This window comes from Chanodichthys erythropterus, chromosome 11, assembly GCF_024489055.1.
Source record: "Chanodichthys erythropterus isolate Z2021 chromosome 11, ASM2448905v1, whole genome shotgun sequence".
NCBI lineage: Eukaryota > Metazoa > Chordata > Actinopteri > Cypriniformes > Xenocyprididae > Chanodichthys > Chanodichthys erythropterus.
Window position 1 is genome coordinate 21,302,087 of NC_090231.1, and position 72,089 is coordinate 21,374,175.

Consider the following 72,089-nt stretch of genomic DNA (forward strand, 5'->3'; position numbering starts at 1 on the left):
AATCATAAATGTCTTTAGCAGGTCTTAAAAATAGGTAAATACAACCTCAGATGATCAACAACAAATGACATTGTCATTATTTATTTAAAGCTGCAGTTAAGTTTTGACTCTTTGTCGCTTTCTCTGTTTGAAACCTGCAGTTGCAGTTATGTGTGGAATTATCAACTTTACGTGGGTTGTGCATCGTCTCAGCACGGATTAATCTAATGTTTGCTGTCAGTCACCACACCGGTGTGGATACTGTTCTTCGCAATCACAGATTCTACGTCTCGGAATTATGACCAAAATAAAAATTTTCCCCGGAAAATGCCATCTGGACAAGTAAGTAACATGTCTGCCACTTTTGTTCTGACCAAATGAGGGGAAAAAAAGAATTACAATAAATCGTGCTACCAATGGTGATTAAATCTAAGGACTGCTTAGCTCCGATCACATCAAACCATGCAAATTATTATTATTGTTATACTTTGTTCTCAAATGGTTATTGTTAACATCAGCATTGCATAACTACATGTATTTAGTGTGTATTAGCATTACCAGTAGATTTCAATTTCTGTACAGACTAATCTCTAACGTTAATTTGTCATAACATACAATCCGCCATCAAAATGATGTTTAATTATTCCAGCTGCTGTAAGAAAAGGCTAAAAATGATCCACCACCTGCAGCATCCTCACATGCCATATAGCCTACTAGCTGGAACTCCGTCTTTATGTAAACAGACGTGATGTAATGACGCAAAGACGAACAGCAGCATGTTCGAAATTCCCAAGGAAACCCACCATTCGGATTAGAACACATTATTACAAGCTTACATATATATATATATATATATATAGTATGATTTTTAACCAAAAAAAGTTAGATTTCAGATTAAATAAAGCCAAAATGGAAAGGCCATGGGTGACAAACTAAGGACCACTTGTAGCAGCAATAAGTTGAAGTAATCATTTTCTGTATGACTCTATCAGTCTCTCACATAATTCTGGAGGAATTTTGGCCCAACTCTTCTTTACAATGTTGCTTCATTTCATTGAGGTTTGCGGACATTTGTTTAAGTACAGCTCTCTTAAGGTCCTGCCACAGCCTTTCAGTCGATTGAGGTCTGGACTCTGATTGGACCACTGTAACACCTTGATTTCTTTTTCAGCCATTCTGTTGTAGATCTTAGTGTTCTTGGGCTCATTGTCCTGTTGCATGACCCAATATCTGCCAAGCTTTAGCTGTTAGACAGATGGCCTCACATTTGACTCTAGAATACTTTGGTATACAGAGTTCATGGTCGACTCAATGACTGCAAGGTGCCCAGGTCCTGTGGCTGCAAAACAAGCCCAAATCATCATCCCTCCACCAGTGTGACGGACTGTTGGAATGAGGTGTTTGTGCTGATATGCTGTGTTTGGTTTTTGCCTAACTTGGCACTGTGCATTATTACCATACCAAAGTTTTGTGGTTTGTTCAGATGCAACTTTGCAAACCTAAGCCATGTTGCCGTATTCTTTTTAGAGAGAAGAAGCCTTTTCCTTGCAACTATTCCAAACATGCCATACTTGTCCCGTCTTTTTCTAATTGTACTGCCATGCACTTTAACATTTAAGATGTCTGAGTTGTAGTTCTTGGGTTTTTTGCAGTTTCTCTGAGCAGTCCACTGTCTGATCTTGGGGTGAATTTGCTGGTATTTCCAGTGCTGGGAAGACTGGCAACTGTCTTGAATGTTTTCCACTTGTGAATAATCTTCCTTACTGTAGAATGATGGACTTCACATTGTTAGGAAATGGCCTTGTAACCCTTCCCAGATTGATGGCAGCAACATTGCTTCTCTAAGATCATTGCTGATGTCTTTCCTCCTTGTCATTAACATATAACTGAAGGCTCTGGACCAGTTAACTGCCAAAAGAGTCTGCTTTTATAGAGGTGATCATGCTTGCTGATGATCAATTAATCAAAGATATTTGATTAACAGCGCCTGACTGCTACCGACCCTCTTATTTCCTATGGAAGCAGTAAGGATGTCCTTAGTTTGTCACCCATGGCTTTTCCATTTTGGCCTAGTTTTTGTTAAATAAATAATGGCAAAGGTGTGTTCATGTGTTGTTCATCTGAGGTTGTATTTACCTAATTTTAAGACCTGTCAAGGACCAGAAGATTTTTTATTATGTCCTGATCAGTGTTGGGCTAGTTATTCAAAAAATGTAATATATTACTTGTTACTAGTTACTCCTTTTAAGAGTAATATTATTACTTGTTTTCTGGCAAAAGTAATTAGTTACACTACTAGTTATATTACTTTTCCTTCACACCCCACAATTATATTTCATGATGTATTTGTGATGATGTAAGGTGGTAAGAAAATGTTTCGTTTTCCAAAAATATTTTTAATTATACTAATATAATTTACATCGGGATCAGAAGGATGTGAGCCATGTAATGCCAGAGTAAAGTAATGCCACAACTTACACAACGGTGCTCAGATCATCTTTTCTCCTGACAAAAATCAATGTAATGGCAATATTTCCATCCGCTGAATGTAAGCTTTTCCATATTCCAAGTTTGCCTGCTGCTCTGGTGACTTCATGTGCCTGTATGAATGATGAAAATTATGAAAATAAATCTAGGAATATTTGGATTGTTGGATTTCAAATCAGTAGCGGTTGAGCCATCAAAAGTAACTAAGTAACGAGCTGTTTTATGGATGGTAACTGTAATTATTACTACAATTTTATTAGTAATTAGTTAGTTACACTAGTTACTGCACAAAGTATTATTACTGTAAATAGTTACTAGTAACTAGTTATTGCCCAACACTGGTTCTGATACATAAAGCCATAGAATTCAATAGGGTGTCCTTTCTTTTTCACATGACTTTAAATATATAAACAAAATTAAAGGAACAAAGCAATAGAGACACTAAATGTTACTATTACAATATATAATGTCAAGTCGCAGCAGGCTGCATACCTACTAATCATATGATAAGAAACAAAAAAAATCTCTCTGTCTGCTTTTTTGGCATTAAGAGACCTCCCACTGGTTCTCCAATGATGTGCGGTAGTGTAAAATTGCTCTGCTGTGTAAGAGTGGAGAGCTGTTTTGCAGAGGAGTGTGGAGCTCCGTTACCTTCTCACCTGCTTTTAAAAATAGAGACAAAGAGGTCACAAAGCTGAATTAATGATATGATTATAGTGTCCACTTAATACTGGTTACCATGGAGCCAACCGCTCGTAGACCATGATCCAATTCTGAGCATCTGAGACTGATATTATGATGGAGGCCTTTTTTTTTTACTCACAGACTGAAGCATTGTAATAATGGATAACCATTCATGGGCTGGTTTATTTACTGTGCAAAAGTTTTAGGTACGTCAGTATTTTCACCCCCCAAAAAAGGTTTTAAGCCAGTTATTTATATCTTTTGCTGTAGTGTGTCTATAAGAAATATCAGTTCACATTTCCAAACATTCATTTTTCCATTAATTGTAATAATCCAGTGAGAATTTTGAATACACAAGGAGTCTGACAACAGCCGGTACTCCACATGGAGATCAGAGCTCACCATCATCAAATCTGTCTGTGATTACATGAAGAAACATATGAAACTGAGACAAACTAAATCCAGAAGAACTGTGGCCGTTTTTCAAAGAGATTTTAAGAAACCTGCCTCCAAAGCTACCTGAAAAATGATGCCCAAGTGTACCTGGACAAGAGCTGCATTAAATGTAAAGGGTGGTCGCATAAAATATTGTTTTGATTTAGTTAATTGATGAATAAAATCTATTTATAACAGTATTTTTTAAAAACATCCTCACTTTACAGCATTTTTACACAAGTGCCTAAAACTCTTCACAGTACTGTATCTTTGCATGCAGGTTTCTTCAAGTATCTTAGAGACACGGCCACAGTTCTCCTGGATTTAGTTTGTCTCTTCATGTAATCATCTGTTTCTTCATGTAATCACAGACAGATTTGATGATGGTGAGATCAGATCACTGTGTGGAGCACCGGCTGTTGTCAGACTCCTTGTGTATTCAAAAATCTCACTGGATTATTACAATTAATGGCAAAATGAATGTTTGGAAATGTGAACGGATATTTCCTATTGACACACTACAGCAAAAGATATAAATAAATGGCTTAAAACCTTTTTTTGGGGGGGTGAAAATACGTGACGTCTCTATATATATAGAGAGAGAGAAAGAGGGAATATAACCATGTAGTTTTTCACGTTAATCACATTTTTAGGTTGAAAACAATTTCTATTATACAAAGTAGATATTGATGTACCGTATCTGAAAATGTAATACATATATATATATATATATATATCAGTGAAGCTTATCAGCCCTACAGGAAATAAATACCTCACATTAACCCCTGAAATCACAAGCATTTTTTTTTTCAGTCATGAAAAACGACCTAATCAAAATGTAAGGCACAACTCGCTTTTACAACTAAGTGCTTTTCCTCTCTCTCTCTGAAAAGCCTGGCCTCTGCCCAAGAGAAAGCTAGACTTTTATGTCCAACATTAATTTGCCCAGATCAAACCATTTTGCAGACACTTTGCATGACATTTGGCTGAGAAACACAGTACTAAAATACAGCTGAACACAGGCCACAATGAGCCCAGGAAAACCAGCAGGCTTCATTTCATTTAGTCATTACACACGCAGTGTGAGCCTATTTTGTATTATTGCCATTGTATTCACGGTTTTGAATTGTTGGAAGCGTATACACACACATAGAGATCATGCACCGTGTCTTGTGTCTAACGTGTAATTAATGTACTCATTTAATTAGTCACCTTCCTGTGCGCGCATACACACAAACACAGACATACACCATCTCCTATAGAAGATCTGAGAAAGTATTTCTTTCATTTACCTTTTTTTTTTTTTTTTTTTTTTATTATTTATTTAGCCCTACTGACTGTGTGCTCATATACACATTTTGACAAGTTTACTTGTCAAAGGTGACATGTGAACTTGTCAAAATGTGTATGAACTTCCTTTTCAGAATTCCTGAGTGCCCAACCTTCTGCACCTGTTTCGGACTTGTACAAACTGTTTGAATCTATGATGGCTAGATGAGTGGTTAACTATGATCAGGTGTAAGACACATCAATTCCTGCTTATAATACCAGCCGAAATAGCTACTATGCTTCAATTTTGATTTTAATTAAATACAAAGTGCTGAAATCACATCATGGTTTTATCACATTTGCATGTTTAATCAAACTCATTTCTAATACATTCTGTGCCTGTGTATTTTAAACATGCCCTGGATAACTGATTTGCACTGGCAGGAAACATACAGTAGCCAGCTCTCAAGTGTCACTTCTTCTAGCATCTGGGTTTAGCCACGGGAATGCTAATCATTGAGCTGTAAAGGCGGGCCTCTGGGTGCACTTTGAGTCTCTTATTGTAAACCAAGTCAGCCAGGGGTCAACATGATGACATCTGATAGAGTGTGTGTGTGTGTGTGTGTGTGTGTGTGTGTGTGTGTGTGTGTGTGTGTGTGTGTGTGTGTGTGTGTGTGTGTGTGTGTGTGTGTGTGTGTGTGTGTGTGTGTGTGTGTGTGTGTGTGTGTGTGTGTGTGTGTACCGATATGGGTACTTGAATTTGTCTTCTGATCAGATTAATATTCAAAAGCAATGTGTCACATTGGTTCAGCTGTAATGTGATTATTGGTTCTACTGAGCAGGATCTTGTTTCTCTCTCTCTCTCTCTCTCTCTCTCTCTCTCTCTCTCTCTCTCTGAGTCAAAGACTATTCAAATCTATCTATCTATCTATCTATCTATCTATCTATCTATCTATCTATCTATCTATCTATCTATCTATCTATCTATCTATCTATCTATCTATCTTTAAAAAACAATTTAATAATTTTTCCTTCAAATTTGATCTTAGAAAAAAAAAATTCTAAAACTAAATCTTTTTCTTTCAACATATAAAATATATATATATATAATTAGCTTATTAGCAATTAGGCTACATTTGATATATATAGTCAAACCAAAAATTATTCAGACATTTTTGATATATTTTTACTAGTGGGTGCAGGACACTATAGTTCATTTATGTAAGTGAGGATAGCAAAATAAATTAAACTGTGACACATTATACCCAAAACTTCTTCATGCAGTGGACTACCAGTAAAATTGATACAAATTTGTAACCAAAAATTATTCAGACACTTTGACCTGACCATGTTTTTCTCAAGTGTTATCTGACATAATTAAATTTTTAATAAAATAGTTTTTCTGACACAGTTTAACTCTGAGATCTTGTCATATTTTATTACCATTGTTTTAAACTATAGAATGAATGAATGAATTATACATAAACTGTATTAATGTATGAAATGTTCAAGGTGTCTGGATAAATTTTGGTTTTACTGTATATATTATATTATACACACACACACACACACACACACACACACACACACACACACACATAGGGTTAAACATGTATACACCGACCCGTTCATATTTGTTTTTGATAAAATTAGTGACCTGTCCCTATTGTAAGTATATTTTTTTTTCAACCCAATCTCACAGGAAAACTTAACTCTTCTACAAGGTTCCAAATGCATTCATATGATGATGTGAATGTGAAAGTAAGCATGAAGGTCCATCCCTAACCCCACCCCTAAACATATCCATCACTGGGGCCTATAAGCAGGACGTATGAAAAGCCACCAATTCACCAAAATGTAAAATAGTTACAAATTGCCATGAGATTGTGTTCCTATCCCTTACTCTCGCTTTTTCTCTCTGTCATTAAACTCTCCTAGAGTGTTTCGAGGTGAGGCTTCTGCTTAGGAGGGCTGAAAAATAGATGGAGCAGAGAATGTCAGCATAAGATATACACCAGCATAGTGAAGTGGCTCTCACACGCTTGATAAGACAGCAGAAAGAGAGGGGAAAAGAGGAAGAAAGTTTGATCTTTTAGACCAGATGCGGCTGATCTTTGATTATTTTTTTTCAGCACTCCTTGCAAGTTGCTAAACCCTTATTATTTTGTTTCATAACTTCTAATCTTCCCCTCCTTCTTGTGTCACAGTCACAATGATTTCCAGGGTTGGGTCTTTTGACAGGTGGCTGATGGGAGTTTGTGTGTGTAATGAGGAAGGAAGTCCGACAGAGAGAGGTTGTATCAGCGTTACATCACATCTAATTAATAAAGCAGCCCTGCACAAATACAAAAAAAAAAAAAAAAGTGTGATTAATGGATTAATGTCATCGCTGGCACACAGCCGTAGCATTAATGGCCGCATGGGGTAAACACACAAACACACTCTGAGGTGCTTTATCTCTCTACATCACTTAATGCACTCGATTCTTTGTTATGAATAGAAGAAGGTAAAACAGCCACAATAAAAAAGGATGTAAGAATGCCATTTGCAGAGGGGAAAAACGGCCAAGGGGAATGTGAAAAGACAGCAGCTATATTTAAACAGCAGTATAATGACAGCAAGTTATAAAAAGTTATGAAAACACATTTCGGATTATCCCATTCCAGCTCAGTCACAATCAGTGACTCACCCCGATCCCTGAATCATGACACTCATTCCAATGGATATAGATTGTGCTCTCTAGTAATATCAACCTCATGGGAGCAGAATACTGGGAGGAAACCCAGTCAGGAAGCCAGAATGAGTCAAGCTCCATCTGCTCTATAAAAACACACATATGCCTTGATTGGAATGGCTGGATTTTACCAACAATATTTGGTTGCATTGTATTCTGCATTTCTTTAAAGACTCCCTACACCTGAAACATCTTCTGTTAAACCAAAACAAGTAATAATATCAAAAATAGAACTTTTTGGTCAATTAAATCTAAGCAATGCCTGTGTCTTAAAATAACGATGGCCTTGTTTGATGGTCAGTGCTGTTGACCTTGAAGGTCCGCATTTCAGAGCTCACTTGCATCATTATTAGCTCTAAAACAGAGCCAGGGCTATTAGTTATTCCGTTAGGAACTGTGAGCCAGGCTGGCCGTGTTTGTCTGGTTTTCATTGGGGTAAACATTTGTTCCAGTTGTAGATGTTGTGCGGCAGGAACATGAATCAGGGACGAGAGGCGGAAAGAGCTCTGACAGCTGCAGCTCATTACCACCACCATTACTGCTATAGGGGGCTGCTGGGGGAAATTCCTCCTTCCAGGGAAAACGTTCCTGTTTACCATACAGCACCGTGGATCAGGTCCCGCACACAGAGATGCAAGGCAATCACATGCAGGCTTATTCCCACACACAAAATGAATGAAAATGTAACGTTTTGCGTGCACACACACACACACACACACACACACACACACACACACACACACACACACACACACACACACACACACACACAAGTTCTTATATCTGCGGTCATGCTCAAATACGCACACACACTTGCTTCCTCTCTCACACACATCATGTGCACTCTCACACACTAACAATCAGTCTTTATTGTGAGCTGATACTAGTACCTCCACCCCAACCGCTCCATGTCCCTCACACACACTCACATGTTCCTTCAATCACGACTGACTCATGCCTGCTTTACGTCATTTCGTCCAATCAGACAGAGTTCCACGGGCCCATTAAAGTGAAAGTTGTTTTCTTTTACTTGGTCATTCTTTCACCACTACATCAAAGTCAAACATTCACTCATAATCAAGCTCTTCACCCACATCTGCTCATTCATTGTATAATCACAGTCACCCATCATATATCTCCAGCACAAACACACACCGCAAATCTTTATCTCACTCAGGAGCTTCAATCACTGTCTGTTTCGGCAATGATAATCTACAGAAATTGCTTTCAAGATCAAAAAACTGCATAGAGTCAATAATGGCGCTGACATCAAACCAGGAATCTATTGAGCTAAACCATGTAATTTGAACTGATTTCTTTGGTTTGTAGCCTAATTGCTGTGAATTGAAAGAAAAAGAAGAAAAAAGATTATATTGGCCTACTTCCGTATCATTTTATATCTGTTTATTAAAAAAATTCTACGCACAGAATTACTTGAATACGCCGGTGTTGAGCATCTATTCATTTCTGCATTAAAATTCATTTTGATCACTTTGAGTGTAAAAGTCCATTTTAAAATATCAAATGTCTTGATAAAAATAAAAATCTCTTAATTTGTGCTTGTGGTTCATTGGTTCATGTGACTCCTCAAAAAAAAATAATGATATTTAAAAAAAAAAAATGTATTAACTTTCTTGGGGGAAAAAAGTTAGGTTTTATTTAGTTACACCACATGACATTTTTAGAGTTTCAATTTTAACTTCTTGAAAATGGTATTACTTAAAAAAAAATGTAACCGACATAAAAAGAGTCAATTTGACACGTTTTAAAGTGATCGTTTGTCCAAAAATTATATACAGTCATCATTTACTCACCCTCATGTTGTTTAACCTGTATAACTTTCATTCTCCTGCTGAACGCAAAAGAATGATGTTTGAAGAATGTTGGTAACCACATAGTTTTGGTTAGCACTGATTTTTACAGTATGAAAAAAAAAAAAAAAAAAAAAATAGAGTCATTTCTCAAAATATATTCTTTTATGTTCCACAGAAGAAAGAAAGTCATTGAGGTTTGGAATGATGAACTATTTTAAAATTAAATAATTAACTATTTTGGGTCAACTATTTCTTTGAACTTGATTTTTTCTTATTTGTGTGTCTTTATTATATATTTGTATATATTTCTTTATATTTGTCATTGACCCTATCAAACCTCTGAAGTAACACATTTCACCCAAATGTTCCTTATCTTCTATTCTTACATAAACCTGATTTTCCAGTTCTGGCTTTGATGACCACAACATAAGCTACAACTGATAGACTATAGGTAGTGTTTTAATTTTTCTGCCGCTCTCCTTGAAAGCATAAATCAAAAGAGATGAAAAAAGCACCATGTGTTTTGACTGCTCCCTCCTTCTCTGACCTATGCCAATTTTTATCTCAACCTGCTTTAACTTTGTAGATCAGACTTTAATTTTGAAGCGGGTCTGTGGGACAGTGATGAATTGGATATATCAAGCAGGGCTTAAATTACCCTCTCCCTGGTGGCAGAGGATGGGAAGGTGCCGGAGAAAGAGGTATGAGAGCGGGGAGGGGGCGCTCCATGACCTAGTAACAGGCACAGAAAGAGGGCTGGTCAGCACTTGCCCTCTCAACCCTGCAAGCTAGCACACCCAGAGAGAGAGAAGGAGTCAGAGAGAGAGAGACAAAAGAGCAGCCCCCAACACTTAAGGTTTCTCTTCTGAGGAAGAAGGACATACCAGAGTGTGAGACACACATCAGCAGTAAGAGGCATAGGAAATATTGTTCCTCTCTGAAGAGGCCAGCAGTCCTTTTCTTCCTCTGAGAGCACTTTAACTTTCAGGGCTGAACAACAATTGCGAGCCAAACTAGACACATGGTGAACCAGTTCTAAATAAGTGGGATAATTACCTACAGTACATATACACAGTATATATATATATACATATGTAATAAGACTCATTTGATGGCCCAGGAGAGATCAGACTTTAGGCACTTTTTATAATTATCAAAAAATATTTAATCTTTTTTTTTTATTTTTTGCATTCAAAATCACTGGCATAATGTTATTGTACGTTATGATTGTGGTATATTACGCTATGGTTTTATATCTGGCTAGATTGCAGTATCCAGAATAAATAAATACAACTATAAATAAAACTTTCATATAAAGATCTCAATGTATGTGTGTGTTATATATATATATATATATATATATATAATATATATATATATATATATATATATATATATATATATATATATATATATATATATATAATATATACACACACACACACACACACACACACGTAAAGATTTTAATAAGGTTACAATTAATCAATACATTTTCAATGAGAGTGTGGAGCAAAAAAGGTGCGTAAAGTAAAATTGCCACAGATGATATATAAAAATATTTTTTGTCTGATGTGAGATCTGCCATAATAGGCATTTGCTGCTTGTTACTGAATAAATGTTTTGCTTCTCTTGAGGAGATCTCTCTGATGCCTCTTTACACACACTAGTAGGAACAAGTGTGCCGTGAAGATGCGCGGTGCAGGAGAGCGTGAGCTCCAGAAGCGGGAAATCTCTAGTTCTAATTACGACACATGCTTTTTATAGGTGGCCAGGACCTAGTCCTCATTGTTTTCAGAAGGAATAAGGATATGACGGTAAAGACATTTGCCCTCTTCAAACCACAAAAATGAGGTGGGTACCAAGCTGAGCTTTTTCTCTGTGGGTCTAGCCTGATCTGACCCTGGTCTAGCACAGCTGGGTCTCCTAGTCTCATGGGTGGTGTCACTGTATATTAACCTTTATTCATTAAGATGTTCCTTGAAACAATGAGCGCCTGCTGTTGCCCTGGGCCTAACCTGTGTATCTTATGCTGTGCTATATGTTGTATTTTATATTGTATTGCATTGCATATTGTGTTGTGTTTTATGTTGGGAGCAACTCAAATCCCCGGATAGAGCAGTATTACTTGGCCAATAAACCTCAACTTCAACTTTAACTTCAGCTCTCCTCCTCTGACTGATGACTAATGCTCTATACTCATGTATTGATCGCAACCAACTGTGCCTCTGCTCCATATAAACCTGCTCTTGCCAGTATGATAACAGTATAAATAATCAACAATGGCATCAGTGATGCTGACCACACTGTAAGGTGTATTGCAAAGGACAAAGGATCTTCTTGACTTGAATAAAGACTATTAATAATTTAAGCAATATATATTACGATCATTACTTCAATTTAAGTGTGTGTGTGTGTGTGTGTGTGTATATATAAATTCAATTTATATATATAAATGGAAGTAAACACACACACATACACACACACTATTATTTCCTTTTTTAAGTGAGGTTAAACCTACACCAGAGGTTAAACCTGTATGCAAACCTGATACTCCTCACTGTAGAAACACCTAAATCCTGCTTATGCTACCTCAATATAAAATGCCTCAAACATAATGGCATCAATTATGGGACAACTAATGTTAAATTAATTGTTAAACAGACGAAATAAACTTTCAGGCAGGAGTAAAAATAATAGTTTTCATAAGTTTGTCACGTTTGTTACATGGCACTCCTTTACGATCGTACTGAGATAGTGGATGAATTTCGATCCCTCCTGTGGATGTGTGTCGTGTCAGCTCGTGTACAGAGAGAGAAATCACAAAATGGAAAACAGGTGTTGAATTTGAGAGGGATTATGAAGCGTCTGGAATTATGTTGAACTTTTGGTTTGCATTTAGCACAATGAGACAATGTCAACTGAACCAATGTGATTTTTAAAATTAATTATTTTTTTCCAGCTTTAAGAAGGGGGTGAATTGATTGATGTTGTTATACGCTCTTGACGTTTCACCTCGCAAAATTTTGCGTAAAAAGAATAAAATAAAACACTGCGTGTATACTTCAACTTATGTGTCACTAATTCACTAATTAAGATTGTTTAGATTAAATTAAATATTTTCCTGTATAAAACATACATTCTCTAACAAAAGAAAGCTGTGTAGATGAATGAGGAAAAGGACAAACGAACAGAAGTTCACGTGCCTGTAAAATAGTGCGCAAAAAACTGCACTCTTCCCCACGTTTACGTTCTCTTCTTTAATTTCGTGCTTGCATCGGACACTTTTGGAAACCAGACTGAATGAGATAACAGAGCTAGGGCTGAAATTTGGATTAGTACGGGCAAATTAAATTAATTAATCTCCGGTATTTAGACATCTGTGTAATTAAAACAGGCTGGAACTTTCCAATAAAGTATTAGTTTAGACTATAAAACGTATAGGATAAATATACGTATATGATTAAAGTCATGTTGGGGTAATGCTCGAGCTTTAATGACTGTTATCCACTAGGGCTGTTTCAGACTTTGCTCTCAGTTTGTAAGGTAGAAACGAACTCTCAAATCTCTCCGACTCGTGAGAGCTCCACTAATAGTCTATGTGGAGGTTTAAAAAAAAAAAAAAAGAAAAAGGGAAAAAAAAAAACATATTTAGAACGTTTTACTTTTTTTTCGTACTATCACGTGGTGATTTTTCTTTTTCGGAATGTCAAAGTTTTTATGACTTTTTGGAGAACAAGACCGCATTTTCACATCGCAATGTGTGTTCTTGATCAGATTGCACTTGTATTAATTTCTTCATATTCGACTAGAAATGTTATGTAATGAGAAGATACTTCTTTAAACTGAACTAACAACAGTTTATAAAGCAGGAATGTTTAACAAAGCCACCATGAGCCATGCTATTGCGGCAAATAAAACACATTAGCGTTCCTGTTGTCTTCAGCGCATGTGGCAATTAAAATGAGCCTCCAAGTGGTATTAAATAACTCATTATTTATGATACAAATATTCTTTCTCATAGTGGCAGATATGCCTAGTAATTATAAAACAAAATGAACCAACATTTCCAACATTCCTTAATTTAATAGTAAAGGATTTATTAAAGTATAAAGTTTATCTCTATGTTTTAAGAATGATGTTTAAGTTCATTTACAGTCTTAGAAATTCTGTTTGATAATGTCGCTCTCTTCTCCCTCGACAACAATACATTACAAGTCTGCATATTCTGAAATCTGGAAGACTTTGAATTATTATTAATAATAATAATAATAATAATACATAAGCTGAAAGATCATACTTAAAGACTTTTTAAGGTGTAAAAATAGGCCCATGTTTCACATTAAACAGATGTATCTCGTTTTGACATTAAAAACAGATTATTTAATAGTTTAACAGTTCAACACACAAAAGACCAGAACTAAATAGAGTCTGTTAGACATATGAAGGACATACACAGAGGAACCCACAGAAGATCAAGTGAAACACAAGATAATGACGTACCTTTTCTCCTCTTTGGACAACTGAGCACAATGACAGTGCTGTGATTTTTGACAAAATAGCATTGTAAAACTTCCTAAGTCGATGTAATTTAAAATAGAACATTTTGGGGGATTTTAGCATAAGAACATAAAAGGGGGCGGATACAATAAACTGCGCGCTCACGTTCATGTTCATGCAGCTGTTCTCTGTTCCACACACACACACACACACACACACACACACAGTAAATGACTTACATAAAGTTTTTTACATAAAGATGCGATTTTCTCGCTCGTTAATTGTATTTACATATGTTTAAATTTAGATATAGGTCAATTAATCTATCTACACTCATGAGAAGAACACATCTGAGAAAGAGTTGTACCTGTTTAGTAGTCTTTGAGACTAAAACAGGTCCACATTAGCACCGTTTATTTGTGCTTATTGTACTTTTATAGACATTCACACTTTTAATAAAGTCAAATTAAATTTGTGGTTCATGATATTAAGTTGTAGTAGTAGTCAGTCACATAATCGTACACTGAGGCAATCAGTGAAATACAACCCTAAAAGTAAAAAAAAAAAAAAAAAAAAAAAAGTACGGTTCAAATTATTGTTCATATCCTACACGCAGTAATCCATAGCAAATCAAGCTAATTCACATCAATTCAAGAAAAATACTTTCACCTCAGACAAACGAGACTGAAAAGGCTGCTATCAAAAATAAAAAAATAAAGAGCAAAAAATTCTTTGCATCTGTAAGTAACTTTAAGAATTTAAGATTTTTAAATATAAGTTTTTTAAAAAATTACGCGCAGCCATTTTCTCGTCGGTAGGTTATTGTTAATAGTTGTAGCAAAAGAAGCTAACGTGTGAGTAATAGAGAAACATTCGTCCACTTGAGTTTGAAAATAGGCTACATCCTCATTCACAGGCTACTTGGTAACAGCGTTCCGATGCACCATTAGCCTAGGTATAGCAATTGGATAAATCATTATTTCTTTTCAAATAAAATCGGAATGCATCCCCCCACTAAACAGTGTGATCTTGCTTTATACACGTCGTTTGATGAAGAAGAGAAGCTGGCCGTAGTTAAAGCGACTCCGTGCGGCGTGTGTGTGTGTCTGTGTGTGTGTGACACTGATGGATGCGCCAATGGTTAGACGGACAGATGCTTGGGCGGATCTAACGGCATGCACACACGAGTGAGTGAGATTGGGCAAAAACATCCCGGATCCGTGAAAGACTGCTCTTCCCTTTCAATCTTCTCTTGTGAGCTCGGCGCGCGGACATTCGAGAGATTTTGGACATTCTTGTTTTATTGAACGTTACGACTCCAGTTGCCCCCTTTCGAGGGCTCGATGCGATTCCCTTTGCGGTCAGATGTGAGAGGAGACAGCACGAGCGCAAGGCAAAGACGTGGACTTTAGTGGAAGAGGCAGTGTCTGTCAACTCACCCTCAGCTAGTAAACAGAGAGGACACAGTTACCATCTCCCCCTCTCATCCAATAAGGACAACTTTGCCTTTCTCCACTACAAAGAGTTTACACTTGACTCCAATTTACGCTTACAAAAACGAAAAAGAAAAGCTGCTCTTCATAACATTGTTTTTTTTAAATAGGTGCCATGATGATGGACATATTTGGAAAATGTTGATCTTACCGTCTTAAAAAGTCCATTCTGTGAAGAAAGCGTTTGATAACGGATTTTCGAAAGTGACATTACAGGAGAGAAATCTCGCGAGCGAGAGGAAGACGCGTCTGCTTCGCCCGTTGCTGTTTTTAAATACCTGCTACGAGCCTCACAAAGACGGCTAAAAGTGCTATTAGCGGCCAAGAAAGTGTTTGGCAATAGCTCAGTGATCCATGCTCTCGCAGCAGCAGCTGAGGCGCAGCCCGAGTCCATCCCCTCCTTCTGATGTGCGTTATTACAAGCAGGAATACCCAATCAAACACCTATCGCATCGATTCTCTCAGCGGATTCCCAACGCGCGCGGACAAAATAAGCAAACGAGGCAGAGCGCGGGCGACAAGTCCGTCCATCTCCTCCTTCAAGCTTTTTGTCTTTTCCCCGGTTTGTTTATTATGAAAGAGATGGACGTTTGAAAGGCAGTGGACAATTGGAATCTTTTGGATTTTCACAGAAAGCTATCGGCGACAGCCGCGCTATTTTTTTTATTATTATTTTTTATTATTTTTAATTTTTTTTTGGCTTTTCCAATTGTATGCGATTATTTGGACCCGATTCCTCATGGATAACACGTTTATTCAAGCGTTCGAGTAAGTAAATCTTTGCTCTTTTACGTTCCTAAATCATTGATAGAGGCGACTGCTGCCTGCCTTGCACTCGTTTTTACGCTTTAAACAAAACATTAACTCAGATTGTCGATTTGATACACACCTATGTAAGTGTCAATCATTGCATATCTATAGTGTTGTGTTTGTGAGCTGCTACTTTTACTATTAGAGTGCATTGGGGTTGGCTGCGGTAGGGAGAGAGAGAAAGAGAGAGAGAGAGAGAGAGACATATGCCTACCCACATGACATGAGCTAGCTAACCCATTCGAGATGGAAGGAGTTAATATGACAGTGCTTGATGTTTGCCTCTGTTTGCAGACTTTGAGTGACGCGATCATTTCGTTTTCCTTTAAGCTTGCCTGTTGCAGCTTCCAGCGCGGAGTGAGTGAGAATCGCACTGAGGCACGAGCGGTTTTTCTCCCCACTGTAACGGCTCGACTCTCCGTCATATCCAAAAGACGCGCGGGGGGAAAGAGCGAGAGGAAAGAGGGGGAAAATCCCGCTTCGTCTTCATCCTCTTCAGATCTTACCGTCTGATTTTTTTGGTTTGAAAACTGCCGATACATGTCAGGCGTGTGAAAGCGCCCCAGGTGCCGTGTATCAGAGCAGAAGCGGAGCAGCTCTCGGGATCTCAGGGGCTCCTGAAAAAACCCCTGAAAGAGAAACATGCCACGGAGGAAACAGCAAGCGCCCCGGCGCTCGGCAGGTATGGTTCTTCTTCTTCATTTGCTCCTCTTCTCCTCTCTGTTTTTTTTTCTTCTTTCTCTTTTTGTGCTATTTTCATAGTAACGCTGAATATGTCTGTGTGTGCGCGCGTGTGTGTGTGTGAATGATCTGGAATTATCCACTGGTCCTCATAGCGGGATTTTGTGTAGGCTATTTGAAAAAAAAAAAAAAAGTTTTTCTATCAGTCCTTTTTTTTCCCCTTTTTTTTTTTTGGAAAGTCTGTCGTTTTTATGAAGTTTATCGTGTCAGTCTAGCAGATTATTTGAGGCCACAGAGTGACATTTCCTTTAATCAGAGTAGTCAACTGACTGAACACTAACAATGTTTAACTTTATTCCCGTGAATCCTGACTGTTTTACTCGCCTAGCCCCATGCAGCTGAGGCTGAGCCGACTCCAAGTCTTCTGATTGTTCTCTGTTTTACACCGCTCTCTTTCCTCGCTGGGCGTAGATATTGACTCCATGAATTAGAGATCTATAAAGGAGCGGAGGGAAAAAAGGGCTTAGGTGTCAGCTGACTGTCATGACTCTCTTTGATGCTCGCCTTCGTTGTTTTGGGGGCTTTTGTGTGAAAACATTTGATCACAAAAAGCCAACTTTAATGTTATTATTATTATTATTATTTAATCCCTCCTCTCCATTTCTGAGAAAGACTCAAAAGGGTATTTTGTAGCCGACGCACGAGGGGTCTAAGAAGAGCCTTTAATGGACAATTGCCATCTTTGATTTGACGGCTGATTGATTGCCTGTCATTCGGCTGCTCTTTGATCTATTCTTTCCTGATAAACATCAATAAATCACTCGCCATGGCAACGCCACAACCCCGTGACGTCATGTCTGCTCTGACAACCGCCCATTAAAACATCTTTAATTGCTGCTTTTCTACTTTTTTTTTTCCCCTCATAGGCCGGGGCACAAGGCCACATTTACTTCCACTGCTCAAAGACCTCTAATATGAGGAACACAAAAAGAAAACAGAGCGTTTAAATAATGATAGGTGACATCTAAATCTGTTTTGCTTTATTTTTAATGAACTGTCTAAAAATAACACGTCAACGGATACCTCGTCGTGATATTTTGATTGTTAGTTGACAAATTTTCAACAAGAAAATTGATGTAGTCAAAGAAACAAAAATAGAAATCTGTCAGCTTAACTGTTGCTAATGTCTTTTTAGGCCTACATTGTAGCCACGTTTTTCAAAGCGGTGACTGGTATTTTTGTTGTGTTAAAAACTAGAATACGTACGTCTTGTGATTTTTGAATCCTTGTCTAAACTTTACTGGGAGACACAAGAAGTCTTTGTTTATTCATGAATGAATTACACGCTGTTACTGTACGATACACGGCAAAATATTTACTGCTGAAACTTTCAGGTGAAGATCTTGTCTAAATGAAAACAAGTAGACTAATGACAATCAGATTCAACAGTTGACAGTTCATAAGTATATATGCATTATCATGCAAAGATTTGTACTACTTGGTGGACACGATCAGAGCTGACTCTCTTGCACGCGTACGAATATCACCAGAGCATGAAATACTCGTGAACGGTCCAATAGAGGGCACACCTACAGTCCTACAAAAACACACACACACATACACAAAACTAATAACCTAATCTGGAGACGGAAGAATGGTTTGCTCCATCAGTCTGACCCGTCAAAGCAACTTTGTTTCATATTTGATTTAATTGTCTCTCCTTTGACAGCCACATTCATCAATAGCTCTAATGGTCAATCAGAAGTTGGCAGAGTGAGTGCTCTCATTTTGTCCCCCTCCCCTCCTCTCCACTCCCAATACGATAGGCTTGTGCTTTACTTTATCAAAATGCTTTTGCCTAATGGACGCGCAGAGGTAGAGGGAAGGAGGGAGGAGGGGAACAAGGGTGAATGAGAAGCTTCTCATTTCAGAGGAGTGAGAGAGAGAAAAAATCAGACATTTATGCCTTTGATGAGCGGATGAAGACAAATACGAAAGCAGACTGAGAGCCTTTTTTTCTCTCTTTAGACGAGGCAACTTCCTGTGATTTTTTTTTTTTTTTTTTAACTCCCTCTCTCCTTTCTTCAAACCAATGCCCCTCCCCTCCGTCTCTCCCTCTTCTTCTCACTCCATCCCTCCCTCCCTCCCAGCAGCCCTCACAGCTGCAAGTTATAAGGTTGACGACTGCACTGTGGCATACAAAGAGTGATGACAAATTGATTGCGCCGTCGTGATGGAAAGAGCAAAGGAAAGATGGCAGATGATGGGCCTTGATTAGGAACTTTGGGAAATCCAGTCCCCTGCAACCTTGAGCTTTGCATGAGAAAATTTCGCCCTCCCTCACATTTTCTGTCTCTTTCTCTCGCTCCCTCGTTCTGTCTCTCCCTTCCTCCCTCCTCCCACCAAGTCTGGAAGGCCCGCTCAGCCGTAGAAAAAGAAAAGTTGTTTTGCCAGCTTCATTAGTGTTCACCTAATTAGCTGTAAAGCTGATGGATTCCTGACAGGCCTAATGATTGGAGATGACAAGCTCCGCACACTGTCATCCAGCCCAATTAGGTTTGCAGCTAGTTTGATGTAATCAAGTTGATATTACACAGTCCTCCATGCCTTTAGTTGGTGCACTAACTTAATTTGCTGCTGCAGGTGACAAATGGGCCGGGGTACCTGGGTAATCATGTTGGCTGAAATAGAGCACTTTTAATGGTCAAGAGACTAAGAGCAATAATAGTGGCGAGGTGACAAAACAGAATCAAAAGGCGCAGAAAAATCACCTTGTGAAGGTAACCGGGTGGAAGTGCGTCACGGGCTCTGCACCTTTGACGTGATTTTTTTTTCCTTTTTTGTAGTGGGGGAAATTGCCTGCTCTTCATTTGTTCAGTCTACTCTATGTATCTTTCTTTTTTAACAGACAGACACAGCACTCTCTGTCTAGTGAGGGTGATTCACCCCCCGCCAAAAAAAAAACAAACAAAAAAAAAAAACACCCGTTCAGGCGCAGGCAATGCAGCATACACACCATGTTTTTGTTCACAGGCTTCAAAGCTTTTGCCAGACCAAACATATCAATTGTTTTGGGGAGTCGAAGAGAACATCAAACTTTTTTTCCCCCAGCTATCTCTTTGTCCGTCTCGGTTTTTAATATCAAAGTTAGCTACTAAAGCACACCATTGTTGGAAACATCCACGTGCCCTCAATACCGATGTGTCCAAACTACGGTCTCCATGTTGACATGTCTGTCTCGGCTCATAGTTTGGAGAAATGTAATCTCTGTACATGCATTTGAACCAAGCGGATTTGATGTATGAAGACAGATTGTGTTGATATTGGTCATTATGATAGCGTTCCTAGCGTGTTTAAAGTTAGTTTATCTCATCTGTGTTAGAATAAATGTTAACTCTCAGCATTGTGTTTAGAGCGGCTAAATATGATTTATAAAAATATTTGGGTTGTGACGAATGTAACGGAGGCTGCGCTGAGATGGATTGCAGTTGGGGAAAGGAGCTGATTTCTGTGATTTTGTGTGTGTTTGATTGATTGCAGACAGGGAGCTATGATTAATCAAACTCAATGCCTGTTCCGGCAAGGGTGTGCAGCATTGCATGCGTGAGATCGTATGGGGAACACCGGTGGGCTCGTAAATACGGTCGCATGCACATAATGATCACCAACGCATGCTTATGTAGAACACATAGACACTAACAGGTTAGTTACGATTAGTATAGATAAAGAATATTGTAGTAGTTCGTGGTGTTGAAGTTTTGTACTGTGTGTGTGATGTCTTTTGACTTCTTTGCAAATTAAGAGTCGTCCACTTTGATTCAAGTTTTTTTTTCTTCCCCTGCTGCAATTTAATTACTTAAATTATAATGAAACATCATGGTGACTTCATTATGTTAATTATCCTTATTAAAACCTAGTCATGATAATCATATGCATTATTAAGAAAAAGAAAATTATGTCATGAGCACCACTGTCCGGAATTACATTCCTCTCCTCAAATGAATGGATTTTTTTTTATTGTTTAATATATACAATTACTTAATTCAGAAAATGATTAATCAAAAGTAATGCACGTCTAGATGGATAGAATTTTAATCCATATGTTTTGCATGTAATGAGCGTAAGAATACAATCTTCACATCTAACAGGAGATCTAATTAAACATCACTTGCAGCTTTTGAGTATTTCTGTATCAAATTTCCTTTTCTAACAGCATTATGAATTAAGCACAGGAACATGTTTTGTTATAGCTTGATGGTCATTTTAGCAGGAGAGGGAACAGCATGCCTGTTGGATATACTGTTACACTGAAATTTTGTATTGTTGTTGTTGCAGACATTTCTTTGCTTTTATTTACACAGTAGCTGGAAAGAGAACTGCATTTGGCCCTGTGAAGGTGTTCCTTCAACAGTGTGTGTGTGTGTGTGTGTGTGTGAGTGAGTGTGTGTGGATTATGGGGCCTGAGTCTTCGTCCTCCTCGCATTGCTCTGGCCCAAACCCTCCGCTCCCAGGCAGCCAACTGACACTATGATTAGTTATGGCTGTCCTCCGCCTTTTTCACCGCAAGAAGTGAGCAACAATGAGAAGGGTTAAGAGCAGAAGAGGCGGGGAAAAAGCACAGGAACGAAGAGAAAGAGAGAGAAAGTACGAAGGAAAGAGGGATGGGGGTTAAGGGAAAAAACTGAATAACCTAACAGCCAAACAGAGTGAGAAAGATAGAGAGAGAAGGGAGGGAGGGGAAGTTCTTCTCCCTGTGGATCCACACCAGAGTTGATGGTTGATAAACAGAATTTTTTTCCTGAATCTTCCGTCATGGCTCCCATTAGCTTGACAGCTGTCAATTAGGGCTCCCTTGGTCTCGCGGGCTGCAGTTTATTGCAGGCGGTTGATGCTGTCATTTCCCTCACAGTTTCGCCTTGAGCGTTATCAGGAGCGTTCACACAGTCAATAGCTGATGCATCAGCACTTATTTCTTAAATTGGCTCACAAGGCTGCATCCTTCCCTCATTTTTTCCCCCTTTCTACCCCCTTACTGTCTCTCTCCTTCTCTGTTTCTCTCTCACTCTTCTTTTCTTTTCATCCCTTCTTTTCCAGAGATTGTTTGGTGAAGATATGACTATGAATGGTGACTGCAGCAGGGTTAATGAGAGTGCAGGGCGATTCCGTTGTTTGTGTCTCTCGCTTTTACACACACTCCAGCTAGCAACAATTTTTGGAATCGATTTATCAGTTGATTATTTTTATGATTCATCTTGCACACTGCTCTTGTAAAGTACTTATGCTACACATTATGTGCAAAAATTGTTTACAATATAAAGGTTACAATATAAAGTGATTTCACTGTTTTAAAGTGGCAGGATGGTTTAAATATCCAAAAATACAGATCCACAAAGTATTAACTGGTGTGTATATATCGGTCTATCTATCGGTCTATCTATCTATCTATCTATCTATCTATCTATCTATCTATCTATCTATCTATCTATCTATCTATCTATCTATCTATCTATCTATCTATCTATCTATCTATCTATATATATATATATATATATATATATATATATATATATATATATATATATATATGTATAAAATGAATTTTTGAAAATAATTCTTGCCGAAACATTCTGAACATATTCTGAACATAGTAATGTTGTTTTTCGAGTAATAAATTAATATAAGGGAAATTATTTTTCAGTAAATCCCACTAAAGTTAAAACAATAGTTATACTGTTTAAAATCCAGGTGATTTCCCTCCCTTTCTTTTTCGCCTAGTGTGATTGACCTGAATGCAGACACATATAAATTTTTACACCGACAGTAGTTGCTCGCTTGCTGTTAGTACACATTGTTTTGCATTATAATATTATCATATAAAATGGAATGTATAAGTCTTTTTTTTTTCAAGTGATTCACTAATTTAAAGTGATGTTGTTCATGGCGGTTCTCCGTGCACAATGCAAAGCCCCGACTAACTGATAATTGCATTTGTTGTCAATTATTTTTATTATATTTTATTCAATCAATTATAGTTGTGCTAATACATTTTATTTATGATGTTTAAGGTTGCAACACATTATCAATAATATATTATATTTGTCTTGTATTAAATATAGTAATGTGAAGCTTTAAATACTGTTAAAATTTGCAGTTTGAAATATCTTTCTGTATGGAATTCAGTGGACATTAAAAAAATACATTAGCAATAGCATCCATTACACATTTGGTGTTTGTTAAATTTGACACAGTGTAAATTTGCTTGCTGTCTTATGGGTTTGTGATTTTGACTTTGATTTTATTCTGCTTATATTAATTTATTTATCTTTAAGAATAACAGGAGAAAAGTGCATCATTCCAGTTTTGACTAGTCTGATTTTTGTTTTACCTACAGCTGAGAAAGTAATACAAATTGAAAATAAATTAAGCGTAACATTTAGACAAAACATTTTGAGTAGCTTATCTGCCATTTACATGTCAAAAAGTACAAGAAAAATAAACATGTCTAAATTGTTTATGTTCACCATCGAGGTTTCTGTGTGTTTTGATTTGATGAAAAGTTTGAATAGTTTTAGCTTAGCTGGTTGTGTGCTGTAGTTTGTTGATGATTTCCTCTGTTGTTGAGAGAATAGGAACTACATGCGCTGTGAAAGTTGAACATGTTCTACAAAGCAGTTCCCACAGAGAGAATGACCACAGCAAGTGTTGATCAGATCCTTATGCGCATCTTCCTGATTCATGTTTATTTTATCGATCAACAATGAACACTGAACCTTGCCGATTATGCTGTGATACCCAGAATACATCTCCAAATCTACTCCTTGTTTCATGCTGGCGATTGGTCAAGATTCTCGGCTGTGCTGCATGATTTGCTGCTACCGTGGCCCACACCTCTTCCGGTGGGGCGGAATCTGGGAGGAGACAGGAAATTAAGAGGGTTTCTGGGATCTACGTGTCTGGCTGTGGTAGACAGTTATTTTTACCCTGCCCAGTACTGTGAGGGATATTAGCTTAGCCTTGCACAGAGGTGGCACTGAGTATCACAGTACTAATGAATCATCCGGCCTGCGCTCTTTCCATATGCTTGAGTTGTCCCGCCTTCCCACTCTCTCTCTCACTCTGAGTGATACTGTAGTTCTTTGTGTATGTATCTGCGAGGCCGGTCCACTCTGGCAGCTACACGCAACTGTGAGAGTCCCTGTGTAGTCCAATGAAATATGGCCGCGTGGAAGTAATCCCTGTCATGTCGAAGAGGGATAGGGACGTGCCGAGGGAGGCTGAGAAAATGACACAGAGAGAGAGTTAGTTGGGGGCAGGGACTACAGTAAAGATTTTGGCAGGGGGCTGATTGTTGGTTTGGTTCAGAGTGTCACTTGAGTGTGTGTGTGTGTGTACGATTCCTCCACAGAAATGGCAGGGGTCTTGTCCCACCTCTCGGCTTGTCTCGGCACCCTCCTCCTTTTTCACTCCGAGCCTGAAAACTGACAGCCATCAGTCTTGCTCGGCTTTTTATCACAGTGTGTGCGTGTGACATGCAGGCTGCTTTTTGATGGCGGTGCCGGTGATGAAAGGCAGAGCAGCAGAGAATGAGAGCGAGAGAGGGGCCCTAGTAATCAGGGCCAGCCTGAGCTCTGACATCCTTCTCCGGCCTGACAGGCCTCTTCCTCCTTCTCTCCTCACTACCCAGACTGGAGGAAAGAGAGAGGGGAGGCCCTCAAACGCTCTCAAACTCCTTCTCTCTTATGTCCTGATCAGTCTCAGATGCTGGGAATTATCCCTCCTCCCTCCACGTTGTGTTTTATTTAATGAGGGCAGAGGAAGAAGAGGGGAATGCGGCGCACAGGGGTTGGGGATGTTGTTAACTCTGCCGGAGTCCCCGGTGCGGGTGTGTTTGTCCACGTCTGCATCTGCGCAACCTCGGTGCACATATATGAATGTTTATGTGTGGTGATGTGCGTTTTTCTTGAGTGTACTATCATGCTGGCATTTCCTTCCTGTGTGATGCCGCTATTTAATGTGTACGCATCGCCTGCTTGGGTTCGTCGTGCCGGTTCTTGGCAGAGGCAGGCAGGTGTGAGGGGCAGAGCGAGGGAGGGAGGCTGAGAGAGAGAGAGAGCAAGAGAGGAAGTCTGTTTTATTTTATACTGCAGGCCTGTTGCTAATTAATGTTTCTTGGTAGGATTCTGTCTGAGTTGAGTAATGTTTTTGATCTTTATGCCTGATAACTGCATACCTAATGAGATTTCAAAGCTTCTCGAGATGTGTGTGCGCTGCTCCCTGCAATTATTGACAGATGCCTTTTCTCCGCCATTGGGTTCGGCACCATAAATCCTCTGGCTGTAATGAGCTTGAGAAGTGCCACCCTGCCAGTGAGCTAATGAAAGAGAGAGAGAGAGAGAGAGAGAGAGGGTGGAGGGGATCACGCTTCCTTGACACATTTTTTTCTTTAAATGCACTCTGCAGATGTCAGGCCCCCACTGCCAGTGTGTTAAAAAAGAAAAGAGCACGAGATAGAGGAAGGAAAAAGAGAAGACGATTTTTACAGTAAAGGAGGGGTGAGTTGAAGCCTGCCTTTGAGGAGACACGAGAAGGGATGAGTAGAGAGTTTCGGTTGGTTGGTCGGCGAGCCGTTTCGGGTTTCGGTCCTGCGTCGAGGTCGTTTGTCTGCCGTATGTAGTTTTTATTTGAAATAGTAGTCGCGTTGTTGCCGAAGTTGACTTTGATTGATACCCTTGCCCTCTCATACTACTCCGAGCCAGGTTTTTTTTTTTTTTTTAGGACTTGTCTGTTTCTTTCTCCTACATAGTTTTTTTCCCCCCCTTTCTTTCCTTCGCTGGCCTGTTTCCTCTTCCTTTTACTGCAAAAAAATAATGGACAGTATGAGAGAAAGAGAGTGAGATGGAGCAACAGACAGGGAAAAAAAACAGTCGGCCTGTTCTCTGGCTCTCACACAGATACAACACTTCGACCTTTTTGATGCCGTCCTGAACCCGGATAGCAGGACCGAAAGACTGAAAGAGAGCGAGAGAGAGAGGCACTCCATGCCAAACAGTCGATTTCCCCAGCTCCTCAGCACGGTCATATATCATGGACCCACCCTTCTCTCCTGACAGAATGACATGTGTCATTTATCAAACGGGCCCTTGCCAAGGAGCCCAGTGTTAGGGGCTGTCCCCCCCTCTGAGAATTGCCACTGCCTCCACTCCACCGAGGGGTCTGGGGAGGGGATGGTGGATGAGGGGGTGACATGGCCACTAACAATGCCACTCGAATCTTTCCTCAGAATCCCTCAGTTTTTATGTTTGTGAAGGGTTTTTTTTTTTTTTTTTTTTACGACACACTTACAAAAGTTTGTATTTATTGAGGTCACAGGAAGTCTTAGGTTATATAAGTGAGCCTATTTGTGTCTGACTCGTGCAGGTTGTGTCCGTGTGCACGTCTGGCTGTCAGGTATCAGTCAGAACCCAAATCTGTTTTCTCCTACCCTCCCTCTTTCCCTCCTCCTGTCCCTCCTTCAGCCTCTCCAGGGGCCTGCATGAGTGAATCGGAGCTCTTTCGCTTTCCCATGATTCAAAGGAGCATTACTGAAGATGGATGCTCCTTAAAAAAAGAAATTGATGATGGATACGAGGCTGGCCATGTCATTCATCATTTTGAATATTATTTAGACTGGCCGTGTAAAGCTGTAACCTGAGCAGGGCTCAGAGAAAGAGAGAGAGGGAACAAGAGAGAGCTCGGAGCAGGACGTGGGCTTCCTCTGATGGATGGGCCGAGCTCTTGCACTGTTCGTTACCAGATACCAGAGGAGCCGCACTCCTTTGCTCACTCATTCACCCACTCACTACCCGTTTTTTTGCTCCTGAAAGGGTGCTTGAAAACAAATCTCAAAGTGTTTTTGTTTGTCATCACCGTGGCCCTGTAACCTAGGTAACCCTGACTTTTTTTCCGTTTTTGTTTTCCTCCCCCCAGCTCTGACATGTTTTTCATCGAGGTCGTAAAGTTTTGTCGACAGCCCCTCAGGAACGAGGTGACCATTGTCGTCATGGACGCTAAAAGAGCGGGAACAGCTGGGCTTCATTAGCAGGAAATGAAGCCGACCTTTAACGAAAGCAGAAAAAGAAACACATATCTGAGCGCTCTAATCACACGTGATCCTCCACACCCGGCCCACGTTAATGAAAACATTTCTGTCATGTTTTCCTCCGTCCCTTTTGTGACTGTAAGATGAGATCTGTCCAAATCATATTTTCACAGTATCTATAAGCATCTGATAATTCGGTTAACGGTGCACTCTTGCTGTGTGCCTGCAGTTCACGGGCTGGTCAGATTCCTGTCGTCTCTGGCAGTGGCAGTTGAGCGCTCAACAATGCTTGATATATTTGTCCATTGTTGCGGTGGGGGGCTCTACGACTGTCGACGTGAGATGCATCATGCTCTCGGATGCATTGAAATGGGTTTGATGAATTATTTTGCTTTGCAGTCTCGTTGGACGTGGTGGGTGTACTTGGATTCATTGTTCTTAAATTTTCCAGCACCTTGAACGTGTCCCAACTCATGACAGGCCCCACCCTATGACGAGCATTTGGGTTTCAGCAGTCCGCTTCTATAAAGCCCTTTGGGCTTCATCTGCCCCTGCAAACCACACTTTTGAGCTGCACCCTTCTTAGGGAGGTTGAAAGCTCGGGTCAAACTGTTAAGAGAGTTTCAAACCCATTCCAGCGAGAGATAGAGAGAGAGAACGCATGCGAAAACATAGGGGCGTGAGGGAAAGCAAGAACAGGATCGAGAGAATAGGTTGTTTTGTTTTTGTATGCTCTATTTCTTCCCTTTCCTAGTACCCCTCTCTCCCTCCCTCGCTCTCCCTCTCTCTCTTTTTTTCCAGTTTTATAGCAGGAGACATGATTTATTGTGGCCATCCATCTCTGGGTCTCATCCATCACCTCCTGGTTGCTAGGCAATCATGGCAGCAGCTGTTTGCTTTGACTCAGACAGAGGCACTGTCAATCAAGACGGGCAGGTGAAAAGCATTAGAAACACGCTATTGTCAGACGGAATAATTAATCAAAGGCAAGAAAGATAATTAAAAAGATATGACCCTTGCTAGCACTTGCTCAGGGTTGCCTGAGAAGAGAGTGAAGAGGGAAAAACGAGGGTAAGGAAGAGAGTGGAGCAGTAGGAAAGCACTGGCGTGTGGCATGTCCTCTCTCTCTCTCTTTTTAACTCAGTCTCACTCTCTCGACACAGTAAGAGAGTGGAGCAGAGGAAGATAAAGCTTACTCTCTCCGTCACTAGACCAGGTTGTAATTAATTAAAAAGAGATCGGAGGAGAAAGAGGGGAGAGAAATAATAAAAGGGCTGGCGGAGGAGATGAGAGTGAGTGAGGGGAAAGGGAGAGAGAGAGGAACCACATGAAAGGGTTGAGTACCTCGCTCTGATACGAGCAAATGCTACAAACGCGTACTTAAAAGTGTTCCTCTTCAAATCCATGTCGCTCTCTCTCCTGTGTGCCTCAGAGTGTGTGACTGTGTGTGTGTGTGTATGTGCTGCGACTTTCCCACAAAGCCTCAGGCCTACACGGTGTGCCTTCTTTAACTCTAGCTTAAGATGTCTCTGTTGAAATGCGTGTGCTCACACACTTATAATCGCTAATGTTATTCTGATACAGCGAGAGACAGACAGCCCTACAGTTCAGAATAATGAGTGACCGCACATACGTTTTGGGTCATGATGCTGTTTTTAAGTCCAAAAATACATTAAAATGAGTCCCACTTTATATTGCCTTTAACTAATATGTAATAACATTTAAATGAATCATTTTATACAATGCACTTATTGTGTACGTACATGTTTTTACATTGCATTTATATTTTAAAAATACCTGTTTTATTACAGCTGTAATTAATTTCTGCAATAATATATATAATTAAACTATTGACCCTCCCCTTACATCTTAACTCACTCTTAAACCTACCCATACCACCAAACCTGTCCCTAACCATACCTGTATCCCACCTCAATAGCAGAAAATGTGTTTTGCAATACAACACAAACACAACAGTACATCGTACCTATTTACTTTATTTTATTTTTTTGAGATACAAGTACATAGTTAAAGTCACCTAATATAAAGGGACCTTAAAATGCAATATATACATTTCTCTTTTTTTTTCTTCTTTTTTTTAAATTAATGACTAATATGATGTGGATGCTTACATGTATTCAAGTTGTAAAATTAATGTTTTTATTATTTTTTTACTTGATAGTTGCACCATAAATGTACATTTAATTTAATTTTGGCAGATGTGTTTTGGACTACATTGTTTGTGTGTGTGTGTGTGTGTGTGTGTGTGTGTGTGTGTGTGTGTGTGTGTGTGTGTGTGTGTGTGTGTGTGTGTGTGTGTGTGTGTGTGTGTGTGTGTGTTTGTGTTTGTTTGTGTGTGTGTGTGTGTGCGTGTTTTTTTAAAGGTCATCAGTTATATACTGATGCAAAAAAATTAACAACTAAAACCTATAGTCAAGTCATGTCACCTTTATTTATATAGTATTTTTTACAGTGCAGATTGTTTCAAAGCAGATTTACAGTTATAACAGGAAAATAATGCAACAACATTTGTTTTGGCTGTACGGCAGCTCTAGAAGAAAATAGTGTCATTGTTCAGTATTGATTAATTTCTGTTGTAAAAATCAATAGTTATTAATTTAGTTCATTTATCTATATAGCAGCTCTGGAGAAAACAGTGATGTCATCATCCAGCTCAGATCAGTTCTCATAGGCCATGTACACACTGCTAAATTCGGTTGTCAGTTCACTTTTTAGTGCTTAATTGTGTTCTGTACACACAGTAAAATACGGGAGTGACAAACGCATTCTACAACTGTATTAACTCCTGAAAAATACAGGTAGTGTCAACCGCATGTACAGAAATTCTATGCAGTGTGTACGGAACCGAACTGAACAACTAGTTGTTAATGATGTTTTTTAACATGTATCAGAGATGTTTCTCTCTTCTGTATTTGCAGTGAAGAAATCACAGGCCAGATCTTTCTAGAAAAAACAGTGAACAAGAACAAGTCCATGATAAACTGAAATAAATCAAAATGTGTTATGCTGAAAATAAGGCCAAAATATTGCGACCCATGTCTTCTCACTTTAATAACTCCAGAAACTTGATCGTTTTATGAGCCAAGCTTAAACAAGCTCAAAAACTCTTGAAATAAGTGAACATGGCAACACCACGAATACGCGCTCTGTGAAGAAGACGCATCTGTCCACTCTGCTTTGTTTAAAATGGCTTTAAATAACAAGTATTTTGTTGCTGTAATATTAATTTGGTGACAACAACGGACCCCAAACACGCAAGGTGCCAGAACATTGCTATGGTTTCCAAGCTGTCAATCATCCAGTTTTGAGAGTGAGTCGTGTTCCGTACATACATTTAACGATAATTTAGGGGATTCACTCCCGTATTTAAATGCAGTTGTCACTCCTGAAACTTAGTGTGTATGAGGCCATACAATTAGATCAGTAATATTGTTGTATATTAAGTGTTCACATTAGGGTTGTCACGGTACCCACATTTCAGTAGTCGGTACTAATAACAGTAAAAGTTTGCGGTTCTCTGTACCAATTTTGGTACCAGAGCAAAAACTGTTGAAATAAGTATTTACATTTTTTTTTGTCCTGTTTTGTCTTGTCTGTTGGTTATCACGGTTATCACTACGATTCAATCTCGCATTTAAATGTGGTTGTCTATCCACAAACTTGGCAGTGTGTACTTAGCAGCATAATAAACTAAACTTCTATTCAGATTGTGAATGGGTAATAAACAGAAAGCAAGAGAAGAGCCCTCCTTTTATAATAAAAGTCTGTCGATCTCTAAAGCACAAGCTCACTGAATTCTGCACTCTGGCAAAAACTCCTGTTATAATAAAATACAGCTGTCTTAATTGTACAATGAATCTTTTATTTACTTTGTGATTACACTTTTTTGGTTATAATGAAAGGATTCGCAAGTGTGTGCCTCATGCTTTTTCAGCGGATTCTGACTAACTAACTAGCACCTTTTGATAGGGCATTGTGGTCACATGCATGCTCAATAGATTGTGTGTATATATTAGGGGTGTAACGGTACACGTATCTGTACCGAACCGTTTCGGTACAGGGCTTTCTGTACAGTGCACGTGTGTACCGAAACATTACATTGCAAGCAATATTCACCACCAATAACCGCAATAAGCTCTGCGTTTTGTTACTTTCGATAAGAAACAAAGTGTCATCCTTCAAATTCTGTCCACGAAATCATGAAGTTTAAACAGAAAATGCCATTTTGACGTGCTTTGATGTGGGGTGACAGATCACTGTACAGGCGCCTCAGTTCAACCGGCAGCGCAAGCGCGGAGCGCAGGTGAATGTGTTCATCTCTTCCTCCTTAATACTAGTTACAGAATAAACATGAAAGAACATCTGAAGGTATGTTGCAAGATTCAGTACAACTTACTGAAACGGTCATATCTCATGTAATCGCTCATTCAGTGTTTCAACGGTGGAAAGACATCAATGAAAGCGTCCGTATTCAACAATATGTCATGATGCATTTACCTCAGAAAAGCCATTCAGTGTTCACAGCTTGTTAGTTCGCTAGAGAAATGAACTCTTTCGCTTAATATATGCACTGTATTAGCCAATATATTCATTATTTTACTTAATCTTTTAGTGATATCCTGATTAGGCTATTTAATGTAGGCTATGTTTAAATAAATCTGATGTTAAAATAACAGCCACTGTGTAGAAATGATTATATTTCAACAACGAATTGGAATAAAAACATTTAGAAGTTAATGCAAAAACTGCCTTAGGTGCAGCTTACAGGTTTGCATACAATTTGTTATTTGAGTGTTGATTATTTTATCTAAAAATAAAAAGCAATTGAATTTAGGCTAATAGTTTGGGCTTCTTTCAAGTTAGGGCTCCCTACATAGTTTATAGCATTAGCAGAGATCATTTTTTTTATCCTTAAGAAACTTTTAGTTTTAATTTAATTTAATATATTTAAAGACAAAAACACAATTTGTTCAGTAAACCTCTGTTTAATAATAAAAAAAAAGCAATTTTATGTTTAGTTTTCTCTCCACCTGCTGTACCGAAAACTGTACCGAACCGTGACTTCAAAACCGAGGTACGTACCGAACCGTGAGTTTTGTGTACCGTTACACCCCTAGTATATATATATGTGTGTTATATCATAGTCGATATTCAAAAAAATCTAATATTTTTTGAATATCGACTATGATGTAAATGCTCACATGTATTTAAGGTGTACTAAAAATGTTATGTTTCACTTCAACATATGACATTTTTAAATTAAACATTAAATTATTATTATTATAATTAATATTATTAGGAATTTGGCTAATGTGTTTTAGACTTCAGATTTTAACCATTTTATTCTCCTTCTTTATCACTCTTTTATGCTATTGACCTTGTTTGCCTAATTTTCACGCCATTAATTTGGATAATAAATATCTGCTGTTTGTGTGCAGTAAGTGGGATAATGTAGAGTCAGGCGGTCAGTTATACAGTTTAGCTGTTATTATCCAAAAATATCTGACCACAGAATGCTTGCATTGACAGATCAGAATCAAGTATTCTGGAGAGCCATGTAATAATTTGCAGTAACATGGTGTGTGGAGTGTTTGTGGCCATGTCTCTGTTCACTTTGTTAGACAGCAGTGTCTCCTGCACCTACATGTCTCTGAGGTAATGTGAGGTCATGTTGCCTCTAGCAGCAGCTCTCCCATGGGCCTGTCTTTTTGTCTCTGTCTGTCTCTCTCTCTTGCTTTCTCCATCATTTCACTCTATGTACATAGATAAGACTCAGAACAGTGTGCTCACCACCCAAACCAAAGCGTCCTCCCAAATGTTACTTTAATATCAAAGTTTATTGTAAATTTCAGAATTCATACAGCAGTCATCCTGCATATCCGTCCGGCATTAGAATGGTGCTTTTCCCGCATGCTAGTTTAAACATGAGGGAGCGCCCGTGCTGTATGTTGTAAATAATGTTTGGTTAGTCATTATCAGATAAAAGAGTTGCTCTAATCTTCACACACAGGTGCAGACTGAGAGTCCAGTCAAAACACTGTAAAACGCATTCATAGACGTCACACTGACATGGTTTGCCCTTTGTATAATGGAGAAAAAAATAGCTATACTGCACCGTACCACAAATATGCCTCAGATAGACACGACTGCTCTCACACCTCCTCAGCATACCTTTCTGATAAAATTATAGAGATGGAAATGTCAAGGCTCTTAACTCAGTGTCTGTGAGAGCGTTAGAGTTGTTTTTTTTTCACAGGATGGTTGCAAAAAAAGGTGTTGTTCAGGCTATATCTGATTAGTGTTTGATATGTTTGACATGAAACTATTACTCTGCAGACTAATATGATGATGAGCCTTTCCTTTGATATTATGAAAACGCGTCAACAGCTAGATATTTGGATGTACCACTTATAATGTGCTGTTTGTATATGTGACATTTGGTGGCCATTATTTTCATGAGAGTGACACAAAACATAATGTGCAACAAAATGCAGAGCTGGACATGCCCCAAAAATGTAAACAAAGAAGAAATGTGAACATGTGACACTGAACTATCAAAAAATTTCTCCCACTGGATTTCCTGTAAAAAATAACTATATTGTGGTATATACTATTCTGATTTGAAATTACTCATTCCATGATAAAGGATTTTTATTCATAACTCCTCCCCACTTTTTTTGAGGCAGAGACGGAAGAGAGTCTCACAAAATAAACGCAGAATGAGATTTGAATGCTAGTTTATGTCAGGGCACTTCAGAATGTTTCAGATGTTTTCCTAGCATCCCTGCTCTGCTCTTGGTACATAATCAATTGTAAGTTCAGTCACTGGCTCTCAGTAAATGTGTAGCTAAATGGCTTATCAGCGTAATCTCTCTTCGCAGTTGCACTTGTGTCAAACATGGGTTTAAGTGATTTATTGAGTCGCTGTGAGGTTATATATTGACCTGGTCCTGGGTCAGTCCCTATAGCTGCTAGTTACGCTCTGAAGTCAAACATTACACTTACTCTCACGACTGATTGCTGATGCAGATTTTGTCCGCTCCAATACAGAGACCTAATTTGACAGCCTGTTAATGTTAAAAACAAATGCCTCTGAAACCAAATGGTTAAAATGGCCCCAGCGTGGTTAGCCATGTACAACTGGAGTTTTATCATTATTAGTAGTAATAAACCAGAATATTTTTTGTTGTTGTTGTTTTTGAATGTATTATTTCTTTATTTATTTTTAGTTTCTAACTGTGTTTATTCTTATGCCGGTGACATATTTCTATATGCATATTTTATTCTGTACTGTTATTTATCATATCAAAAAATATATATTTTTATATAAGAAAAAAAGAAGAAGAAATTAATGAGTACAGTTTACTCCTCCCCTCTCCTGTGGCTGTCTGTGGCGCTTTTTGATGACACGGTCCACATCACTCCTGCTGCGCGCTTGAGAGGATGTCCCTCTCCCGGCTGATAAGGCCCTTACTGTTTATGAATTCCTGTGGCTCGATTCAGTCACCCAACCCTGGAATTCAGTGGGGGGAAAGTTTGTGTGCCAGAGTGCGTTTCTTTGCTCCCAGCTGTGCGTGTAAAACCACAAATGTTATGATGCTGGCCACCTTGACTGCGTATCTTTACCGTAACGTGTTAAGTACACATATGCACATCTGAGCAAGAGGTATTTCAGTGTGTGTGTGTGTGAGAGAGAGAGTTTGTGGATGCAAAACGAAGGCTTTGAATAACTCAAAATAATTTTTGGCTGTGCAATTGAATTGCATACATGCTACACATGAGTGTAACAGTTGGGTAAGAGTACTTACAGCTGTCCCACACTGTCCACACACACTCCCAAATCACTCTTTCAACAAGCTAACACATTATTCATGTAAAAGATATATATATATATGTATGTATGTATGTGTGTGTGTGTGCACTAATATTATTACATGTTTATTATGTTTTATAGAGCACACATTTGGATTCAGTATTAAAGCTGCTCTCAATTTTTCACTATTCCTCTGTTAGTTGTGTTTCCTATGTAGGCTAAGGGGGAAACAATCTGTTATACCTCTGGCTATGTTGTGTGTGTGTGTGTGTGTGTGTGTGTGTGTGTGTGTGTGTGTGTGTGTGTGTGTGTGTGTGTGTGTGTGTGTGTGTGTGTGTGTGTGTTTGGAGTGTTTGGGACTGCTGTGTGTTTGCTTATCTCTCCATCGTGACACAGGGAACTGCGCTACATTAATACCTGCGATAGGGACTGTCTGCCTCGCACCTCTCTACAATGCAGATAAGCTTCAGCTCTGGAGGATTATCAACAGAGCCTGCGCTCACACACACATACACACACATGCTTTATTTATTGTTTGGAGGTGCTGCAAGAATGGAGAGTGTAGAAGTGGTAGTGGAAAAAAATCATGAGACTAGGGAGAAGATGGTATCAAGCAAAAATTGGCAAACTTTGTAGTCTTTTTTTTTTTAATCTTCCCTGATACACACACACACACACACATACTCACACAAAGATTTGTTCAGGAAGAAGGGAGTGTTCATGCTGTCTGTCTTTGTCTTGCAGGTTTTTTATTCCACTGGAGTGAAGGACGGTGACATTTTTTGAAAGTTATCATGATAGTGATACAATACATGATCTTTACCATTGGATTATTATGGCCAAACAAAATTTAAATTAATAATAACAATAATAAATAAATATTTTTTAATCTATACATCAAAGGACAAGCAGTTAGCACACATGCTCTGATATATCAAGCTGAGATGTTAATATGCAGGCAGCTCCAGTTTGTTTCCAGGATGCATCATATCCTGATCCTGCGCTTCCTGTCCTCCCTTTGCAATCGTATACAATATAAAATGGCTAAACTAAAATTAATAAAAATGACTAAAGCCCTCTTAATCCGTAAAACTGGCCTTGAGCTGAGCAGTCTCAATTCTTGTTGTTGTTGTTGTTGTTGTTTTTTTGTTTTGTTTTTTTAGTAAGTTCGGCTTTCAAAGCAGGTGTTTCAGAACATCTGTGACATTTAGAGTTCCTCATTCTCTCTGTAGGCAAGGGAGGTGTTGTGTGTTTGTGTGTGTACTGTTCTTGCCTCAGATTATTTCTGGTGAACACAACCATACATTTGCAGTATTCACTGCATTTATGATTGTTTTTTTATAAGGCGACACTATGGTTATCCGTAGCCATTCGTAGTGTGCAGCAGCGTTTGTACTGCAGCTTATTGCTAGAACCGTGGTTTTTGTTTGTAGCAGTGAGTTGTGTGCAGTGTGTGTGTGTGTGTGTGTGTGTGTGTGTTGTATTGATTGTATTGTGGTGTTATTGTGAGGTTCATGGCCGTGGCGCAGTTCTCTTAGCTCCCCTGTGGAGTTCCATCCTGCAAACACAATGCTAGGTGGTAACTCTTCCTCATCCTTACTGCATTCACTACAGACACACTGATTAGCTTTTGTATGTGTTTGTTTGTGTGTGGGTGGGTGTGTGTGTGTTTGTGCACTTTTTATCCACTGTGTGTTCTTGATGTGAATGTTTTGTAAATTAATCACACTGAGGAAAAGATGCAATATTTTACATACACATATGGAAGCAAACATTTATTCTTACACACACTAACTCGCACCAACTCTCACTTTAATTGGGTATGGAGAGGTTAATGATCTTCCCAAGCATAAGCCCTGAGGGTGTGTGTATGTGTGTGTGAGTTTAAATGGCAGTTTAAAGGAGCTTGTACATCTAAACATCTAAATACGAGCCTTTAGTTCTTTGAGATTTGACGCACTTTCTCACACGCGCACACACACACACACGTAGATAGAGGGGCCGTAGTTTCTGGGATCACTCTTTGGCCTGTTTCATTTGTGTTCGTTTGTCGTTGTGTGATAATGAGATAATTAAATGTGGCGTCCCTCTTCCTGCTATATTTCATTTCCCCCCTTTTGGAGTCGTGGAACAGGCCAGGCCTTTGAAATGGATACTCTATCAGTTCCCAGCCCAGATCAGTGGCCCTGCGGCCCCTAGGACTCAGGGAGGGGAGGAGAGGGCCCTGTGGCACTCGACCAATCAGAGCGCGGCCCCCACTAAGAGGTGTTGATGGCTATAGAGCACTAGCTATCCATCATTCACTGTGATTTTAGGAATAACTTGTCTGTAATGCAATATCAACGCAAATGAATGCCCTTTTAGAACGAATGCCATTTTAAAAGATCTAGAGTTGCATTTTAATTTCAGTCATGCAATAAATCATAGAAAGACAAACAGAATAATCAAAGTTTTTATTCCAAATAAGAGCTCAGGTTTTAAAATATCAAATCAAGCAGAAAATATGCAGGATGTAATGTGACACCAAGGGAAACAAACCTCATTGAAGAGCTCTGAAAATTGATTGATATGCAGCACTTTGGTTTCTCGTCACCAAAACAGATCCTGGAGTTTTGCATTTTTTAAACTTTTTTTAAGTATAATTATAATTGTCATTGTTGATGGTGAAGGTTATTTTTTACTGCATCGTATATAAAATACATATAAATAAATATTACAAATTATTCTTATATTTTATTTAGTGAAATCCACTTGTGATGTTATTATGGAATACACTGTACGGTATTTTATTTTTTCTTTGATTTAAAAGTGATATCCAGAGAGAAATGCCATAATAATTATTTATTAATGAAGAGCAATAATCAGCTGATTTAAATGCAATCATAGTGCAATAGCTTTATTATAAGTATAACAAATTTAATTTATTACCCTTTAAAAGCATGCAATGATGTTCTGCTTTAAGGAAAAAAAAATATATACATAATTATACTTCCTCTAGAACAGGATGAGATGGATAAAACCAGTTTATTTTGTTTGATGATTTAGATATCACTATTTAAAATTACTTGTTCTTCATTTTGTTTTGCATGTTTATCTGTGTGTGTGTGTGTGTGTGTGTGTGTGTGTGTGTGTGTGTGTGTGTGTGTGTGTGTGTGTGTGTGTGTGTGTGTGTGTGTGTGTGTGTGTGTGTGTGTGTGTGTGTGTGTGTGTGTGTGTGTGTGTGTGTGTGTGTTATGCTGCAGCCCAACTGTCTGGATTGGTGGTGTCTTAATTGCACATCCTGTTTACATCCTATTGTGTTTCATTTCGGCACGTAGCACACAAGCGAGTTTCATCCCCCCTTAACTTTTTTCTATACATGCATAATATAGATTTATGTGTGTGTGTGTGTGTGTATATATATATATATATATATATATATATATATATATATATATATATATATATATATATATATATATATATATAATTGACACAAATATAAGAGAGAGAAGGGCAGGAGATAAAGATAGTGAAATAATGGCTCTGTAGCATCACAGTGACCTAGTGTAGCCAGGCAACATTTTTAAAAGTCACAAAGCAAAGGTCCACGACTGTGCTGGGACAGTTATACCGAGAGCCGTTCTCTTGTTAACTGTGGAAGCCTGTAAAGAGAGTGAACAGGGTCCTCTGCCCTGGGCCCCAGTTTTATGAGGCGAGAGAATGTACTGCCAGAGTCGTGTCTGCTTATCTGGACAAAAAGAAGCATGTTTCAAGCCTCACTTTCACACACTGAGGAAAATGTGCCATTTACAACATTATAAGTCGTCCATTCAGTAACTCTTTACCTTTCGATATCTTATCTCTGTGTTTCTGTTGTAGTCTTCTGGCTATTCCCAGACATTTCTGAGAATTTTTTGGACAAGAAAGTAAATGCTTCTCTGGTAGACCACCAACATATTTCCCCACCCTTATTAAGTATGTGATATTAAGATCTTAAATCTGTTGTCGGCTACAGCGGTATGTGTGTGTGTGTGTGTATGTGTGTGTCTCTCTGTGGAGGGGCTGTGATGGCTTGTTTTCTTATTGCATCATTAGTTGAGGGGGTTGTGTGTTTACCAGGGCAGGCTGAACATTGTGGACATTAATGTGTCCTCCTGTGGTTTATGAGCCATTCAGAACACGTGCACACACACACACACGTGCGATCGACAGATCACGTGACAATATACTGTACAGTTGAAGGAATCTGCACACAAACTATTCCGTACCCTGAAGCCACATCTTTTATTTTCAGTAAAAAGACGTAAAATGTGTTGTATAGGTTCTTTGCTCTACTTCCACACACAGCTGTGTGAATGTGGCCTCATAGCTATAGGTCTAAAATTAACACAAGGCATATGTGACACAGGGTTAAAGACTCATTAGGTGGCTGGCCCTGTTGTTGGCATAGTTTTAATATTATTTATGAGCATCTCAAAGAAAATCATCATCCTTGTCCTCTGCTTTTCATTAATAATCAGAAATAATATCCAAAGCAGAACATTAGCCCTTAGCAGCTGCGACAAGATGACACATACATACCCAAAATGAACAAATCCAAGACATAATGTCATTTTTCTCTGCCAAAACCATCTCTCTCTCTCTCTCTCTCTCTCTCTCTCTCTCTCTCTCTCTCTCTCTCTCTCTCTCTCTCCGAATATGCATTTATGTAATTTTCATTTGAGATAAACAAATATGTTAACTTCACAAGAATGAGGCTACTGTTAATTTCCTGTCATGCAACGATAGAGGTACTACTCTAGTGTATGTCTTTAAATATAGATAAAATGAAGTCATTATGCTTATTGCAATGTTCTGATCTAAGTTCTGCTTTTTAACTACACCTCCAGTGTGACAAACGTGACCCCAGCCCTGTGGCCAAGGGCGGTTGTGACTGAACAGCTACACTGCTGTAAGCAGAGTGTCTCTCTCACTGGCTATTTTCACAGGGCGGTGGGGGGTGTCGAGGGGGGAAGGAGGGGGGCTGGGTGCACATCACTTTTTATTAGCTTAATAAATCACCTTTGTTGTCAATCAAGGCACAGAGAATAATTGGATATGGTTGAAGCCTTGCGTGATGGATTATAAATCATTCCAGATTAAATTAAAAGATAATGCACAAACTTAATGGTTTGTGTTTTGCAGTCTAAATTGCCTCCGAGCAGTGTTGTTTTCTCGCTTTATTGTGTGCCGTTTTTCTCGCCTCTAAAACCCTGCACGTTCGCCTGCCTTTTACCGTCCTGCCTCCACCGAGCCCAAGCGCTTGTGTGCGTCTCCTCTTGCGGCATTGTGTGTAATTTTCTTCATCTTCTATGATGTGTTCGTGCACCGAAGTGTTGTTTCTACGTCTGGTTTTGTTTAGATTATGTGTCTGTTTCCATGTTTGCCCGCAACCCGAGCGTGGACCTCTCAAACGCGGCACGAGCAATATCATAGGCAATCAGTCCCCTCCCAGCTCATCTACACCCTCTGCCCTGTCTGCCTCCAAATCAGAAAAAAGGCAAATCTCTTTTCTGTTTGCCTCCGCGGCCCAGCTCGATGCTAACAGATTAACCCTGACATCCTCAACAAGCGGGGCTTGCTTCTCAGGTGCCATCCAATGAGAGGAGCAGGAGAGAGAGAGGGAAAAGTCGACCCAATAAAGAGCGAAGCAGGAACTAAGGCGGCGGAGGCAGAGAGGCTATATCCTGCGCATTAGCGCCATGGCTGCCCTGTCCGTTTACGTGCTGACAGATCCACTATTATCATAATCGGCCCGAGAACATGACGGGACGCTGAAGCGATGATGTCGTTTTATTTACGGGCGAGGCAGCCCCCTCCCGCCCCGCGCTCGTGGGCCACGTACCCCGGCGGGCCAGCACGAGCGGGCGAGTAGGTCAAATGACATCTTTTGATCAGAGCTGTCCAAAGAGATCAGAGGAGAGTGGCAGGTAATGGATACCCAGTGACACGCTGAATGGAAAGAGTCAGCGACTAGATGACTGCATGTCTCCCATTAGGAGCATCTCGCTCTCTCTATCTCGCTCGTCTTTGCTTTGCAGGCCCGCTCTCTGTGTATCTACATCACCCTCCTTCTCCCTCTCTCTCTCTTCCAAGGCCTTCAGATTGACGTCTCGACGTAGTACCTAAATCAGTGGACTGCCACCGGCTAACACTCTGCATTATGGGTTGGAAAATGCCTATTATTTTGCTGCCTAACGTATCTGCCAAGTTCAGGGCTTGTGTATGTGGAAGAGACACAGTGACTTTTTTCGTTTCAAATCAGAGATCTTGTCTATTTTCTGTCTTTGTGTGTTTGCGGGAGGGATTGGTCACGATTGTTGCTTGTTGGATGACTTGTCTGTAAGTGAGGTTGAGATTTTTTTCTTGTAGATATTTTTATTTTGATGTTTTTACCACCGGTGCTTTAATTAAAACAGCACCGCAACAGTTAAGGCTGATTATTACTTCTGAGTCGGACCTACGCCGGAGTCTCTGCGCCGTCGGCTATGCGTCTGTTTTCATTTAAGGTGTGGTCACACTGCACTTTTCGTTCCATTGACTTCCATTCAAACGCATGCGAATGCATCAGACCGGAAACGCAAGCTCGTGCGGCAAAATTTCGCATTTCGCTGCATTCCAAAGTTCAAGTTTGGTGAACTCTGACCTGCGAATTCGCATCACCTGAAGACGTGCGACCAGTAAGAAGATCAATTTGTCATGGCATGACATCTTGGCTGAACTGAGAATGATATTTTTGCAGTTAAGTCGAGTAGGTTCTATATTTTTACATTTTGAATGAATTACTTTAAATTATATGTTGAATTCATGTTTATAAAAAAGACGCTGAAGACCGTGACATATCACGAAATTTCGCACATTCAAAGTCTAGTGTGACCACGGCTTTATACTTCTACGCCGTTGTCCGCGTCAACGTGCATGCAGACCACTAGTAGGCAGTGTCCACAGTTATGTTGAGTATCAAGGCAAAAGCCAAAGAAGAATCAGCTTGTCATGTACATTGTCAGAGAAGCTTACAAATAGAAGCAACAGAGAAGCGGAAAATAGGTAACGACTGTTGTTTGACGGCGCGTGTCCCCTAAAACAGATCGTTTGTTCATTCCTATGGAAGTTGAAAACGCTCACTCGTCTTTGATTGCTCTGCGCCAGTTGTTTGACCTGAGGGAGGGGTTCTAGCAGACCAATCACAACGCTTGCGGTCTGCATAGAATTGACGCGTTGTTACATTTCTGAAGAGGTGCACGTCAGGCTACGTCGTAGGCTACGCATGGTACAAACAGCTTACACCGTAGCTACGGCGTACACTCGACGCAGAAGTATAAATCAGCCTTTATACATTGAGATGGACATCTTTAGACCTTTGTGCCATGTCTTGCACTGAGCGTCCCATCATTGCATGTCAAATTAAAAGTAGTCTAACTATTAAAAATGCAAGAACGTGTATTATGTAAATGCCCTCTAACAACATGTTTCTTAAAGGGATAGTTCATCCAAAAATGAAAATTATATAATCATTTACTCACCCTCATGTTATTCCAAACCTGTATGACTTCTGCAGAACAGAAAATAAGATATTTTTGAAGAATGATGGTGATTAAACTGTTTCGGTTACCATCGACTTCCACTGTATCCAAAAAAAAAAAAAAAAAAAAAAAAGAAAACTCTGAGACATTTCTCTGTTGTGTTCCACAGAAAAAAAGAAAGTAGGCCTACATTATGACAGATTTTCATTTTTATGTGAACTATCTTCTGTTTTAGACCAAATAACTAACTAGTCATTCAGTCGATTTTGAAAAATCCATATTTGTCTTTTTTGTCACGTTTTATTTTCTATACATATGTATTTTTTTCTGCACACACATAACCATGTTTATATTGTGGTGTTAATATGTGTTTTGTGTGTGTGTGTGTGTGTGGTAGTCGAGCCGAGTGAGGCCCTGGGGATCACAGCAAGGCAGATCTGTTCTCTCCCATTACCCAGCAACCCTCTCTAATGGGAGACTGACACACTCCTGTGATTCTGAGTGGGACAGAGGGAGAGAGAGAGGGAGGGAAAGACACGTTATGGGAGGGATTACTGAAAGAGGAAGAGGAACAACACAAGTCACAGAGAAAAACCTAGAGATTCTCAGTTAGACACACATGTAAACTCATTCAAAGACAATCGCCCCTCCCTCTCTCCCGCTCTCTTTCGGCCTCTTGGGAGTTCCAAGTGTTTGTGTAGATGTGTCTGACCTCTGGTTGCCCCGTGCTTTAGGAATGTGACTTCTCCAAGTGGAGCGCATCTGAATAACAAAGGCAGGCGGGTGGATCATTTGCTGGAGATCATCTTCCTCCTGCTTTATAATTGTTTGTGGTGTCTGTTTAAGAGCCGCTTCAGATAACAGAGCCACACACACACTAGACTGATTATTAACTAACTGGAGTTTATATCTGGGCCCATTTTTAGAATATATTCAACCAGTACAAAAATAAATAAATAAATAAAATCTGTAAAGATTGTTTGTGTGTACACGCATTTGAAAATAAACAAAATATGGACAAATTTGCACTTCCCCCCTCATTGTTATCTAATGTCATCTGCACAGGTGAGCAGTAAGTTCATTCAGCATGAATGAATGGAAAAATGCAGTCTTGGTGATCATGAGACTGCTTTTAAAAACATTAAAAAATATTACTGACCCAAACTTTTGAACAGTAGTCTATTCCATTTCCTTTGCTTTTATTAAATATTTCGACTAATTTGTTACTTCTTTTAGCTACCAATATGAGTGTAGTACACTCATCAGGTAACCTAAAAAATGTGCTTGATGCAGTAACATCTAAAATTAACATATTTTGTTATTATTATTTTAAATGTAATTTAATGTGACAGAAAATAGTACATTGGGTTTTAACTAAATATTTTTAAGGGTTATATCGGGTAGAAAAAGTTTTTATTAGTTCACTTTTGACTGTGTACTCTCAGCTCAGTGGTAATGTTAAAATTAATGTATAATCAGTGCGAGCAGTGCCAACCACCAAAAAAAAGTGAGTTTTTGATGTTTAATGGCAGTATCTAAAATGCCAGGTGGACAATAGTTGATTTTCATCCTGTCACTACTTAGAAAATTCGGTCCCACTTTATAATAGGTGGTTTTTACTACTATGTACTTACATCAAAAAATAAGTACAATGTACTTATTGTGTTAATAATGTATTGCAAAACACTTTTGCTGCTATTTAGGTGGGATACGGGTAAGGTTAGGGACAGGTTTGGTGGTATGGGTACTTTTAGGGGTGGGTTAAGGTGTAAGGGATGGGTCAGTATAATTATAAATGTAGTAACAGAAATTAATTACAGATGTAATTACATGCAGGTTTTTAAAAAAATATATAAGTACAATGTAAAAACGTGTACACAATAAGTGCAAATTATTAATTTACATGTTATTACATAGTAGTTTAGGCAACCTAATATAAAGTGGGATGAAAATTCATTTCATGTTTCTAATATGTACTGTTTTTTTAGAGCTATAACCTGCATAGTATTATTTGTTTTTTGGATATTCAAGTAGAGGACCTGGAAATGATTGTCTGATGATGTGGTCCTTCTGAAAGGAGCAACCGTGGCAAACCTTCAGAAGAAGCATAGGCCAGAATCGTAGGAGACATTCAGGGTGGACGTTAGTGTTCATTAGTAACTAATAGCATTTTGGAAGAGGTGGAGTTTGTTTTTACTCCTGAGAATGTCCATGCTGTGCTGTTTTAACCTCTTAGTTCAAATTTCTGAAGGAATAGATCCAAAAAGCACATGTAAGGTTTTTATTGGAGGTGTCTCGAGAGGATGCGGCTCCAGAACGATTTTGTCAACAGAACCGTATACATCATTGAAGTCGATGAATAAAGGATATTTCAGTTGAGCAGCTTTTGTAATAATCAGTGCTAAAACACACTTATCAGAGGTTAAAGACCTCCTCTACGTTTCCTTATGTTTCCTTAGGGGGTTTCTAAATGTCTGCATCAGCACCAAGCCTGTTTTTGAATATAAATCAACTTTTTGTTTGTACGTTATTGTGTTGCACACAGGATCATTTGTATGACTGAGCGCTCATGTGTGTGTTCGAGGCTGTCGAATCTTGATGCCGTGTAGGAGTGTTAACTCCAGTGGAGGTGCTATGGCAGCAGGGGGAAGTTCTGTTCTCCAGCGTGGTTACCGGTTGCTGTGCACATGCAGGGGGGGGAGAGCGGGGGTGTGTAAACATACACACACATACACACACTGTCAGGGGCTCTCCCGCTGAGTGGCATGAGCGGGCGATTAGCCGTGCTAGCGTCTGTGTTTACCAGCTTTCTCTCTCAGTTCTGCCAGCGCCGATGCACCTCCAGCCCTGTTTCTTTTCTTTAATCCACACCAGCTTGCTCTTTCTCTCGCTCTCTCTCGCACTCTTCCACAACCTCATATTTTCACATTATTATAACAAAAGATGAGAGTATTTTTAAAAGTACCTGTGATTTATTGTTAACAATTTTTTCAAGGTTTTTGATATCACAATAGCTATGAGTCTTTCTTAAAGTGAGCATGAAATAATAAAAATTAGCTTGATTTTAATTTCTCAGTGCATGTCCTGGGAATGATTCATGGTGCATTTCAAAAAATACTTAATAACTTAGCTCTTTTTTAACAACTGTATCTTTTTGCTTATGTCATTCATATTTAGCAAAGTATCATTCATTCAGTCTGTCTGCATTACACTATATAATAATATGTTTTCACAATCCAATCATCTTTCATAGATAAAATCCAGTAGTTCTCTACTTTTTCCCCCAATTGAATGACCTGTATCACTAGGAAATATAGAAGTAAAATTGGCTGCAAATTCACATTTGAATATTACTCATAGTTAAATGTCCGTGTACTGCATCTGTGGCACGCTGTCAGTTACTGCAGACACTAATTTCGATAAACGCAAAACGCACTTACCGCAATGCAATGGCAGTAGAAGCCTGGCTTGTGCAGCATCACAAATAAACATTTAAAATATGCAGCTATCAACACTGCAATTAAAGTCACAGATGCCACAGATGCTATCCATAAACATTTAAGTTGTAAATAATCCGGAATATTCCTTTTAATGTTTTCATAAATTAAAATATCTCGGATCTTCATCTGGTCGCCGAGACAATGCAGGGAAACAAAACTTGTTACAGTTATAGCCATGGTAACGATCACTTAGTAACGGCCGTGCGTTATATAAACAACACCAATGATTCCATAGGTAGAACCCTCTTATCTGTGCCTGCCATTTTCTTTCTCGTTTTCTCTCTGTGTTACGCTCCTCTGTCCAGCCAATCCATCTCAATGTGCCGTTTGTGGGCAGGGCAGACCAGGCTGGTGAAAGTGGTCTCAGTGAGCTCTCTTTCTCTCCAGCTAGCCTTGGAGCAGGGCCTCCATCAGTCAGTAGGCCTGGTCGATGGGGCGTCTCTCTAGAATCGATGGCACGCCTGTCTGCTTCGTCCATCCTTCTCTCTCTGCCTCCGCTGTCCAGCCGTGCCCTCTCGCCCACCCCGGTGCTGGACACACACACTTACATCTCCTCTAACGTACACATGCATGCATACACGTCTGGCCTCCCCACCAATTTGTCTGTGCATGTCAAATTGCAATAATTAAGCATTATTGATCTCAGATTCAATTAACTTCATTAACGCGGGTCATGATAGCCGAGGAGAGATGGAGGGGAGGTGAAGAAAGGAGTGAGGGCGGAGGACGAGAGGAAAGAGGAGAAGAGAAGTGGATTGGTGCTATCTCATATTCTCCAGCCGCACACAGACAGCCTGTCTGCTTAAGGCTACAAACCATTTTCCTCCTAATGATATCACATTGCAGATAGTGGCATATTAGAGAGAGATACCTCCCATTATAAATGTGGGCTTTAGGGGCTATATATAGCAGCTTTAATTACCAACTACTTACTCTTTCACTCTCTCCGGCTCATCCGCACACCCAGAAGTATTGGACCGGGCTACCGACTTTAACTTCTGTCTGTATAAATGAAACAAAGAAGAACACGCATGCGTGTGTGTGTGTGTGTATGTATGTATGTATGTATGTTTGTGTATATATATATATATATTAGTTCTACATTATCCATGTATAGGACGACGAAACACACCAAAGGCACATTACTAGTTTTTTGTTTATTTGTTTTTTTGCTTTGAACTTTGAGCTCCAAGAATCCTGAAAAAAGTTTCCACAAAAATTTCACAGCACAACTGTTTTCAACATTGACAATAATAGGTTATGTTTCTTGAGCACCAGATTAGGGTATTAGAATGATTTCTAATGGATCATGTGACACTGAAGACTTGAATAATGGCTGCTCAAAATTACTTTTTAAAATATATAAAAATAGGGGAAAAAATGTAATAATATTTTACAATGTTAATTGTTTTACTGTCTTCTTTCAAAAAGATTTTAAAAATTGTACATTAGTGGTGTCTTATATTCACATTATACTTGGCATATAGATGGAAAACCCACACTAGTTGATCCTAGTGGACAGAGTAAAGAGCTTTTGTTACATTCAATAAATTTGACTTTTACTTCTGGTTGACAGTAGGCTTTTTATTTTAATTAAAAAGTGCACTTTAGTTCTTGAAATCATTCAAACAATATAATCACACATGGTTTTGAAAAAGATTCATACAGTATTTGCATAACATAGTTAACATTCAATCTTGTTCCTTTGATGAAAGGGCTTGAGGATTAGTTTTATCACTGTTATATGTATTAAGGTTTTCCACTTACTCTGATATTTTTGAAGACAGTATGTGCTCTAATAGTCCAAACCCTGACGGCCCTCTAAGTTTGCAAGGTTACGCTCCCCACTGTCTTAGAAAACAGCATTCTTTGCTGGTCATCTCCCTGGACATCCGAGTGTAAATTAGATCAAGCTCTTTTTCCAATCTGATGCCAAATCATTGGGAGGTCATTCTCATTTTACCCCCACCTTACCACTCTTGGATCCAAGCATCCTGTTTTCTAATTAAAACAGCACCTGTGTGGTGAGGGTAGGCCTCGACCAGAGCACTGGCTTCTGAACGTCCAGGGATGAAATCTCAATATTGTTCCCAGCCAGAACACACAGACTCTAGGTACACTGGGGGCTTGGGAGCCTGGAATACTGCCAGGACATGCACCTACACTCAGTGTATGTGTCGCAGATTGTCGGGTCTCTCTCTCGTTAGCCTTTGCTTCTGCTTTCTTCTCGTCTTTTTCCAACGAGCTCATGTTATCTTGGGGCTTATGGCCGATTGTTGTTTTGTCAAGCTGTGCTAATTCTGTGTTTGGTGTCAGAAAAATGAATTTTGAACAAAACACACACATATACAGAAACGTACACTCTTCTCCCTCAGATTTGCTGTAGGGTATACGCCTACTCACTGGCAATGCTCTACATATAGTCAAGTTCAGGTCAAGGTTACCGCGAGACAGGTTTACTTGTACTTGAAGTGATGAGCAAACGCTCTCTTTCTCTCTTTTTACCCATTGGCACACTCCCCCTTCTTTTTAACTTTAATTACCAGCTAATCATTTTGTGTAATTATGTTCAAGGTTGACCTTACATTTTACATAGAGTGGTTTACTGGGAGCTAAAAAAATCATACTAAAACCTCCATCTTTTGGTGTGTGTGTGTGTGTGTGTGTGCGCGCATGCATGTGTGTTGTATTTAATTTGTACTTAATTGACACAGTGCATGTGGAGGTTTAAAGTGTATGTATTTGAAGAAACCAAGATTTTTACCTTGCTATTTGGCCTTGATGTAAAGCTCGGCTTCTTCTGCTTCCTGAACGAAGGCATTGTTCTCTTAAACAGCTGTCGTTTTGGCTGATTCAGAACAGATGGCTGTGTGTAAGCGTGTGCATGTGATTTTGTGTGCGAGTTTGTGTGTGCTGCACGATCACAGTTGGTTGTGATTTGTGTAGGGGGCGATTTGATTTCACAGACTGGCTGTGATGTGTGTGAGAAGATGGATCCTAATAATAATGCTGTAAAAATCACTATTGAATGCTCTTTTCCTTTGATATTCTGACTACTTGGAATGAAGTTATGTTGAAACTACTCGTTTACTTTCATAATATTGTCCCCTTTATTTCAGATACAAACATTCAAAAACACACATACAAAAAATTAAGAAAATGAAATTGCTAACTATTTGATATCTACTGTTTAAACTGTAAGGATACAAATCCTATTACATTAATTTTTGATTTATCAGATTTAGATTTATTCTGTTAATTAAAAATTATAATACTAACAAAAATAATAATTAATTATAAATAATAATATTACATAATGATATTACTACATTACAAAAACAATCCAGTCCTGTTGAGGTTATTGCAACCTCACAGAATGCCTGAAGCCATGATGTACGCACATTACAACTAGAAACTAAAAAAGGGTTTTTGCCAGTCCCTTGGCATCATTTTGCCAAGGGCTACAAAGTGACTGTCCTCGTGTTGATGGTATTATTTTTTACTTTTTTGTTCTTGTTACACAATCACAGCTGCATCGCAGCAGTTTTGTTTTGTTAAGCTTAAATTAAATTTCTTTACTAACCTAAAAAGTTTGTTTTTTAAAATTTAAATTCTGTTCAGTCTTTGTTGAGGAAACCCTGGAATGTTCCTTGTATACAAATTGACACATTGTATTTAGAATTAAATCTATATGCTGTGTGTTGAAGTTGTAGCATGACTAGTTTGACGTTTGTGGTATTTAGACATGATTGAATGTGTTCACAGAAAACCAGTGTGTCCAATGGAGTGTCCTCTCTCTCCATTGTTTACATACCTGGTCAAAAGAGTGATTAACTGACACAGTTAAGAATGTGTGGAATTATTTCAGTGCATTACATTTCTCTGTGTGTCTCTTTCTCTTTTTCTGCCTTTCATTCTGCATCACTTGCACTGGAAATTAAAAAGAGTATATTTTAGTTTCTTATTTTTCAGACTGGCTTGCACAAAACATGACCATGTTTTTCATGAGCATTTGTGTTCTCCAGGCTAAACTGTAAATCATTTTCAACTTTCTAATCTTTCTTAATTGACATAAATGTGTTTGGTACAGGGATTTTAATGTAACGTCATACATACAATATATTTTTTTTTATTTACAAGCAGGCAACACTTTGCTGTGTAATGAGAGAGAATGCTTTCTTAATTTAAATGGCGAGTGTGTCTGTTTGAGAATGCATTAGGTGCTGCTGAAGAAGCATAAGACATATTAATTGACAGACAGGAACTGCTGTCTCTGAGGTTGATACAAGTAATTTATTACTTTAGAAACGAATGCCACCTCCAGAATGTGCTTCATTAATTTCAAATTTAGTTTTAATTTCAAGCTGTTGCCCCTTGAGAAGAATAAGGTGGCAACTTCGGTTTGAACAGTCATTTTTTCCATTCTTTTAATGTCTCTTTTTTGCCACACTTTCTTTTCAGAAAGGAAAAGAAAAACATAACTTCATTCCATGTGGCAATGTAATGCAATTGGAAAGCAGAGAAGAAATTACTGCAACACTTTATAATATAAAAAAGTCTGACTGATTTGTTTTTCACTACTGGAGAAAACACACTGATGCCTGACATTTCATCAGCTGTCTATCCACCATACAAGCATTGTAGGAATGCAATGTGTCAAATCTTCATCATTGGACAATGTGATAACATGTCTTTTCTTTTTGTTTCTTTTATCTCTTTTTTAACTGCAGCATATGTCCCAGAGGAGCTAAAGGAGGCTGCCTTACTAGATGAGGATGTTGAGGGAGAGGATTCCGCTGTGGAGGAGGAACCTGCCATGAAGTATGTGTGCCAGGACAAGGACTTACTCCTTAAAGACAGGCCAGGCTTTCATGACTCTCCACCAGCCGATTTCTCCAGCCATGAGATGGATAGCGAGTCACACCTGAGTGAATCCAGTGACCGCATGTCAGACTTTGAGAGTGCCTCAGTGAAGAACGAAGAAGATAGCTCAGCCAAGGAGCCCCTCACCTCTCTTTCTTCAACTTCATCAATGATGCTGACGACAACGGCCACACCAAGCAGTGAGGAGGCGACACAGTTAGGGCCAGACAGCCTGGAGCAGATGAAAGCTATTTACACTAGCTTCCTGACCAACTCTTACTGGTCATCGCTGAACTTGAATATGTCTCAGCAACCAGCAGAAAAGCCCCCACGTAGCCACAGTAGTAGCAGCAGCAGTAGTAGCAGCAGCAGTAGCTGTGGTAGTGGCGGTTACGACTGGCACCAGACAGCCATGGCCAAGACCTTGCAGAATGTTTCACAGAACCAGAGTAGACTGCTGCACCCAGCCTCTGAGCCAAATCTCTTCAGTACTGTGCAGCTTTATCGGCAGAGCACCAAACTTTATGGCTCCATCTTCACTGGTGCAAGCAAGTTCCGGTGCAAAGACTGCAGTGCTGCCTATGACACTCTGGTCGAGCTCACCGTGCACATGAATGAGACGGGCCACTACCGGGATGACAACCATGAGACAGACAGTGAAGGTGCCAAGCGCTGGTCAAAGCCTCGCAAGCGTTCCCTCCTGGAGATGGAAGGAAAAGAGGATGCTCAGAAAGTTCTTAAGTGCATGTACTGTGGACATTCCTTTGAGTCACTGCAGGACCTTAGTGTTCACATGATCAAGACAAAACACTACCAGAAAGTGCCTCTTAAGGAACCTGTAACTCCTGTGGCAGCCAAGATTATCTCCTCAGCTCGTAAAAGAGCCCCTATTGAGCTAGAACTCCCCAGCTCACCAGACTCCAATGGCGGCACCCCCAAGCCTTCTTTATCTGACCCCAATGACCTTCTACAAAAAACCCCCAATCCCTACATCACACCCAACAATCGGTATGGCCATCAGAACGGTGCAAGTTATGCGTGGCAGTTTGAGTCACGGAAATCCCAGATCCTGAAATGCATGGAGTGTGGAAGCTCGCATGACACACTGCAGGAGCTGACGGCCCATATGATGGTCACAGGACACTTCATCAAGGTCACTAACTCTGCCATCAAGAAAGGCAAACCTATCATGGAGTCAATGTCCACAACAGCTCCTAACACCGTACCTACAAATGAAGACAAGGTGCAGTCAGTGCCACTGGCTGCCACCGCATTTTCTCCACCACCACCTGCACCTCCTCCCCCTAGTATCTCCCCTGCCATCACACCTATGGAGATCAAAAAGGAGGAGAAGGAAGTGGAGTGTACCAAGGAGACAAATAATAGCAAAGACAAGAAGGCAACAGAAAGCGAAACCGATGAGAAGTTTGAAGTTTCATCCAAATACCCGTATTTGACAGAGGAAGATCTTGAAGAAAGCCCTAAGGGGGGTTTTGACATATTAAAGTCTCTTGAGAATACAGTAACATCTGCCATCAACAAAGCACAGAATGGCACGCCCAGCTGGGGAGGCTACCCCAGTATTCACGCTGCCTACCAGCTTCCCAACATTATGAAACTCTCCCTGCGCAACTCAGGGAAAAGTTCTCCTCTGAAGTATATGTTTTCTGGAGAAGAGATCCTGTCTCCTACCAAAATCCAACCTCTTATTTCTCCACCTAGTTGCCAAACATCCCCTTTGCCCAAAAACAACTTCCATGCCATGGAGGAGCTAGTCAAAAAAGTCACTGAAAAAGTGGCCAAAGTAGAGGAGAAAATGAGGGATCCTGGAGCCAGGTCCTCCCCACTTAGACGAACCACACCTTCTCCTTGCAGTAGCGATGCAGGGGAATCTGCCAGAGGGGAGTCCCCCAAGGAAAGGAGAGGAGCCAAAACCCCTGAGACTAATGGGGGTGGAAATACTCACAAAGATTCAAATGGTGATGCTCTCACAAAAGAGTCTCTGGAGAATGGCACTGACCATGTTGTCAAAACCCCTGTGTCTACCTTATGCAGCAGCACTGCTATTATAACCGACCATCCTCCAGAGCAGCCATTTGTCAACCCTTTAAGTGCGCTTCAGTCTGTCATGAATGTTCACCTAGGCAAAGCTGCCAAACCTGCCCTGCCGTCTCTTGACCCCATGAGCATGCTCTTCAAGATGAGCAACAGCCTGGCAGAGAAGGCAGCTGTAGCTGCCTCCACTCCATCTCAGACCAAAAAAACCAATGAACATCTAGACCGCTATTTCTACCACATCAACAATGACCAGCCTATTGATCTGACCAAAGGAAAGAGCGATAAGAGCAACTCCCTGGGATCTGCTGCCCTGTCCTCCTCCACCTCAACTCCCACCTCAATTTCACCATCATCAACCATCACCATGGCCAAAGCCTCATCTGCTGTGGTTTCCTTCATGTCCAACTCACCTCTGCGCGAAAATGCCCTTTCTGACATCTCTGATATGCTGCGCAACCTAACAGAGAGCCATGCGTCCAAATCCTCAACACCAACAAGTCTTTCAGAGCGCTCGGATATAGATGGATCGACTCCAGAGGAATCAGAGGAGATCTCTCCTGCTCAGAAACGAAAGGGGCGTCAGTCCAACTGGAATCCTCAGCATCTACTTATCCTTCAGGCACAGTTTGCCTCCAGTTTGCGGCAAACGGGTGATGGCAAGTACATTATGTCAGATCTCAGTCCACAGGAGCGCATGCATATTTCTCGCTTTACTGGCCTCTCAATGACCACCATCAGTCACTGGCTGGCAAACGTCAAATACCAGCTGAGGCGGACAGGTGGCACAAAGTTCTTGAAAAATCTAGACTCTGGCCACCCTGTCTTCTTCTGCAGTGACTGTGCATCACAGATCCGTTCCCCCTCTACCTACGTCAGCCATCTTGAGTCACATCTGGGCTTCCGGCTCAGGGACTTGGCTAAGTTGTCTGGAGAGCATCTTATTAGCCAGATTTCACGCCACACCAAGGGGCTTTCTGAGAAACTGCTTTCAGCCCAAGCACATTCTTTGGCCCATTCTATCCCCAACCCCAGTCCTCATTCACTTTCCCCCTCCCCTTCCCCAGATGAGGAAGCAAATGGCACCTCATATCAGTGTAAACTGTGTAACCGGACTTTTGCCAGCAAGCATGCTGTCAAGCTCCATCTGAGTAAGACCCATGGTAAATCCCCCGAGGACCATCTTATGTATGTTAGTGAACTTGAGAAACCTTAGCGATGGCCAAGGACAAAAACTCTGTCTCTCATCTCTTTATCTCCTGTCCTTTTTTCAAGCCTTCTGACTAACATTTCTTAAGGGAAAAAATATTAAAAGAACTAAAAGTAATTAACGAAGAACTAACTGCACATAGATGCCAGAAAACTGCTGTTTAGTTTTGGCACATCATTTGGAGTTTTCCTCTGGGGAACACTCATTCGGCCCTAGAGACATTAATTTTCTGCATTTTTAGTTCACAATGGAAAACAGAGAAAATGGTGACAATTGATAATTTTCTAACTGTGCAGTGCTGAGTGAAGAGGTCACTGGTAAAATATGAAGGTGAATAAAAAGACTTAAAATGAAGTTGTATGTATTTGAAAGTTGTGTAAATTGATTTTTTATTTTTATTTTTTATTTTTAGCATCCTTGAGATGCAGTAAGCTGCATGCATTAATGAAATGGTTTAGTTCAATATTTGATAACTAAATCTGGGCTTTTCTTTCTCTCTCTTTACTCCTCTCCTGCTTTTTCCCCTCTTTCTTTCTTTCTTTCTTTCTTTCTTTTCTTTTTCTTTTTTTACGTGACCTAAGTATGCTGAAAAATTTAACCCTCTGAGTACGCCTAAATACTTCTATATTTACACCCCCACCCCCCAAAAAAAAAAAAAAAACTATATATATATATAAAAACAGAGAAATTACAGATTGGAAATTACCAAGGTGATATGTATTTGAGTGGGCAAATTCCAAGGGTATTTTGTCTACCCACTAAAAGTCACATCGTCTGGTATATCACCTCTTATACAGCTTGCAGTGCAGAAATATATGTGAATCCAAAATAGCAGTTTTTTAGTTTGCTCAAATCAGGGGCCTTTATGAATTCAGGTCAGTGTAAAAATGTGTACATAAATACATAAACTAATTTCTGTCTAAATTATGCATCATTTTATATTTTTTAATTTAAGATGAGTATGACTATCTACTGGTGCACAATATATGAAGACATTAATGAAATTGTTTTGCACAATAGTTTTATAAATATGTTATTTAATCAGAAGTTATGAAAATGAGAAGAAAAAAAAAATCACGTTTTATTTCCACCTCGTGCTCAAAGGGTTAAACTTCTTGTACAAGACAGTACTTGTTCCATCATTTCACTTAAATGGTTGTATAAAAAGATGCTACTTTATAATGTAAGGAGGAATTCCACAATGTAACCTTTTATTTATAAACACTATTGGTTGTTGTTTCATATTGTAGAATGCCTTTTTGATTGGTATCTTTTATTTTGTTGTTCTGTCTAATTATTCCTCCATAAAATCACACTGCAGCTTCATCATTTTTGGGGATATGAAAGGTAACCATGGTTACCTTACCTCCAATTGACAGTTCTGCTACGTTTTGGCAGTTAATTTACTGAAGTAACTGACAGCTGCCAGTGAATGGAAATCTTATGTGTAAAATATTGGCATGTTAACAGCACAGGCACTGTTATGCATTCTGTGCTGTGTTTCTTTTTTTGTTGTTGTTGACAATGAAGCACTCATTATATGACTTCATATAACCTTTTTTCTACTGCAGCATTAAATTGAAATTGTTTTGGTTTTTTGCAATAACTTGATGTGTCGTGGCTCACAAGTCTGTCGGGCGCCGGGGGATAAGAAATGAGCAGATTAAAGAGAACTGCTGTCAGTTAAATAGCAGTCGACAAGTGTGTGGAAAGACGTTTGTGTGGAAGTAGGGGTAGACCACCGGACCTCTGACTGGCATGAGCATATTAAAATCAGCCAGGTGGCGTGTGTACGTCCGTGTGCGCGTGTGTGCGTGCACGCACTATTGCATAGACCTTTGCTGCTGCTCTCACAAACATTAAGTGTTTATCTCTGATGCAGCAGACTTTAGTGGTGTCATATATTTTTGGCAGATCTATCCCATCACTCCTCTCATCTAATTCCCTGCCTGGTGACACATCGGCTCACAACGTCTCCTAATATGGTTTAACTAGGGAAGCATCAGGCGGTGTGAAGAGCGATGCGCCATTCCCTATCTACAAAGGAATGTAGCAGATAATTGCTTTGGCATTAACTGTCTCTTTTTCACCATTTTCACTGTTGTAATTAGCTCAGGTTCCCATTTTGCAGGGACAAATTCGTTTGGGCCTCATCCAGGATGACAACAGAATCGCATTTAGAGTTTGACTACAAAATTCTGCTTTAACCTAGCCTGCACTGAAAGAAAATGTAAATGTGCTGATTCCTGGCTTGGTGTTTGTGTATGTGTGTGAGAAAGAACCTTTCTGAACAGATCAGTGGAAGTAGGGGCATGTATAAGAAATATCTCATAATGGTGGGACACTCTCTCAAAAAATGGTTTACTCTGTTTAGTTACCGAATATGTTCCTCATCAGATGTGTCAGAAAGCATTCAGCATGCATACACACTCAAAGACGTCAGGAGCCAGGTAGAGGGGACATCATGTGTGGTGACAAGGTGCTGCTGTGTGTGAAAATGTCAGCCTTCACAAGCTTCCCTGAAGTCTGGCGCCATATTTAAGGTGCTCATTAGTCGCAAAGAAAATGTGCGTGAAATTGAAAGCCATTTTCTCTCCTCTCTCCCAGCCTGGTGAGCCACCAAACTTGGGGTTATTAAGGTTGAAAACAACTATACATGGAGACATTTAACTATCAAGAAATGCCTACACACTCCCACACACACAAATAAACAATATCCCACTCCACCCTGATGCTAGTGGCATCTTTTAAAAGTTACTCGAGCTTTAAATGATATCCGTGTACAGGACACTGTGTGTGCCGTATCGGTCTCAAAATTGTGTTGCGCTTTGAATCTGACCCAGTTCACGACGAGGAGTAAACAAATTGTAAACAGACACACACATGCACAGCCAAAGGTATGTTTGTGTAGAAAAGGCCCACATAATTGCTTTGTGCCTAAATACCTCAACAATGAGTATATTTCCCAGGATGTGAGGAACGTAATTGGTCTGTATACATAATCTGCTCAGAATGAGAGGTTTACGTGTGCGGGAGAGAACCACACATTGGAGGCGTTATCTCCATTGCACCACTACAAAAGACCAGAGTGTCTAAAGCTCACTGAAACTCTCGAACCAGCCCTCTCCAACACAAATGAATGCTGTGTTGTATTGCTATTGAGCTACTGAGGGACTTTATGTATTGCTGGACTTTTCAGATAAACGAAATTGCGGATTACGCATGGCGGCAGCGGAAATGTATCTGTGTTCGCACTATCGCAAACAAACACACGCAGACAGTTTTCAGTAGGTCTTTACAATAAGCGGGCACCGGCGCGTCCCGCCATAGCAAATTACAATGATGGAGGCAACGTGCATCCACTCCTCGACAGTCGGGCCTGATTGATTCACTGCTGCGCTGACCCAAGGCTTCACTTTGTCTGTGGACGCCTTTGAGGCGAGCTGTCTCTCTTAACCTGTGTAATTTACATGCACTGTAATTCACTTACCATCTGCAATCTCACCTTGGAAGCACTCCCATTACAAATGCTAATTTAGAGCGCCTTATAAATTCTCTCAATCACACGCTGGTGCGCCAACAACATACACACACATGGATGTGGAAAAAACAGATATTACCACAAAAAAAAACATGGGCTTTAAATCATGGGTGTGTCCCAGTGACCCCAATATTACCCCAAGGAGTAATGGAGAGAAAGAACAGGAGGCGTTGTAGCATTTTGTAATGCACCACCATAGATTTTCGAGCTGTCACGTTCCCAAAGTATCTTAAAATAATGCGCGTGATGAATGTGCGATTTCCCTAATTTACGGGGCCTTGGTGTGCTCCTGGCTACTTGCAGGATAGAAATCTTAAATGGGGCTTGAATGGTTCTTTGCACAAGAAATCAATATGCCACACATATTAGGGAACTAGGAGCTAGAGCGAGTTTAATGCCTACTTAAAAGCACCTGTAGTCTCAGAATCATCTCACATACATGGTTGTGTGTGTATGTGTTTGTCATTTATACCTCTTGTCTCCAAGAGCCGGTTGGCTGTCAGTGGCTCAGTAAGATGACAAAGGGCATAATGGCGTTGTGCAGCAGTGTGCCATTACAAATGTGATCACCAATCACTCGAGACACAACACACTCCACGCAGGAAGAGGTAATAAGGTCTCAGTGAACGCACACTCACTCCCTCCTAACCCGCTCACATTCCCACGTGGGCCTGCGTGTCTATGAGACAAACACACCGGGGGGAAGAATTATCTACAGTGCAAAAGCAGTTAGTTGCAACAATACAGATGCACACATATGCCTCAGTATTCATCACAAACAGCAGACGTTAAAGCCCACCAACACAGATGAATGAAAAAAGCCACTATAAAATGCATATAAAAGACACTGAGGGTGAATCTTTTAACACATGTAACACAATAAAATCTGTCTGAGATGGTTGGGAGTTGCTGATGCCTGCACCATGTTTTCATTTATATACTAATTCATTTTAATTAGCTTTCAGAACAGCATTACTTCTGTTTGCACTGCACCTATGCCCTAGAGACAAACTGAAATTATGCATTTTAAATGTTGCCATGCTCAGTACAGTGTGTTCATGGTATTTAGATGCCACAAAGCTGTTAGTAGGCTAAATGTTGTGTGAATCTGAAAGGGTCGCATACTTACTAATCACATAATACTTATGAAATTATACACTTAAGACAATCAGAATGAAATTAAATTAGAATGTTTAGGTTAGGCAAAGTAAAAGTAAAAAAAAAAAAAAAATCAATGTTTGCATCTGTATGTCTTTATCATTGTCACTAATGTGGTGACATCATCATTGGTTGAAGAGTTAAATAAACATGGCCCTGACATGGCCCTCTTGTCCTGTCACTCACCTCTGACCTTTGACCAATTCATGGGGGTGAATGGCAAGCTACAGAAGTTGAATGTATCCACAACCTCTGCTTCTCAGCATTTCCAAGTAAAATTCAGCAGAAAGTAAGTCACAAAAATAAAGAATTCAGAAAAAATTTAAAGTTTCTATTTAAAAAAAAATTTTCTGTATTGGGGATGGTTGGTTAATATATTAATATATATATTGATTAAGAAAATATAGTCATGAATTAAAAACATTGACACATGTTCTTTGTATCCTAGTTGGGTTAGCTTACTGAATAGGCATCATGGCCATTTTGCAGAGTATCATGGGTAATGCACAGAGTAAAGTCTGATGAGAAACACTGAGAAAAGTGTCATAAGTCATGAGATATTATTGAGAAAACCACAAATAAATCACCCTTCAGTCTTACCATAACAGTATATTTTTGCTGCATCATGAAATAACCAGAAATCTGGTTCTGAGTAAAATATGTGTGTATAAATAAATTTATTAAGCATTTATAACATGCAAGTTAAAAATGGCTCACTATTTGGCAGGTATTACGTTAAGCAGTTATAACTGCATGAATAACTTTATCAACGACTTATAATGCGTTTGTAAATGAGTTATTAGTCATTAACAAACACCTTTATAAACCCTTTACAAAGGGAACCTTAATGTAAAGTGTTACCTTTCATATTGTTTGTTAATTTATTCTTTGGTTTGGTTCGGTTCAGTTTGGAAAGGGAAGGCTACAAAAGTTGAATTCAATCTCTACATAGGATAGGATAGGATAGGATAGGATAGGATAGGATAGGATAGGATAGGAAAGGAAAGGAAAGGAAAGGAAAGGAAAGGAAAGGAAAGGAAAGGAAAGGAAAGGAAAGGAAAGGAAAGGAAAGGAAAGCTCTGTGAGTGTCGCTTGAGGGCAGTCAGGGAAGTGATGTGAGGTGATTGTCTCTGTTTGGCTTGCTGATGTCGGAGGGTTTGTTGCCCTGGGGCTCAGAATAAAGACCTCTCAGAAAGGTCAGAGGTGAATTTTCTAAAGCGGGGTGATAAGGAAAAGTGCTTAGCACCATTTAACCTGAACACCCCTCACTGTTCCATAAACACATACACACACAAATTAAATTTTACCCCCACCTCTAATAGAGTAACAGAATTAAGAGGTCAATATGACCAAATTATAGAGAGTGTCTTATTTTGTGAAATGGCAGGGGTGGTGATCAGCCCGAGGGTGTTTTCTATTCCCCATCATGTTCTGAACAACAACAATAAAAAACACTACACGTGAATATGTGTGAATACTTAAGTTAATAAGCAACATATATTAAAAAAATGTTGTATATGTATGTTATTTGTATTTTAAAAAAATATCAATTTTATATATTTATTTATTATATATTTTTTTTATTAATTTATTAATAGATAATCTCTATTATTATCTATAAATAGATAATATTTTAGCCTGATTTATGTGGACTTTAAAGATGATACTTCCAACCATGCAGGTGTTAACTCAGGATGACATTTGACTTGATCATATGCACAATCTGAGTTAGTTAACAGCTGCACTCCTAAATCCCGACTCAAAAGCTGAAAACACATTAACTTGAATCTTGTTTGTGATTGGTTGATTGCTATCTACCTGTCTAACAGCATTGGCTGAGAAAAGTAGGTGGGGCCTGTTAGACAGCGCTGCATGTCAGTGGCTGGACTCCAAAGACAGTTATCTTGTTCGAGTCCCCTCTCAAAACTCATTATCACACTCAAATTATTTCCACCCACAAGCTGCTTAATTAACACGCATGTCCAGACTCACGTCAGCTCACATATATTGATTACAACATCAGGCTCTCATGTCTGCCAAAGCTTTGAGTCAGACAAAGAGAGAGGAAAGGAAAGGAGGCCAGGAGCGAATAAGAGAAATGTAGGTAACATGCTCTCTATGTTATCGACTCCATTTTGTTCCTTTCCTCCTAATGAATTATGGGTAAGCGAGCTAATGAATGGCGGCCCTGTGAACAATGGGCATGTGGTAATCTCCGTTCTCGCTCACAGCAGTTGGGTAATTCTGGGTAATTTCAGGCTTGGCCTCAATCAGTGGCATTAGCCATCATCTCAGTCCTGAAGGGGTTAATTAGGGCCGAGAGAAAAGCCCAAATTAATTGGCTCTCGTCCGGATGAAGGGTAAAATAAAAAAGAGAGAGAAAAAGCCTGGCTTTTTAATACATTAAGAGCAGCTGACAGCAGTTAATTGCCGCGGACATAAATAGAGTAATGACTGAAAAAAGAGACGCAAAAATAGGCAGGAAGTAACATCAAAAATCGCCCTTTTTCCATGTTTTCTGAGGAAAAAAGAGTGAAGTTTAATCTGTCAGCAGAAAGGTCAGATGTTTGGACAGGGCGCAAAAGGCAAACAGCCAGACAGACACAGAAAGGGGTCTAGAGAATTTGTGAATGTGTGCAAGGGAAGGGATGGGATAGAGGGGGAGCTGTTTCGAGACAAGTCCTCTGTGTTGTGGGATGTGTGTTTTCTTTCTTTTCTCTTTTTCTCTTCTCTCTGTATTTTAAGTGATGGTATGGCGACGGGCATCACGCATCGGTGAGCATGAAACGGAGTCGGCGAAAGCGCTGAAGGAGTGCTCTCCTCCTGGAAGCCTCATCAGGACTTGTCATCGCTCTAATGAATATCATTTAAATTGCTTTGTATATGAGAGTGAGTTTGGATGTCGATTTAATTTGCGCATGTGTTTGAGTTCTTCTGCTTGGCTAGGCGAATAGAGACAGATAGAGAACGGGAGGGAGGCTAAGAGAGAGAGAGGGAGGCAGACTAATGAAAAGCGAGCTCGGGTGACAGCGTGATGAGACTCGACCCGATCAGACGAGTTTGAAAGGAAATTCTGACAGGGCTGGAGAATAAAAAATGCGCACTCATGTGCACATACACACTCAGGCATGGGGAGACGCCAACTACACACATGCTGCATCTCAGGAAGTGGCTGCAAAGTGGTTTACGTTATCAAGTCTACTGTTGAATCGCGAGGGGGGAGGGGCGCACCTGTTCTCATTTGCCGATATCCCCTGTCGTAGAGGGATCGCTAATGACGGCTGAGGAAGCGTCCGCAGGCTTTGTGTACATGTAAAATAAATAAACCCGCTCGCCCTCTGTGCGCATGGGAGCCTCCTCGGCTTTTAAGCGTGGCCTTATCAAAATAAAATTACAATATATGCTGATACTGTATTTCAACCCTCATCCCCCCCCCCCGTCCCCCTCCAGCACTCATTCTGAACGCCCGCACAGTACTGAGTCGCACTCTGTGCCGTGCGCCGTGAAATATTACAACCTTTCCTGAAGCAAAAGATATAAATCCGCATTGAGGAATTGCAAAAACAGCACAAAGCATTCCCGGCCCGGCGCTATCTAGTGAGGCGCTGATGATTTAGCATTGCAGGTGCATCAAGACCCCAAGCTCTGCAGACAAAGCCCAACCCTGCAAGCTTTTCGCTCTCTCTCTCTCTCTCTCTGTCTCTCTCGCTTGCTTGCTTTTTTTTTTTTTATTCCGATGGTAATAAATGCGTCATTTGTAATTCATTTCAATTACTCAGGCTTTTTAATTGAGTCGGATCCAATTATGCCCTGGCAATTAGTATAATCAATTACGCTTTGATTACGCAGGTTTTCATGCTTGTCACTGCAGGATTCGGCACAGATGGGGGAAGTGCGGTGTGATTTCAGCCCATCGTCGTAGCTATCTCCGTCCCGACGGAGGAGACGGGCCAGGTAGATCTCGGGATGTTTTTCAACTGCGCCTCTGATGCAGGATCCGGGGAGACATGCTGATATGCTTGTCAAAGTCAGCATTCTGACTGCCACAATTCACATGAAAGTTCCACGTACCTCACTTTAAGCAGCACCTTTCTGCCATTCTTGGGATTTATAGTAAGTGATAAAATTTGAGCTGCAAGAAGATGGGTTTCAGCATCGTTAAAGAAAGCACTTTTAAAGGAAAGTACGTCAAAACGCCCTACACAGAGCCGTGAGGCCTTTAAAAATCTCATATGGCCTCTGAAGGGTGGGCACATTTGAGCCATTATCATGTTATTCCAGCAATATCAACAAAGCATGCTGAGCATTTATATCCTTGATCTCCTGAAAGGGGTGAACACACATTTGACATAGTGAGCTCATCGTGGTGTGAGATAGTTTACATTCAATCTGCTCATGCAATCTGATCTTTTTGTATGGTGTTGTCTACCATACCATGAGCAAAGTTAAGGGCTGTACAACACTAAGTTCTGTGGTATCACTAGTTTGTTGTATCAACATTCCAGTAGCTCAACATGGGTTTGATTCCCAGCAAACACACTGAAAAAAATGTAACCAGAATGCACTCAGTCACTTTGGATAAAAGAATCTGTCAAAAGCATAAATGTAAATGCAAGGTCAGCTGGCTGATTGTAACTATTAAAAAAAAAATGATGAAAATTTTAGTCACTTAGCAACAACTTTAATCATAAAGAATAATATGGAGGAAATATCAGCAATTGAGAGATTATCCAAACTAATGTAAGGTATGTGAGGAAGAAGTTGAAGTATTTCTGAGAACTGAGAACTTGTCTACTGCGAATCGAATGAAAAACGTGGATTAATACACATAGAAGCACAACGTTTTACTCAAATATGTTTATGTGTAAAGAAGGTTTCATGAGAACATGTTGGTCTAAAAAAGATTTTTGTCCCCACCACTGCTAGTAGGTGTCTTTAAGATTCCATACTCAGCTAAAAGTAACCTTTCCGATGGGCAGTGAGAGTAAAACAGACACACATAATAGGATATTAAACTTTAACTACCCCGTATTCATTCCACTCATCTGGGAAAGAAATGGCTAAAATTTCATGCTCACAATTTCATTTGTATCACATCAGAAAGGTGGAATTTATTAGTCTTTTTGTTTAAAAGGGTATCTACGGCACACACTAAAAAGTTGTCCCTCTCTCACTTCGGCTTTTCTTCATCTCTCGATCTCTAGCTTTCTCTCATTCTGACTCCATGACATACGTCTTCATTTGAAAGGCTTCAGTTCATGCCAGGCTGGAACTTTTATAGGTTGGGTTCTGTTTCCCCTGGAGGGCTGTAAACTGTTGCACAGAAATAAAAAAAAAGAAATGCCAAGATCCTTCTTAATACTGAGAGTGATTTTATTACATGAGTGTTGAACAGAATTGGAGTTGTGGAATTGCACGACTTGCCAGCCAAAAATGGCACAGTTAGACAAGAGTCTGTCAGAAACCTAAGTGTCTCTTGACTTTCAAGACTTCACAATGCCATTTTTCTGCTTTTGTGCAGAACACATTGCTATTTTCAGTTTGTTTGAGCACCAAAGTATAAATATTCATTATACAAACTCTAAGGTATGCTATACAAAACTAGAATGTTTGAATTCATACTTGATGGTTATACATGCAGGTCTGATAACTGATTTGTAATGAGTACAATAAAACATTCTTTTGTGAATTAATTGCTTCTTAACCTGTATGACTCCAAACACAAAAAGGTGAATTTTTGAAGAAAAACTATTTTCAATTTAATGTAAGTGAATGACAACTGGGAATGTCAAGCACCATAAAAGTATCATAAACGGGATCCATATAACTCATGTGCTATATTCCAGGTCTTCTGAAACCATACTATAGCTTTATGTAAGGAAAAGGTTCAAACTTTCAAGTCTTAAATTCAAAAACCACCTTAGCTTTCCTTGAGAGTTAATGAGTGATGTTCAGTTTGTAAATGAATCATTCTTTCTAGTCAAATCATATATAATTGGTTGATCAAGTTTACAAACAATCTAAATGATTTGGACTGACAGTTATGAAGATCACAGACTCAATGGACCATATAGGCATGATCATTAGATAATAACTTTGGGTCTATTCATCACATAAAATATAGTGTGTGAGTCATATGGTTTGCTACTTATGGTACTACCCCACCCCCCCTCCTTTGGAAACAGCACAGTTTTCTGTTTTTTTGTTTTTTTTTTACTCACCAATGCTAAGTAAATGATTGAGTAAAATCAATGTTCATATTTGGGTGAACCATTTCTTTCATCTCACCGAGATCCAAAAAAGATTCATAGCAAGGACTCCCACCTGTCCCCACATTCTCTCTCCCCTGTTTATTCTGCTAACCATGTAGCAATCAAATGTTCTCTCACTTATGGATCTCCCACTTCATGACTCCGACCCTGAGCAAGGGGGAAGAAAAAAGCTGTCGGCATCAGTGTGGATGAAATTGAATCTCATTTTCGAGGATCTCCCAGGCAGCTGATGTTTTGATGAGACGAGCAGTTGTCACGGCGAGGGCCTGGAGATCTCTTCTCTTAACTAACCTGCATCTTGACAAGGCAATCAAGAGGCACAGGAGAGTAATTAAATGATAAGTTCATATTTGAGGGACAATCGAGTGGTGCAGGCTCTCTTGTCACGGCTCCTGGCCGTCGTGATGAATACCCTTATTAGCAGCCGCGCTGCTCCCTGTCACACGGGCCAAGCCTGACAGCAGTGCCTGTGACAGAGCCCCTCTGCACCCCTGCTGAGATGGCTGCAGATAGCCCTCTGTAAGGACACCTGGAGGTACATAATGTAGGACAGTGACGCACGCAAAGGGCTAAAATGTGGACGTGAAAGTCAACAAGGGGGATGGAGATAAGTCATGAGCGGGAAGTGCCAGGAAGAGCATGTTAACAACTTGAGTCTGAGCAGGTATCAAGAGGAAACTGCACGACTTACTGTTTTGATGCTCCGTAATTGAACGTGGCAACCACTTCACTGCTGACTATGAGATATGGTGTTTGTTTGCATGTGTCTCACTGATCTCCAGTGCACACTTTGGTTCAATCATGAGGTGGGAGGAAAAAACAAGAGCCACGTTTGGTATTTATACAACACGGCACACTTCCCTCAAAGCTTTATTCAGCTTAAACATTTGGGTCACCACTAGGAGTGAAGCAAGCATCTCTTGAGCTCCGCTTGTGATGCATCAGATTGCAGTGGATCCCTCCCGCCCCATCTGCAGTGCTTTAAGTCCCATTTGCTGTAATCCCACGTTGTGTGCCACTGGCTCGGCAGGATGCCATTGTGATCCTCTCCCCATTGTGTCGGCGGCATAAAGCATCCTCTGTTGTCTCGCCAACTTCCTCCTTCAAACACAGCTTGTGTTTTCAATGCTTACATCCCCCGTGCAAAAGAAAATAAACCTGGGCCCTTTGACTAGATCTATAACGGTGTTGTGTGAATATAAAGGGTGGGGAGTGTGTGAGAGGGAAAGTGGGAGGGTGTGAGAGGCTGAGGTGAGTGAGCATTTGTAAGCGATACCCTCTGCCAAAGAAAACCCATGGGTGAGAACCTGTAGATATGAGTCACTGCGATGATTACATTTCAATATACATTCCGTGTATTTTTCCCTTTTAAACTGACGTCGTCGCCACTTGTGGCCACGTTTGAGTTTAGGGATTGGTAGAAAGAAATAATGAAATAATAACACGGTAATATCAAGAGTCTGAAATGGCAAAGGCCCCCGTAAGTCCTGTGGCAGAGCATGGGGCAATAAAGTATGCTCCACTTCAGATTTCATGTTAATAAATCTGAACTCCAGAGAGTCTGCTTAAATTGCACCTTTATATAACTTCTAAGTAAAGGTCACTCTTCTTTTTTAAGGGAATTTAAAGATCAAAATGGCTTCTGTCAGTGTTTCCATATTATACACCTCCGTCTTGCTCGCACCCTTAAGCAGCATGAGGTGATATTTTTTAATAATTTGTGCACTACGTGAATATATCCAACTGAATAATTGTTCTCCAGACTGGGCTGAATCCAGATCTACATAAAAACGGATGTCATATTTTCCATCTCACCCTTTGTTCTGTTTTAGTTTAACAGCAGGACTCAAAGATCAGCTAATCACTGTATGGTTGCTGTATTAAAGCACTATGCATGGAAATTGTGGATTTCCAGGTAGTGATAGGGAAGGTTGCATGTATATAAAGCTTTCAGCGGAGAGTGAGATACTTGAGGGTTGAGTTAATCCAGTGAATTAAAACAACAATGGTATTTGAAAATTAAAGCAATTTTTGGCACACAAAATTGAAATTAAAATTGAAAATTGATATGTATTCAGAATAGCATGTGAGTGAACTATCTTCTTAAAGGCATAAAATATATAATTAATTGGTTACATAAATAGATGGTCCCACTCCCAAACACACTAATGTCTTGAGCATTACATAATGTTATCATTTTTGTTAGTTTTATATAAGGTTCTTATTATTTATATTAAGTGTTGCCAGAGGGTATTTTCCTATAGTTACAAATATGAACAAAGAACCTTGAGCTGTAGGTGTTGACCATCTGGATGAACGATTGAGAGAAGTCAACCTGGAAGGAGTTTAAAAATAAAATCCTTTTCACACAATCTCACATCCTCATCAACATGAGCAATACTATAAAAAGGCCTGCTGCTGAAATTCTTCCTTCCTGCTCCTCTCTCTCCCTCCCTGTCTCTTTGCTCTTAGCCCCACGGAGAGAGCCGTCAGATGCAGTTTGTCCTGACGGCTGATGGATCGGCCAAAGACACTCGTCTCTGGGCACTTCTCTATATATCGTTAATTTAATGCATGATGACGTGGCCAATTACAGGGCGGCTGCACGCTCAAATAGCATGTCAAAACCTGTGTATCAATCTATTAGATCCTGTCTCTTCGTGGCATGAGTAGGCACCTTAAAGCAGTGGTGAGACACAGGGGAAAGAGAGAAAGTGCTGACCTCATGGGGATCCGGCCTCTGATCTCACACAGAATAAAAAACAGACTTAACAAGATAGGCTAGCAGGTGAGCTCGCACCTTCCATCTGAATGGAGCTCTCATGTTAATGTGCATGTGATGTCTAAGAATAATGAACTAAAAGTAATGTCTAAAATAGGAAAATATTCACTACTTTTCAAAAGTTTGGGATCAGTAAGACTTATCAATATTTTATCAAGAAAATCCATATTTTTATTCCGCATGGACACATTCAATATATCAAATGTGACTAAATAATACAGTAAATACATTATTAATGTTACAAAAAAAGTTTACAAAATTTCAAATAAATGCTGTTAGGATGATTTCTGAAGGATCATGTGATTTTGTTGCAAATGTGTTTCGCCATCACAGGAATAAATTACATTTTTAAATATATTAAAATGAAAAACTATTTTAAATTGTATATACATTTCACAATATGACTGTTTTTGACTGAATTTTTGCATAAGTGACCACAAAAAAAAAACAAAACAAAAAAACAACCTTGTTGAATGGTACTAGTTCATGACTGTTATTTTGTTTAGAATGTAAAATGAATTTGCGTCCTCTGAATAGTTTATGTTTTATCATATATTTAAACATACAAGAAATATTTTATAAATATTACTCTAAAATACATTTTTAACCAAGCGTTTTTTTCATTATGACATTATTAAAATTAAGACATTTTTGAAAAGATCATGCGATAGGTTGCACAAAATGTATAAAATAAATTATATAAAATTTGGCTAAATCTAATGTTCCACCATACCTGTCCTTGGCATAAGGGCACAGGCTCCAGGGCTCTGGCACAGTCAAGCCCCCTAAGAAGATTGGCATCTCGCCCCGCTGTCATTCCACACGGACGCTCACACCCTATCGGGGAGTGATGCTCCTCTGTCACACTGATGAAAGTTTTTAATAAGTCCAGCTTGGGCTGATGAGATACTGTTGACTGAGGTTGAGCTCACAAGCACATCTTGAGATGGAAGCTCTCAGTGCCTAGGAAGGATAATTCAACCTTTAGTGTGTATTTATTTTTATAACATTTTAGACATTACCTGTCTGAGGGCACATTAGATAGATAGATAGATAGATAGATAGATAGATAGATAGATAGATAGATAGATAGATAGATAGATAGATAGATAGATAGATAGATAGATAGATAGATAGATAGATAGATAGATAGATAGATAGATAGATAGATAGATCTATCGAGCTATCGATAGATATGTAGAAATTATTATCATCAGGTGTCTATAGAGGCCTGTCTGCTTGTGCAAATTAAGGAGTCTATCCCGCAGTAACCCTCAAGCTCTCAGCTCTTTTCTCGCTCTCTCGCTCTAGTCTTCCTTTCCGCCCTCTCTCTTGGGATTTCACATCTGATGGAGAGGCTGTAAAGTTTGTCTGCTTTAGTTCACTCTTTGATGCTGTCACAATTGATCGGCTCAGAAAGTTCTTGCCCATCAACTGCTTGCAAATTAGAAACCCTTGTACATGGAGTAACTATTGTGCAGCTGACTGCATCTTGTTTTATACCCACCACAAACCTGCAGTGATGTCTTCCCAAACTATATCCTGGCCCTATCCTATCCTATCCTTTGTTTTTGTTTTGTTGTTGTTGTTTTTTTGTTTGTGGTAGTCACCTAGACTGGAATTGAGATGGTGACAAAGAAAAATAATTGCAAAGATGAAAAATCTGAGTAGTTCCTGCTAAAACAAACAAACAAGCACTCACATTATTAAACAATATGGTAACTTGGACTGTAGAAACACCCAAACTCAAAATTCCATCCAATCTGTTTAGTAACCAAGGTAATTTCAGATTATATATATATATATATATATATATATAAGTCAAGATGTTCTCTAATATAGCCCCTGCATGCAGTTATTTTCAGTTTTAGATACTAGACACCAAAGTCTGGTGTTCAAACTAGGATTCTTGATGATTTTAACCAGCAATTTATGCTGGTCTAAGCAGGGTTATGTACAATTCAGAATTGACTTGAGAATGCCTTTTAAATTCTTTAAATTCAATTTTGAATTGAGGTAGCAAACATTATGTAGAACTGTCATTCAAATTTGAATACAAGGAAGTAAAAATAACTGAAATGTTGGCTTGACAGGTTTCTTAAAAGGTTTTGAAAAAAATAAAAATGAAAACACCTGGGCCCGGTTTCCCAGACGGGGCTTAGACTAAGTCAGTTCAATTAGAGCATTTAAGTAGCTTTTATATGCCCTAGAAAAAGAATTACTTATGTGCATCTTGAGACAAAACAATGGCACTGACATATTTTAAGATATATCAGGGCAAGTTACTTTCATTTAAAATGCTCAAACATGCATTTTAGTCTAGGAATAGCTTAAGTCGTCTCTGTGAAACCGGGGGCTGGAGTTCAAAGGTTTATAGACTGATAAATCCTTTCTATCATTCCAATTCAACTTTGTGTGGGTGTAACTCCCATGAACTCCCGATTCTTCAATTCAAAATTTAACACAATCCTGGTTCTAAGCTGGTCTGAGCATTTATTCCTGATGCTAGATGTTGGAAAAAGTGATGCATATGTGATATCATTATATATATATACATATATACTGTATGTATGAATGTTGAGAACACATTCTAAGATGGCTGAAGGACTTCTAAACATGTGACATTTGAAAAATCACACGATTGCAGAGCATGAAGCGCAAATTGCAGTCAAGATCTATGAAACCTTTCGAGAAACCTTCCTAAGCTTTCACTCGTTTTCCATCCCCCCCAAGCAGTCCCAGAAGCCTGTTTGCATACAGTGCTTGTAGCAGTGGCTCTTTTCCTCAATCTTGTTGCATTAGCATATGCTCGTGACAGCTCTGGACGCCAGTGGGTGGATCTCTGCACCTCTCATGTGAGGTAGAGGGTATCGCTCGTGTTGCACTGTGTCTCTTATGTAAACCGTAGGCTTTAGATGGAGCTCGGCTGACGAGAGCCACAATATGACGTGGCCCTCACCATCTTTGAGCGAGGGAGTGGACCCGACAGGCCCTGATCGCCCAAATGACAGAACTAATCTCCAGACCCGGTGCCGTGCTCCGAACTGCGCTCTGATCAGCTCCCATTAGAACTAAACACTTTGAATGATTTGGAATGAAATCAAAATCAATTTGCGCAGCCCTCTATTCTGAGCCGTCCCCCTGGGCAACGGGCCTTGTCACATCCTGTCGTGCTGAAATTGACGTTTTGACACACGCATGCAGGGGAAAAAAGCACAAGAGTAAGCGAGTGGGGGGTAGACGAATGAGTGAAGATGAGAAAAGACGAAGCCCGATGAAGACGAGGCTCTGATAGTTTAGAAGTACTCCGACGTGTCACTGCCGAGGAAGGACAATCATGAGCTGTCAGTCAACTCATTTGCAGGACTGGAAGCCTTTAGCTCGGTGGAGAGTTTTCCTGACTCGTGGGGTTTCCGTCCATGCTCTCGTCCAACCTGTGTTTTAGCTCTGTTGGCTGAGATTGACAGAGTGACAGGAGACATGTAACCATATGGACAGGTCTGTGATGTGGGGTTTGAATGACAGGATTTGTCACAAGGATGGACATGGTGAAATGTGACTGACAGGCCCGCTTTTGCCTGGGAACACAACTTTTTTCCTTCCTCCTGCTTGTGACATTGTACATCTGCCAGAGACATGCACGTCTAGGCAACAAGATGGCAGAGAGAGACAGAACAAGAGATTTGTTGTGTGTGTCTCTGCGTATCTGCATGAGATGCGTGCCCGTGTTTGTATACGCTCACGTTCGAGCATATATTTGTGAGCGTGTGTACATCGAATCAGGTCACCGTGAGGTGAGTGCCCTTATCAGGCACGTACAGAAGATGTCGTCCATTTGCAATGACACGGGCTGCGATATCAGGGCTCTGCTTGCAGGGGAGATGTACTGTTTGTCGTTTTGACAGTTTTGGGTGGGCTCAGTGCATTTCATGGTGCACACAGTGTGAACTTTGCTGAAGAACCGTCAGTCACTTGCTGCCTTATGAGGATTTCAATCTTAAACAAAACAGGGAGAGAGTAAAAGAGTGTGGATATCACACACAGGATCCTTTAATCAGCCCCAGTATTGTATCACTGCAAAACGCAAATGTTTTTTGTTTTTTTCCCTGTATTGGAGATGTTATTACTACACAAATGTTCAAAATAACTTCATAGATTGTGGTGAAATAATTGAAGCCGACACCCACGAGCAGACGTGCGGTTAGCTGCCACCTCCGTTGTTGCTAGAACATGAACATACGAATAATAAAAATGATGTTATTTACATACCCATGCACTTGGGTTGAAAATAAGTAGAGTGTCTTGGACCCACCTTAGTGTAATGAAATTATTTTTGGTTGACTTTACTTAATGATATAATTAGTCT

The 72,089-nt window shown here is 39.7% G+C and overlaps 1 protein-coding gene across 1 annotated transcript; it reads left to right on the forward strand.

Annotated features, from left to right (window-relative positions):
• Positions 1-14,981: 14,981 nt before the first annotated feature.
• Positions 14,982-55,533, forward strand: tshz3b (teashirt zinc finger homeobox 3b). The gene is made up of 3 exons (XM_067402047.1): positions 14,982-16,163; positions 16,536-16,887; positions 50,573-55,533. Exons 2-3 carry the CDS (start codon positions 16,848-16,850, stop codon positions 53,974-53,976), a joined length of 3,444 nt encoding a protein of 1,147 aa, XP_067258148.1. The 5' UTR covers positions 14,982-16,163; positions 16,536-16,847; the 3' UTR covers positions 53,977-55,533.
• Positions 55,534-72,089: the final 16,556 nt, after the last annotated feature.

Excerpts from the sequence above, each read along its gene's own strand:
- tshz3b (XM_067402047.1), top strand. The coding sequence starts at position 16,848 with ATGCCACGGAGGAAACAGCAAGCGCCCCGGCGCTCGGCAG. Across the intron at positions 16,888-50,572 it reads AGCGCCCCGGCGCTCGGCAG|CATATGTCCCAGAGGAGCTA; the intron begins GTATGGTTCTTC and ends TTTTAACTGCAG.